This window comes from Miscanthus floridulus, chromosome 6 (genome assembly GCF_019320115.1).
Source record: "Miscanthus floridulus cultivar M001 chromosome 6, ASM1932011v1, whole genome shotgun sequence".
In the NCBI taxonomy this organism is placed as follows: Eukaryota; Viridiplantae; Streptophyta; class Magnoliopsida; order Poales; family Poaceae; genus Miscanthus; species Miscanthus floridulus.
The window spans coordinates 105,552,495-105,624,583 of record NC_089585.1 but is presented as its reverse complement, the minus strand read 5'-3'; the positions used below and the strand labels follow the sequence as shown (position 1 = coordinate 105,624,583).

Here is a 72,089-nt window from a genome sequence, read left to right as displayed (position 1 = left end):
AGGGTAGGTTGATAAGTAGAGTAGCTATTATCCTTGCTTTATTGTATATAGCGTAAATCAGCATTAGGAGTAAGGATAGTTGTTGTTGCTATAATAATGAATGTCATACTTCATACTTGTTATTAATAACAATAGATAACTTAGTACCATGGTCGGTAGCACTAGTGTAGTAGTTAGATAGAGGTACTTTATTTTAAGAGTTCTTGTTGCTGGATTACTAAGTATTGCATCATCATTTCATGCATGTAGATCACGAGCTGGTAGAATTCATACCCACCAACGAACAAGAGTACGACGAAGTCATTAAGGAGTACGAGGAGGAGATCCTCATGTAGGAGAGAGCCCTAGAGCCGTTTGTTGCTGACCTTACTGACCTGTCGTCTGCCCAAGGCAAGCCTCGGTGCATAACCCTTATTTTTATGATCACTGAATATATATATATGACGTGCATTTAAGTTATAGGTATTTTATGGAAACTGTATGCATAAATATATCTACCCAAGAGTCCTACTAGTGTAGGTCGAGTAGATGCTATGCTCAGGATATCGGTAGCGTGAGTAACCTGCCGTTACTCGCAAATAGGTGATAAATATGATCACTCATGGTAAAATGGTGGAAAGGAAAGTGGTGACCAGGTAGAGATATGGTTTGGGTATTGGTGGGTGCAAGGGGTTGTGTCCTGTGGTCAACAGGGCATAGCTCAATTATACTTTTTCCCTGTCTGTGTCAATTAAGGACCGGTCGTTACATAAGGCATCGTGGGCAAGTCACAGATTTATTATCCTGAGCACATACTTGGGTATGGGCGGAGGGAAGACTTGTTGCTCTCTTATCGTGGATCCAGCTCTTTCCAAACTGGCTGATGGGAGGCGGGGATGGTGGAGGTCCTTGCACCGCACTGAGTCCGGGACTCAGGAGTGGGGGCTTGGAGTCCAAGTTTGGACGGGGACCTAGACAGCTAGGACAGGAGGGCGATGGGTTAGTCCTATTTGTGCCTGGGGTACAAACGGGGCGTGTGTTTTCGAGGCACCCAACTGGGCACATTGATTCGTGAATTGCTGGGTGATCCGGTACTGCTTGTTTACTCAAGGTTTATTTACCACTGTTGCAGGTGATGCATGAGAAGTACCCTTGTGTAGAGGATTCTTCTAGTGGGCTCAGACAGATCATCGTTCTTATCGCTAGATGTTTACTTTAAATTATGTTGTTTATCATTCCGTACTCTGACATTTGGTATTGTAAAAATGTACATTTAAGAAACTCTGATGTATAAAATGGACTTGTATTGTAACTCGTTCTCATTATTTGATCCTTAGGAAAAATGTGGATCTTTTGGGTTCTCCCTTGGGGTGTGCCTGACGGATACCGCCCGCTGTAGCTTGCTTTTAGGGTGTTTAGTGTCTAGTGGAAGACAAGCAACTCCAGAAGCATGTTATTTTGGGCGGTTCTACCACAGCTCATTGCGTCACTTCCGCTCTACTGTTGTGTCGTGCGTAGAGCTGAGCCGTGGCGCCTGTCCTGCCGCCTGCACGTGGTTCTGTCCCGCGTCACGACTATTAAATTGACGATGAACCGCATGACTCCTAGCTCTCTCGCTCGCATGTCTGCTCTTATTAGCCTTCATCGCCAGTGTCTCACCTCACTCTACTAGTCTCAGACGGGTCGACGCCCGCCATGCCACTGTCGTGCAGCATCCGCCAAGGCCACGCCCATCGTCGTCATGGTCGCCGCCGCTGTTGCGTCCTGCTGCTCCCACCTCCTACGCGCGCAAGCTCCACGCGCCCGCGTTGGTATGGCTGCTCCATGGCGCTGCCCCTTCCAGGCACCTCCTCCGCCATCGTCCGCGTCAGGCCACACCTCTACTGCCGTTGACGCGCCTCCTCTCGTCAGTCGTCGGTTTTCCTTCCCTCTCTCTCGCGCGAGCGCGCACCTAGGCCCACGTTGCCTCGTAGCACCCTGCCGCCTCCAGTCACGCCTGTTATGCCGTCGCCATCTCCTCACATGCACTCACATGCCACAGTGGCCTCCCCCGACGTCGTTCGCCCGCTCGCCCTACTGTTGTCACTGCCACGGGGCTCTGCCTCCATGGCACTGCCCAACTAGGTGCGCGCTAGGTCCGCCAGTGCCTAGGAGCCTGCACGTCGCTTCCTCGGCCCCTCTCCATTGCCGCAGCACCATTGTCGCCTGCCGTGTCCGCCGACAACCGCCAGCCGCTGTGGCCGGGCCACCGTGGACTACTATGGGCCAGGCTAAGGCCTTGCGTGGGTGTAGTCGGACGCCGCCTTGCCTTGCAGCCGGGCAGCTCACCCTCACCGCCGGTGGATTGCTCCATGCTCTACGTTTGCGGAAGAAAGGGAAGGTAAGAAATGGAAATAGAACCTTTCATTGGGTTCAGATGTGAACCGCTAGACTCAGATGAACAATGTACGTTAGACTGTGGATCAATTTGGTAAAACTATAGGGTTCTTTTTGCATATGTGGCGCACCCCCTCTAGGCCTTGGCTGCATGGGCCGCAGTCGGCCTTGGGCCACTGCCGCGTGCGCGTCGGTGGGCCGCCAGCCTGGCTAGCTGGGCCGCTCTCGCCAGCGCCCGCCTGGGGCTTTGGCCGTGCAAAAAAATATGATTTGATATGATTAATATATCTTAGAAAAATCATATATTTTTTACGGAATTAAATGAAAATAATTTTTATTTGAAAATTATAGATCTCGACGAGATCTACAACTTTCTAGTTTTGAGTTTTTACATTTGAAGTCATTAAGATGCTTAAAAAATTAATGACATATTTAGACTTAAGGGTATTTTCGACTTTTCACACCTGCAGTTTGACGATATTAGAGCCCAAACTGACGGCAGTGGCATGAAGGGCACAAAAAAGTTGAAGCAGTGGCGCTGAAAACCCGCTGAAATTTTCTAGGAGCTCACAGGGCATTGCGATCTTTTTAATGGCACACAAGGAATTCCCCCCTTATATTTTATCCAGGCAAGCCCCCATGCATAACCCCTATTTTACTGCACTTTAAATTATATTTGTGCTTTAAGTTTTAAGGAGTTGAATGAAACCCACTTGCATATATATATATATATATATATATATATATATATATATATTATATATATATATATATATATATATATATATATATATATATATCTTCATCCCATGAGTCTTACTAGTATAACAGGATCGTGTAGATTAGGGTTTAGGGTTTGCTATGCTACAGGACTTTGGTAGAAGTCGAGTGATTACCTGTCCCTAGCGAGATATAGAAAATATATTACTGTATTATCATCTCTTCGAAATATAAATGGTGGAAAGGAAAAATGATGACCGGGCAGCTATATGGTTTGGGTATTGGTGGGTGTAAGAGGTTGTGTCCTGCGGCCACGGGGAATGGCTTGGTTACACTATTTTCTCTGTCTGTGTCGGTTAAGGACCGGCCGCTGCATAAGACTCTAGACAAATCATAGACTTATTATCCCGAGCACATACTTGGGTATGGATGCTTGGAAGATTTGTTGCTCTCTTGTCGTGGGTTCTGGCTCTTTCTGGACCGACTGATTGGAGGCGGGGATAGTGGAGGTCCTTGCACCGCACTAAGTCCGGGACTTAGGAGCGGGGGCTTGGAGTCCAAGTTTGGACGGGGACCTAGACCCCATGAGAAGAGGGTGATGGGTTGGTCCTGTTTGTATCTGGGGTACAAGCGGAGCGTGTGTTTTCAGGGTACCCAGCTGGGGGTATTGATTCGCGAATCGCCGGCGATCCGGTAACTGAAAGATGAAAGATGGGAAAATGGATTCTGATTGCTTACCACCTACTTGAAAGTAGCACATGTGCTTACATAGAATGATAGTTAATGAACTAATGCACTGCTAATAAAAATCGAATATAAGGATACACTTTTAGTAATGCTCCTGCAAATGCAATAAACCCACAAGCTAAATAGTCTTGCATATCCTTGGAGTCTTTTCTTTTCTCCTGTCGGGTAAGTCTTGCTGAGTATAATTGAGTACTCAGGGTTTTATTTTCCCCTATTGCAGGTGACAGGTGGATGTTAGAGCTGACCCTTGTGTGTGGATTCCTCCTAGTGGGCTCAGAGAGGATTTTCTTTACGCTGCAATCATAGTTTTTATTTATAACTCTCAATAAATATTTTTTATAAATGAAAGTTTTGTAATCTATGGTCGTAGTTTATATATCAATACTTCATCATGTCATAAATAGATGTTTAATTCCGCTGTAGCTATGTTCACATGTTTATATCCCGTTGTTCAATTAAATGATTCATAACTCTGATAATATGACACATTTCGCTGTTATAATAATAAATATTTTACTTCGATGTTGTATTAAAAGTGATGTAAGAATTGGTTACTAATGATGTAAGCTTTATTTTTCTCATTTTGTGGTCCTGATGTAAAAATGTGGATTTTTGGGTTCTCTCCTGGGGTGTGCTCGACGGGGCCGTGTAATTTGATGTCCTCCCTTGAGTACTTAGTGTCTAATGAAATATGAGCACTTCTGGGAGGCATTAGATTAAGCGGTTCTGCCACACAGGTTGCTGCTGGCCGCTGCCAGGACGCGCCACCAGTCTCGGGTGCCGACTGGCAGGAACCATCTGTTCCCCGCTTTGCTCTGCGTTGCATGGAAGAAGGGTAAAAACGCATGTTGCAAGCTCACATTTCAAATGTTTCAAATATTTTAGACGTATGTTGCAAACGTTTTATACGGATGTTGCAAAAGTAGATCGGTATGTTGCTTATGTTGTAATGGTTGTACATGTATGTTGCAAGAGTTGTTCCAATGTTTCATTTGTTTTTTCATACGTATGTTGTAAGCGTGTTTATTTGGATGTTTCATATATTTTCACACATATGTTGAAAGTGTTTATCTAGATGTTGCGTACTTTTGCAATGGTTTTAAAGTGTTTTTACAAGTGTTTCATCTGTCTATTTTTGTATGTTGCAAGTGTTGCATCTGAGTTATTCAAAAGTAGATGGGGTATTGCACATGGGATGCGCGTGGAAAGCGAGAGGGGGCACGAGCGGTCCCCGCTCGAGCGACGTTCAGCGGTGCGGCCCCAGCGTGGCCACGCGAGACGCACACAGCGGGGAAGCAACGTCTGGCCAGCACTGGCCCATGCGTGGACGCACAAAAACGGACTACAGCCGTGGGCGTTCGTCCGGACGTTAGCAGTGCCGAAAGACAAAGCCCGTTACAGAGGGCACAGTTTCTTTGTAGGCGTGTTGGATGCGAGAATAAAAGATTGACTAATGAAAGGCTACGTGTGGATGTAGATATTTAGGACGTAGAATCGAATTAAGTTCAATATTAAATCAGTTTTGTTATTGAAATTATTGGTTTGATCTCCCAACCACAGTGGCCCAACGGCCACTTGGGCCTTGACCTCGCGCCCTGATCGGGGGCGCCCAGTCCATCTATGGCTGGCGGGCCCCCGTCACACTGCGCATTAAATAGAGGTGGGGCCGGTGGCTCTCAGCACGAGGTTGGCCTGAGCCGTACGTCCCACCGGAAAACTCTACTCCGATCTAACAGAGGGGCGCAGCCGGTGACGGGAAGCACCACCGTCGCCACGGCACTGCACGACCACGGTCTTCACCCCGGTCTCCACTGCGGTGCCCTTCTTCTCCGACCGCCGCTGCCTAGCGCAGAGCTTTACCTACACCGGCGCCATGGCGATTACTTCCTTCTCTGCCAAGCCCGAAGGTATGAGTCACCTTCTCTGTGTCTCCCTCTGAATCTCTAAGTCACTGATTATCCCAAATACAAGGTAAACACGATCCACTCCTAGATGATCCAATAGCAATAACAGAAATCAGTCATGATTCAAGCCACAGTGTGTTATTTGGATAATTATGTAGAATTGAATTAAGTTCAATATTAAATCAGTTTTGGTATTGAAATCAGTCATGATTCAAACTATGTTATTTGGATAACTATTGAATTGGCTTCAATCGCGCCACCACTGCTATCGCTTCCTCCGGCTCGCCTGAGCATGAGCGCAAACGTCTCCCGCTCATGCCCGCGTATCGCCGGCCGCACGCCCGCACCTACGTCACCCGTCAGCAGTTTCACAGACGCCTTGGGCTAGTGTCTCTTTCTTTTGTGTCTCGTACTAGTGTTTTGTTAGTCCTGATCCCCGTTTTGTATTTCAAATCTCCAATGATCCAATCTATAGTAAAGGCTAACATTAGTAGTCTGGCTCTGTAAATCTGCACTTATTTTGAGCTAGTAATTGGGTGCTTTTGACGCCATGAAAATGACAAGAACATTTGCAAGGTGAACATCGACTTAGAAGTCCTAATGTGGCAAGCCATTATTCTGAAGGGAAGCTGAGCAGCATTCTCGCTTGTCATTGTCGCCAAATTGCATGATGTCAGGGAAAATATTTTGAGGGCATCATGGAAAAAAGAAGCATTCAAATATCTATAATCTCAATCTTAGAATTCAAGGTCCAAACGGGAGGGATTTTTGTTATCTATAATCTGGATTCTAAAATCGCTATTGAGAATCACGATTCCCTGAATCCAGTATAGATTCAAAGAGGACCTACATCTACTCGGTATCCAGATATATGTTCTTTTTTAGCCTCTCATTTCGCATGCTCAGCTCACTCTATCTCATTTGAACTTTTTTACTTTTTTTTTTTGAACTTTCAGCAAACTTTATTGATTCATCAAAATGGATATATCGTTTACAAGCAACTGTAGGATAGATACAGGGGGATCATCTACCCAAATCTGAGAGCTTTTCTCTAGTAAAGCTTGCCTAGCTAACTCATGGGCAACTGAATTACAGCTTCGATTACAATGACTAATTGAAATTGCCACGAACTCCTTCCAGTAGATGGCACATTCATCGTAGATTGCCGCTGCAGCCGCGGCCGAGAAACCTCCATTCTGCATCGTGTTGACTACCTCCATACAATCAGCTTGGAACTCCACTCGAGTACAACCAATTTGTTGCGCCAGGAGGAGTCCATCCCTCAATGCATATGCTTCTGCAGTGGCTGCGTCTATTGTATGTGGTATATAATTATGTGAAGCAGCAATGAATCCACCGGTGGAATCTCTAATAACCGCCCCCGAGCTCGCCGATCCCTTTATGCCATCGTAGGTGGCATCCACGTTAATCATCAGACATCCCTCTGAAGGTTTCTTACGGCCTTGATTGATTACTGCTCCCTTCTTTGATGCAACCGCATAATTCGTTGTAATTGCTGCTATTGACAAGGCTGATCTTGATGGATTTTGGATATCTTCACCATGAGCACGCTGACGTCTTTGCCACCAAATATACCAACAACCGGTCAAGATGAGTTCAGCTCGACCAAGGTTGAGCTCCTTCACCTCACCACCATTTCTGATAATTTCCTGGATAAGAACAGAGCCCGATCTATCAAAGATCATCATCCTCTGAATGTGTTCCTCAATGCCCGGTGAAGCCCAGACTTCCTTCGCACGGATGCAGGTAAATAAAGCGTGCTTAATATCTTCCGCCTCCGTTTGGCACGTAGGGCAATTAACTACATTTGTGATATGCTTGTTTGCCAAAATCACATGACAGGGAATACAGCCATGCAACGCCCGTCAAGCGAAAATTTTCACCTTGCTAGGAATAGATAGTTTCCACAGTTTCCTCCATACTGAATCTGCCCCTGATCCTCCTGCTGATACTGCAAGTGGTCTGGACCCAAATTTCGATGAGCATTGACAGTGATATGCAGATTTGACTGTGAACAATCCATTTCTGTTGAAATGCCACGCAACCAAATCCTCCCTGTTTCTGTAAATCGGGATTTGTAGAATCCTATGCACATCCACTGGCCAAAATAATGATCTCATAAGGGCTCCGTCCCACCTTCCATCAATAGGGCTAATAAGCTCCTCCACCGTAGAGACTAGAATGTTTTCTCTTGGTGTTTAACCTTCAAATTATGACTCCCTGGAATCCAATTATTCCTCCAAATATTTATTTATGTGCCATCACCAACGCGCCAAATATAGCCACGTTTAAAACACTCGAGCCCCGCAAGCACACTTTGTCAAGTGAACGAACTTCCACTCTTCATCTTTGCTTGAAGAAGTTTCCCATCTGGGAAATACTTAGCTCTCAACACCCTTGCACATAAGGAGTATGGATAATACAGCAGTCTCCAAACTTGTTTTGCAAGCATAGCCAGACTGAAACATTGGAAATCTGTGAACCCCATACCACTTCTATCTTTTGGTGTACATAATTTCCACCAGGCTTGCCAATGAATCCTCCTCTTACCATCGTCGTCACCCCACCAAAATTACGATATGAACTCTTTTACTTGCTGTGATGGCACCCGGAGCTTTTATTTAATTCCACTCGGAGCTAGTATAAGGGTCTATTTGAATACTCTCCTCTAAGCTTTAGAGGTTTAAAAACTTTAGAGCACTTTACCTTATTTTTAAAATGTAAAGCTCTAATATCACCCGTTCGAAGACTTCTCTAAAATTTAGAGCTGGCTTTAACGAGAGGCGAGCACCAAAGCTCGGCGCCACAAGGCCACAATCGCGATGCTCCAACGGCAAGGTTTGCAGCTGGGCAGGGTGCGCTCCCTGGCAACCGTCGGGCGAAGCGAGACACGTGCGTACGACGCACGGTACGCAGGAGACCAGGAGTACTCCTAGTACCTGACTTCCGGCTTGCTCGCCGGCCGCCCCCATCATCCCAAGCCGGTATCCCCACCGCCTTCACTTCAACTGCCACCCCTTGTCAGTGTCGTCCCGGCGCCTGTGACGACACTGCCCCCGAGACCCGAGACCCCCACGTTGGCATGCCCGTGCGCCGTGCGCCGTGCGCGGTGCTCTCTACGCTGTTACGCTGTCGGCAACACAGCAACGCAGTTCGCCAGCTCGGCACGACATGGTCGCTGTCGCTGGGCGACTAGGCGCAGGGCGCAGGGTACCGGGCCCTGGCAGCTGAGCAGACATACAGCGTGGCAGGCGGCGATGGGTGCCGGTGTGACACCGTGATGGTACGGTGGCCATCGACGGGCCAGCGGAGACGACGTCCACTGTTCTTGCAACTGCTGGCTGATGGCTTTCCTTGTTCGTGTTCTGCCCGGCGCCGGCGGCGGGATATCGTCTGTCAGCTACTGTAGCACTTATGGCTAATCATGGACTAATTAGTCTTAAAATATTCGTTAGGCGATTTCCAATCAAACTATGCAATTAGTTTTTTTTTGCGATTTCCAATCAAACTATGTAATTAATTTTTTTTCATCTATATTTAATACTCCATGCATGTGCCGCAAGATTTGATGTGATAGTTTGGGGTGAAAATTTTGGAAAGTAAACCAGGCCTTAATCGAAAGACAGAAAATGCGTTCTGCGATTTCGTCGATCACTATAGCTTGCAACTCGAGTACCGCTGTACTAGGTGTGTAAATAATTTGCTTTCAGATGGGTGGCAGGGTGTAGTGTGGCCACGTACTGTCTTTTGATGCAGAAATGTTGTGCTTGCTGATACAGAAAAACAATTAAGAACATAATTGTTCTATGGATGAATCAAACAAATCAACTACTAATTTTTTTCATTTAGTATTACCTACATCAATAATACATAGCAATTACACCTGATTAAGCAATGTAAGTATAGTTCAATTCTAGTGTAAATGAGAAATTAATTCATAGTCCATAAAAAATTAAATTTGCCAAGAAGAAGCAAGATGACAAGGAACAAGCACATAATCAAAGAATCAAAACTACAAATCGAAAAAACCTGAATGACATTTAAAAAAGCAGAACAAGACATGAATTAATACAGGAAAAATAAACTTCAAACAACCTTTACACCTTGCCAATTAGTGAGATCCAAGTAGTTGGACAACTATACAAGAAATGACTAATGATCAAAAAACACAACTAGATCTAAAACTATATGAGGAACAAAACGGATACAAAGAAAAATTTCAAAGAATACCTAAAGGCAGGAAGACAACATTTCAGAACCTGCAAGGCTTCAAACCAAATGTAAAGGATACACTGTGTCAACAAAAAAAGAGAGGATAATTGGGATGATTTAGGAGTGGAGGAGTATCTCAGATTCTGAAAACTCACCGATGACATAGAAAGACCATCAACAACCACCCTCACCCCCGTCTCAGCCTCTACCTGAACATCTCCACAACACAAATAGCAACACAGGAAGAAGAAAAACGACGACAACACCATTGAATTAGAACAATAGCAGCCAGATGTACAACATCTAATCAAAAAACTGAATGAAATACTCACCAATGAAACCAAATCGACGGCGAAAATGACCACGCCTCCGCCTCCGTCCACCTCCGCCTCGACCTACACCTCCACCTCCACATACCAGAAAAACCAAAAAACACAAAAAAAAAAACAAAATTTGATTAATTGAAGCCTAATGGTCACCCAAGTAATCATAAAGAACAAAATAGACGAAAAAAATATAAAACAAAATTCTCAGGCCATTGCAAGAACTAAGAAAATCAAAGAAAATTAACAAAATATAGAAAACCAAATATTTTTATGGAATGAAAAAAACAAAAAACTTTCTGAGGCCATTGGATGAACCAGGATATCAAATAAATAAACAAAATAGAAAAAACAGAAATTTTATATGGATTGCAAATACCAAAAACAATATGAGAACATTGCATGAAACAATCAAAACAAAAAAATATACAAAGTACAAAAAAGCAAAAAAAAATCTATGGAATGCAAAAAACAAAATGATTTGATGGCACTGGATCAAACAAACAAATCAAAGTAAATACAATGCATTAAAACTACGAGACACACATGTGTCTAATAAACATTTCCAATTAGTATTAAATACATCCATAATACCTATCAATTACACCTGACTAAGGACTATAAGTATAGTTGAACTATAGTGTAAATGGAAAAACTAATTCATAGTCTATATAATAATACATAGGTACTGTGCTAGTACTAGTCAGGTAATTGATAGGCAGTTCACGAGCGAAAGAAGCAGCGACCATCCCAATGACCAAAGGGTCTAGTTACCAAACACCACATACCTAGCGCACATGTTCTCATTGAGTAAAATTTTAAAATAAACTGGACACCGTATAGGACATCACGATGGGGGCAAAATCAGATCGGACAGACCAGAATTTATGTGATGAATGTAAACAAGTTACTCAGGTAAAGGATAGCTTTTATGTTTTGGTTATCAACACGAGTAATTTTGGGCAACATGATGTTTAAAAGCCATACATGGATGGAGTTTAAATGACAATCATACACGGATATGATTGAGCAATCCATATGAGCTTATATTTAGAACAAATTTTGAACCTTCCATACCTTGTACTTCAGAACTAAGAGAATAGTTGTTAGTTGGAGGTTGGAGTCCACCGAGTAGCTGCCACTTAAGCAGGAGTAGGTTGTTAGGCTTATATGGATTAAACACCGCTAGTTTATAGATTAGGACACCTAGATAAATTAGAGTAGCTCTCAAGCATACGACTTAGAGCAGACCCTGACATAGAAACATGGTGCAGAGGTTCTTGTAGTTGTATGATAGTACTGTGCAGGTGTTCATGAAGACGAACACGTCATAGATAAGGAAAGGCGATGTCAGATATATGGGTTTAGGGTATTTCACCACCCATGTATCCGATCCACACCAGCAGTACTTTTCAGCGAACGAACATTATTTTTTTCTCACAATAAATCAACATAAGCATCAACAGCAGCTAAATTTTAGCGAAACGAACAAGGCCGACAAGGACCTTCCCGTTACTACAACGCTAGCAAAGGTCGACTTCTTAGTTTGTTGAGACTTGGCCAGCCTCACGAGAATATTGGGCCTGTTCGCTTGAACTTATCAGCTAGAATCTACAATATTTTTTTCTCACAACAAATAAGCTTCAACCGACTTTAATACCGACCGAACAGGCCTGGTTTACCATGAGACCTAGCAGTTTCATTTAATATCGCATTACGCAGCCAGGCGTTTGTTAGTGTCCTCGATCAGAAGATGTGATAAGGGCATCCATGGTTTGCATTTGGTTTGGGGACATTGAATCTAGGATGAGTTCCGAGAAGTGGACTCCAACTGCTAGTCTAAGGTGGTGTTTCTTCTCCTAAACTTTAGGCCCTGTTCGGCTTACCCCATATTCGGTTTGTTCGATTTCTTTTTTCTGTCGAAACAGTATTTTCCTTTCACAACAATCCAGCCGGAACAGTGTTTTTCAGCCAGTTTCAGCCAAGTTTCAGACCTGAAACTTGGCTGAAACTGGCTGAAAACACTGTTCCGGTGAATTGTTGTGAGAGGAAAACACTGTTCCCACAGAAAAAAGAAGGCGAACAAGCCGAGCATGGGGTAAGCCGAACGGGGCCATTGAGCTCCACCCAGTGGCGGATGCACGATGCGGGATAAGGGCGGGGGGGGGGGGGGGGGGGGCTAAAACAATGGAGATGTTGATTTGCATGAAGATTTAATGGTGAAATCAAGCTTTTGCTACAGTGATTAGTATTGAAATCAGGCCATTAGGGGGGGCTGGAGCCCCCCCCCCCCCCCCCCCCCCCCCCCCCCCGGATCCGCCCCTGGCTCCACCAGTGCCTCCCCTGCTACCGTGTTGGTGTAGGTCAACCTCGAACTCGCCGATGCCCCTCGCCCATGCCACTTGTAGCCTGCATCAGGTATGGAGAGGAGATGAGGCAAGCTGAGATATACAAGGAGTGGGGAGACAAAGTACATGAGGGCATGACGAGCTCGACGTGTGTTAAGGCATCGAGGCTAAGGAGGACAACGTGTGAGCCGAGGAAGGAGGAATACGAAATGGAGATTAACACCGTAGAGGTGGGACAAGCTCATCCCTAGATTTTGAAGAGAAGGATATGCCCCGTGTTTATGAGAAATGCCTCCCAGGAGGATGATCTGTCCTTACAATCCCTAAACCAAATAACAATACAAATGGGATCATCCCTGTCCGATCTCACTTTATCCCCAAAATAAGCGTTATATAGACTCGGTTGTATGACCGTCAACAGAGATAAACCCAACATAGGTGCGTTGTACTTGTCGCGCACAGTGCTCCTCGGCTCCTCCTAAAAGTGTTGTTGCTCTCCGCTAAAAGCATGAAACAAAACAGTCTGCAACGAGCTAAGTAGTGTGCTACGATTTTAAACGGCTCTAGCTCTTCGCTACGGTATGCCAAAATAGGTGAAGCCAAAAATAGCTCCTAGTTCATTTTTGTCATCTAGAGAGGATAGAAATAGAACGGCTTCTTCACTCAGCGCACACGGAGGAGCCAGGAGCCACCCGAAAGCCTAGTACAACATAATGGTAGTACGGCCACAAGAGTCCAATCGATACAGAGCGTGCTCGTTCAAGGCAAAAAGGCAGCACACGGCCACGCACGCAGGGCATAACAGGGAACCAGTCGTCGTAAGCACCCCTCTTCCCGGAGCTCTGCTCGCCGAGCTAGTACGCGCCGACGACGACGGGGTGTCACCGTCGTCGCTGCCTCGGCAGGCGCCGATGCCGACCCCGAAGCCCCGCCGGACGCTCCGGTCGTCCAGGCACAGCCCGGAGTTGCCGCTCAGGTCGAGGTTCCCGCCGAGCCGGCGCAGGAACGCGCCGTCGAACGGCACGGCCCCGCCGAGCGCGTTGTTGCTCAGGTTCAGGTGGTAAATCCTGCCCAACCGGCTGAGCGCCGCGGGGATCGGCCCCGTCAGGTTATTGTCCTGCAGCGAAAGCGTCGTCAGGCTCGCCAACTGGCCGAACGCCTCCGGTATCGGGCCCGAGTAGCCGGAGCCGGCCAGCCGGAGTTCTTGCAGGCGGACGAGGCTGCCGAGCTCGGAAGGCAGCGGGACGCCGATTGGGTTGTTGTCCATGATCAGGTACTGCAGGTTTCGCAGCGCGGAGATGCCTGGAGGGAAATGGCCAGTCAGGCGATTGTTGCTGAGCGCCAAGAAGGTGAGCGAGGTCAGGTTGGCGACGGTGTCCGGGATGCCGCCGGTGAGGTTGTTGGAGCTGAGGTCGAGCTTCTGCAGCTGCCGCAGCTCGCCGATCCGGCTCGGGATGGCGCCAGACAGCGAGTTGTAGCTCAGGTCCAAACCGACCAAGCTCTTGAGCTGGCCAATCTGGGTCGGCACCGGCCCGGAGAGCGAGTTGTAGCTGAGGTCGAGGCGCACCAGCGAGGTGAGGTCCCCGATGCCCAGCGGGATCTCGCCGCGGACCAGGCCGTTCTGGGAGATGGTGAGCACCTGGAGGGTCCGGAGGCTGGCCAGCGCCGGCGGCATCGTGCCGGACAGCGCCGGGTTCGCCCTGATGCTAAGCTGCTGCAGGCCGGAGGCCGCCGAGAGGTTGGCGGGCGCCGGCAGCGTGAGCGTCGTGGCGGCGGCCGGGTTGGTGAAGCAGTCGACGAAGAAGAGGGACTGGAGGTGTGGCAGGGAGAACACCTCGGGAGGGAAGGACGCCATGTCCTTGCACGTCGGGTTGGGCTCCACGCCGAAGTCCAGCCGCGTGACGTGCATGCGCTCCGCCGCGGCGGCGCTCGCGTCGGCGGCCGGCTTGCACTCGAGCCCCGGCCACGGCGCGCCGCAGGGGTCGGGGCTCTCGACGCGCCAGTCCCGGTCGGAGGACACGGCCTCCATGACACGGAACAGCGTCTCCCTCTCTGCTGGATCCATTGCCGCCGCCGCTGCCGCTGCGTCGGCGGCCACGGGGAGCAGGGACAGTAGCAGGGCAATGAACGCTGGCACCATGGTGTTCGCGCTCGATCGCGCGTGCGGCTCTGGGGTCTGGGCCTTTGAGGACTGGGGAGTCTCGCCAGGAAGCCTTGCACTTGTACAGCAATAAAACAGGGGGCTCGTGACTCGCGTGAACGACTCGATTGACGCGACGACGACAGAGAAAGCGCGCGATGTAGTACAAGCAGAACAGGGGCACAGGGTCCCGTCCAGGCAAGGGCTCGCGTTGCGTTCGGGTCGCCCTCGCCGGTAATTCCACGAACGGAGGTCGGGGGTCCGCATGAGGCAGGCAATATCAGGCCATCTTGCCAATTGATAACTTGCCTCCGCTCTGGCTCTGTATGACTGTATGCAGTGCTAGTAGGGGCCATTCAAAAGAAACCGCACGCTAGTACAATGTAACGAGGCTGCTAGTGTAAAGTTTGACTGGTCAGGCACTCAGGCGCTATCTACGTTCCTGACATGAGTTATCTGCTAGGACCTGCTCCAACACTGTCACTGACATCGCTGGATGGGTTAATCACCCTGTTCCTTTCGCACGGTTGCCCCGTTGCAAAAGAGGGGGCCCGTTGCCTGAGCTCCATAATTTCACAACCCAAGTGTGTAACCTGCAATGCCTGCATTGCAGCATGTCACCTCTGCAACATGTCAATCACAACTTTGGAAAGAGGTTATTTCCATTGGGGTAAACGAAAGATTCTGGCTCAGTATCCCCTTCCTCCGTCCAAAATGAATATAATTCTAGTTCTATGCAAGTTAAACCATTTTAAATTTAATTTATATAAAATCAAAATATTACTAATATTTATTATTGAAACGCGGAACGTCCTTTCATCTGGACGGACCCTGTACCGCTTGCTCTGCTCGTGGGACGGACCCGTCCTCACCCACGCCGCCCATCCTCGCGCCCCAGCCACCCGCCCACGCCTTGCTCCTGGACTCGCGCCTCCCGTCGCGGCTACGCTCCATTCGCCTGCCCTTGCCCCTGCCGAGATCCGTGCTGCCGCCGAGCTCGACACTGGCGACCTCCGCGCCACTCTGCGACTTCGAGCTCCGCGCCGGTGTCCAACTCCGCATCGACGAGCCTCCGTTCGTTCAAGCAGCAATCACAATAATATGCTTCAAGTGTTTCAGATGTTTCAGAGGTATGTTGCAAGTGTTGTATATTCATGTTGTAAAAATAGATCGGGATGTCAAACATGTTGTAATGGCTATATACGTATGTTTCAAATGTATGTTCCAAATGTTTCATCTGTTATAGACGAATGTTGCAAGTGTTTTGTCTGGATGTTGCAAAAGTAGATCTGGATGTTGCATATACATGTATGTTGCAAGCATATGTTTCAAGTGTTTTTAGGTGTTTTATATGTATATTTGCAAGTGTTTCATTTGGATGTTGCATATGTTTTGTAATGGTTTCCAAATATTTTTAGGCGTTTTTACAGGTGTTTCAGACGCTTGTTATAAGTGTTTCATTTATCATGTTTTTGTATGTTGCAACTGTTACATCTGGATGCTTTAAAAGTAGACTATGTGTTGTACATGGAATATGCGTGGGAAGCGGCCAATAGCATGGGTGGCGTTCGGGGCGGTGCAGGCCCACTGTTGGTGCATTCCCTCACGAGCCTGACACTAAGCGCTCGTTCGCTTCCTATACGAGCAGCATCCAGACGCTAGCGCTCAAATCGACCATCGGGTGCTAGCAAGTCCGTATTTATTAATACCAAAAATTCATTAGATTCATCACGGAGGCACTATCTATGGGCTCGATAGGCCTATTTCCCTTTCGTTTACCAGCAGTTATAAAACATCGCTGCAGGAAGCAGTCTACATAGCGTTAACCGAATATCAGAATTCATTAACAGATAGCTGAATAGAGTAGACTATCATACAAACAACCACCATTTCTCCTAAGGTTTTGTTTGAATATAATCAGATTCGCATAAATTCACATATGTTAGAGTTGATTGGACTTTGAACTAAATTCCATAGCAACCAACACACGTGAATTGGGGTGAATTTATCGGCATCCCAACAGAACTCGTCAATTTCCTCGCTGGTACCGAGAAGAACCACTTGGAACACACCTCCATGGGCAAAACAAATACTGTACACGACTACACGTAGAGCAAAGGGCAAGAGAAATCCGAACACCGATGAAAAAGACTCTCCAAATGGATGGCACACGACATGGGACCAGTGAGCAGTCAGGATTCAGGTGGGAACAGATGCCGGCACGCGGCTCGGAGTCTCACGCCGCGGCAGTGGCACGACGCGCACCCGAACGGCGGCACGAGCCATGTGCCCATGGTAATAATCGACGAATCATGCAACTCCTCAAAGACCCCAATTCCCAAATTCCCAAGTTCCCAATCCCAACCAAGGTGTGGCCGGTGGCCTGTGGGTCGGGACTACACATCCCAGCCGATGTGACAAAAGCTGTCTGACTGAGGCATTGGTGGTACCGAAGGCAATGGTGTTGGGTGCAGCAGCCAGCAAGTAGCAGACTGAGATGACCGATCAACACTGGATTCTCTACAAAAGCAAGCACCATGTGATGCTTGGCAGAACGATGGAGAGGTGCCTGCAACCGCGTCACCTCGCGACGCACCATGTCCCATCAAATGTCTTCAAATAAAGGGGGAAGACTGTTAGGAGATTGTAGCGTTAGAGTACTACAGTAAACACAGCTTACCGGACAAGCACCAGCTGGTACAGGGCCAGCTTGGTTCTTTGCTCAGCTTTGTCGTCTCGCCATGTCTGCAAATAAAGGAAGGAAGCACTGTTTACTGTTAGGAAATTGTAGCGCTACAGTATCACAGTACACACGGTTAGATCGACCTCTGATTCTAACCGGACTCAATGGCCTGGTTGGCTCTTTGATTCGCGTTCTAATTAGGGACGTCTAGTTTACTGTAGCTGGAGGGTCCCTATCATATTATGTTAAAAAAAGAAGTGAGGATTGGTGGCTCTTATCACGAAGCTGACATGAGCTGAGCTTCTCATCAACATCTAAACTCTAATTCGATCTAGAGGGCGTGTAGTCAGTGACGGGAAGCCACCAGCCACGCCGCCTCCGGACTCCACTGCCTTCACCGCCGGTCGCCACCGCGCATCACCGACGCTGTCTTCATCGCCCGTCGCTGCCCTAGCGCAGACATCGACTCCATAGCGGACGCTAGCGGATCTTCCACCACTGTGGTACCAGGTTTGACACGTCCATCTACTACCTCTTCCTTTCTCTCGTTCTACCTGCTCTAGTAGATGTTCTAGGTTTCGTGATACTATTTAACAGAAAGTAGCCCCTCGGATCTAACTCCTAGTTCGATCAAGTTTCTAACAATGGTATCAGAGCCATCGTTTTCTAGGGTTTTAGATCTAGAACGGGTAAACCGATTAGAAAAGAAAAAAGACGGTTAGATCCAGTGCGGCTCTAACAAGAACAGAGGGTTCGGATGAACCCTAACCCTAATTGGGTGAAAGAAAGAAGAAGGAGGCCGGTTTCACGTTTAAATCGAACCCTAAAACCCGCAATCAATTCAGAAAAAAAGAACAACAGTGAAACCCTAACCCTAACCCTAACCCTAATCCCCAAATCGGATGAAATCCGAGAAGAAAATCCAAAAGCAGATGAAGGAAAGGATAAGGGGAAGAAGGGGAGGGGAAGGCCTACCTCGCCGCTGCGCTGCACTGCTGTCACGCCGGGGCACGGGGAAAAGAAGGCCGAGCTGGGGGCGTTGCTCGCCGGGCTCCGGCCAAAGAGGCGCCGTAGCCAGGCCGCTTGACAGCGGCGCGCTCACCCGTTGGGGAGCGCGCATGCCGGCGAGGGGGCCGGCGACGGCACCATGGCTGCCCGCTCCACCGTCGTCGCTCTCAGTTGCTCGCTCGGTGCTGATGTGCTGAGGAGAGAAGAGAGAGCGGCGAAGAGAGAGAGAGAGAGAGAGAGCAAAGTGTCGAATGAGCTAGGGTTTTCGGGCCGACCGGCTGCGGCGGCGTTTTCATTCGCGCGATATCGCCGCTCGGCCGTCGGATCGGCGCAGACGGCTCAGATCGAGCGGGCCAGCGATGCAGCCCAGGCGAGCGCACGCGGCCAAGTGACTTTGCCGCCCCAGGCCTAGGTTGCGACCTGGGTGCGGCCGGGCGTCGCGCAAGGGAGGCAGGCCGGGCCGAATTCCCGGCTGGGCTGAATGAATAGTAATGAAATTGAATGAGTTTTTGTTTTTTTCTTTTTCCGGTAAATGTTTATTTCCTGGAAAATAGATAAATGGCTTAAAAATAGAAAAAGAGAATTTTCCTATGGGAAAATTCACAAAATTGAGATTATTTTTTCGTTGCGTATTTAAAGATGTAATTTTCATTATTAAATTCGAACCAATGGGAGAATTTAATTTTAAAAATGGATATGTTTTAATTGATTATAGTATTGTTATTATTCTGACTAACGTTGATTAATGACAATATTATGATAAGTTCTTTGTCATACATTAATTCTATTTCTGCCCAACGGTGATGTAGATTTAATGTATGAACAATTGTATGTTTTAATTTTGACCAACGTTGAAATCAAGGCATACAATTGTTGTCATTATTTATGTTCTCACACTATATGAATTGTGTTTTTAGGCGGATACAACTTGATGGATTGTATCAAAGAGATCCCCACTCTCAAAGGTGATAACTACACAGAGTGGAAGAAAAAGATAGACCTGGCTTTCATCTTGGTTGAGGTGGACTGGGTAGTCACCACACCGTGTCCCACAGAGCCTGTGGCACCGGTGAGGGAGACAAACGAGTCTGATGCCGCTTGGACAACAAAAGAAAGGGATTTTGCATCCCAAAGAATGTTTTATGACCTTAATCATAGGAAGTGGGTCACTACCAACAAGAAATGTTTGGCTGTGATAAAGAACACGATTGAGCATGCAATTGTAGACTCAATTCCAGAGTATGACACCGTCACTGAGTACCTTGAAAGAATAAAGAGTCAGTTTACTAGCTCTTCAAAGACATATGCTACCCAGCTGATAAAGCAGCTGGTGACAGAGAGATACTCAAGTAATGGTGGCATAAGAGAGCACATACTAAGGATGAGCAATTTGGCATCCAAGCTAAAATCAATGGATCTGGCTCTCAAGGAAGAGTTTCTTATCCATCTGATTTTTGCTTCCTTGCCAAAAGAGTTTGACATTTTTATTGTAAACTACAAGATACAGCCCGAGAAGTGGGATATAGAGAGGCTCATGGCTATGTGTGTGCAAAAGGAGAGAATGAAAGCTGCCAATGGTGGCTCTATCAATTATTTGAAAGACAATAAGAAAAATAATACTAATGCTAACTTCTCCTCAAAGTCAAAGGGAAAGAGTCCCATGCTGCATCAGCCTCAGCAGAACAAGTTCATAATAGAGAAAGACCAATGTCTCTATTGTAAGAAGACGGGCATTATAAGAAAGATTGTTCCGATTACTTAAAAATGATCATGACAAAGAAAGGTAAGAACATTATTACGCTCATAAATGAATCCCTGTATGTACAGTATTCAAAATCTACTTGGTGGATTGACTCAGGTGCAACTATTCATGTTGCTAATTCTTTATAGAGATTCCATTCGACGAGGACTACGCAAAGAAGCGAAAGACACATTAAAGTTGCAAATGGAGTCTGAGCAGAAGTTGAAGCTGTTGGCGATCTTTCTCTAGAGCTTGCTGATGGTTTCAAACTTATACTTAGAGATATTCTTTATGTTCCCTCGTTACAGATGAACTTGATTAGTGTTTTATGTTTGGACAATGATGGATATGATTGCCATTTTAGAAATGGTAAATGTAAGATAACATTTAATAATGTATGTGTTGGTCTTGCTATCTTACAAAATAAGCTTTATTTGTTATCACTACGTGATGATGTGAATATTGTATGCGATGATGGAAACGTTGCATGCGACAATATGAATGTATCCTCGTCTACGGATGTAAACAGAAAATGAAAGAGAGCTCATGATGCGTTATCAAAATTATGGCACTATCGTTAGGCCATATTTCGAGGGGGAGAATAGAAAGACTAGTTAAGAATGATATTCTTCCTCTATTAGAGCTCTCAGATTTAGAGCAATACAGAGATTGCATTAAAGAAAAAGTATATAAAGAAAATTAAGAAAGATGCCAAACAAAGCGCAGGAATTCTACAGATTATTCACACAAAAGGTTTTCGTTTCTACTGTCCAGATAGATATACAAAGTTTATAAAAACAAGACACGCTGTCTTCCTAGAGGATGAAATGATGAGGGGGAGCATGGTAGCTCGAGAAATTGACCTTAAAGAGAAGCGGGTGTATACGCCCACTCCGATGATTCATGAGCTATTTTTCTCACTACCTGCTGTTGCTGCACCGACAGTATAAGATACTGTGGTGCCAACACCTATTGTTATTCCGCCTGTGGCAACAATGAAAGATGATGAGGAACCTGTTCTTCAGGATCTCATAGAACCAATTGCCACACATGAGGGGGAGCAACAATAGCCTCAAACAGAAGATGTGCCAAATATGGAGGCCCCTAGAAGGTCTCAAAGAGTTAGAAAATCAGCTATTCTTGCTGATTATGAAGTGTACAACACTGAGAAATTTTAAATGGAGGATGATTCCACCTCATTTGAAGAAGCCATGAGAATTGACCATTCATCAAAGTAGCTTGAGGCCATGGAAGATGAAATGAAATCTATAAATGCCAATAAAGTTTGGAATTTAGAGATAATTCCTAAATGAGCCAAAACAGTAGGCTGTAAATGGGTCTACAAAACAAAGCTTGACTCTCTAAGGGAATATAGAGAGATATAAAGCATGACTTATAGCAAAAAGGCTTTATGCAAAGAGAAAGGATTGATTACAATGAGACCTTTTCTTCAGTCTCATGTAAGGATTTCTTCAGAATCATAATGGCATTAGTGGCACATTTTGATTTAGAATTACATCAGATGGATATAAAGACGACATTTCTTAACGGGGACTTAGAGGAAAGTGTTTACATGGCACAACCAAAAGAGTTTGTCATGGAAGGAAAAGAACAAATAGGATGCCGCCTAAAGAAATCCATTTATGGATTAAAACAAGCTTTAAGACAGTGGTACTTGAAGTTTGATCAGATAATAAGGAATTTTGAGTTTAAAGAGAATGTAGAGGATAATTATGTCTATACAAAGTTTAAGAATGGGAAGTTTATCTTCCTTGTCTTGTATGTGGATGATATCTTACTTGCTAGTAGTGATGTCAATCTACTACTGGAGACAAAGAAATTTTTGTCCTCAAAATTTGATATGAAAGATCTTGGTGAAGCTTCGTTTGTTCTAAGGATCGAGATTCACCGAGATAGAAGTAAAGGGGTATTAGGACTGTCACAAAAGGCATACGTAGAAAAGATCTTAAAGAAATTCAGTATGCACAAATGTAGTCCCTCACCTGCTCCTATAGTCAAGGGCGACAGATATAGGGATTTTCAATGCCCCAGAAACCAATATGAGATCGATCAAATGAATGTGGTTCCATATGCTTCAGCTGTCGGAAGCTTGCAATATGCTCAAGTATGCACGCGCCCTGACTTGGCATTTGTTACCGGGTTACTTGATAGATTCATGAGCAATCCTGAAACAGAACATTAGAAATTAGTAAAGAAAGTCTTGCGTTATTTGCAAGGAATGAAAGGCCTCATGATGACGTATAGAAGATCTGATTCACTCCATATAGTGGGATTCAGATTCTGATTATGCGGGAGATGATAGAAAATCCACGTCTGGATATATATTCACTCTCGCAGGATGAGCTATTTCATAGAAAATCTCAAAGCAAACCGTCACTACATCGTCCACAATGTATGCCGAGTTTATAGCGTGTTATGAGGCAACGGGGCAGGTGAACTGGCTAAAGAAGTTCATACCCGGTTTGAAGGTGGTTGACGACATCTATAGACCACTTAAGTAATACTGCGATAATAATTCAACAGTACAGTATGCTTACAACAATAAGTCAAGTGGTGCTGCCAAATACATTGACATAAAGTATTATGTTATAAAAGATAAAGTCCGGGATCAAGTCATAAGTCTTGAGCATATAAGTACAGTAAAGATACTAGCGGATCCGCTTACAAAAGACTTACCACCCAACATGTTCAGAGAATATATAGCCGACATGGGTTTAAGGGAAAGCCTATAATTCTTGGATAAAAGAAGGCCCAAAGATAAGTATCTATTTCAGAACAGAGTAGTGTGTTGTAGCTGTTAAATCTATCGACAATGGACCGTGACGATGAGACATGCTCTATGTGCTAATCTGTAATGGAATGAACAAAAGTAAATGATATGAAAGTGAAAGATGAAAAGAGATAAATGGAGAGATTGTTAGATTGATCTCTAATCCTAACTGGACCCAACGGCCCAGTTGGGTCTTTGATTCGCGCCCTGATCGGGGACGTCCAGCCCATCATGGCTGGAGGCCCCCTGTCACACTGCGCTATAAAAAGAGATGGGAGCTGGCGGCTCTTATCACGAGGTTGACCTAAGCCGAGCTCCCCACCGACATCTAAACTCTAATCTGATCTAGAGGGCGCGCAGCCAGTGACGAAAAACCACCAGCCACGCCGCCTTCGGACTCCACTGCTTTCACCGCCGATCGCCACCGCGCATCACCGACGCCGTCTTCACCGTCCGTCGCTGCCCTAGCGCAGACATCGACTCCATGACGGATGCTAGCGGATCTTCCACCACTGCGGTGTCAGGTTTAACACGTCCACCTACTACCTCTCCCTTTCTCTCGTTCTACCTGCTCTAGTAGACGTTCTAGGTTTTGTGATACTATTCAACAGAAAATAACCCCTCAGATCTAACCCCTAGTTCGATCCAGTTTCTAACACTCAGCTTACCGGACAAGCTCCAGCTGGTACAGGACCAGCTTGGTTCTTTGCTCAGCTCTGTGTCGCCTCGCCGAGTCATGATACAGTACAGAGCGGGAAGCACCCACTGGCGAGTGGCAACCTGGCGTTGCTAAACGCAAGTGAGCCGAATTGGGTCTCATTCGGGCTGGTAATGCAAAGCTACCAAGCATGTCCTGCTCCTGCAGGCCCTCAACAAAGGATCTCAAAAAGGTTGTTTAGATTAAGCCCAGAAGCCTCTCTGAGAGCTCTATCAAACAGATCCTAATTAACAACTGCCTTAAACACTAAGTTAACAGCACAATTAGAAAACTCCTCAATGTACATGAAGGAAAGACAGTTTTGCATTTTCACAGTAGACAAGACCGGAACCTAGAGAAAGTTAGGACGGCCCAAATGTGAACCTATGATTACATTTCAGATGGGCAAAATATAGCAGCTACTACAAGAATAAAATTCTGAGTAGTGGAGGCAGAGCTAAGTCAAAAGGAGAAATTAAGATCTCCAATTCACGAGCAGCTGCTGCGTTAGAAGAGCCAATATGGCACCAATGGAGATATTCAGTACATTGACAATATCGTTATTCAGCTGCATAGAACAATATTCACCATTAGTTTCAAGAGGGGAAAAAAATCCATGAAGTATACAAGCCTAAGCGTGGTACTGGTACACTAAGAAAAAGAAACAGTGAGGCTCAATATAAATGGTCTTCCTGCAACAAAATAAATTCATCCAAAAGAAAACCTCAAGTGATGTCACGGATTCAAGTTGATCATTGTGACCTAAGCTTCCAGGTAGCCGCCAAGAGAGACCAAAAACAATATTGACAAATTCCAATGCACTAATGTATATATGATGCATCCTATAATTAGTTTACATGCCTAAAAACAGCCGTCATGTGTGGTAGCAGCTAATTTATTCTCTAACTCTCAATAAGATGCAGGCATGCACCGATGTCACTAAACATACCAAAGCTATATAAATACTTAGCAAATAAAACGATATAATGTCCTTTGCATTATGCCAATATCAATATTGGGTTTATACCAAAATGATCTGGTTATATACTTGGTTGCATTAAGCCACATGCTGAGAATGTCCCTCAGCTCTTTATGCTGAAATTGATCTAGGAGGTCATGAAGTAAATAAGATGGTTGTCCATAGGGTAGCGGATGTATTTATGGAACGAACACACAAATGATGGCCCTATTAATACACCACTGGTGCTCCAACAATACTTCATGTAAGCCAATTTGGTGATGCAAAGTTACACACAACATGACAGTTAGCAGTTAGCACCCAAAAAAAAACATGCCAAGTGAAGAAATGGATTAACTGGGAAAAGTTCAAACAAGCTTTGTAGATGAAGCATCAGAAATTAGTCAGGTAAAAGTGCAAACTCACCCATTCAAAACCTTCCTTGTCTTGTAAAGTCGCCCCAATATAGCTCTCAACATAATTCGCAATCCAACATAATTCGCAATCTGAGAGGCAAGAACGCATACCGCAACTTGTGATACATCCACCTGCAGCATAACACAGGATTCTTTCCTCAGTAATCATGTACTCCCTCCTTTCTTCTTGGTGTATTAGGAATTGAAAACGTCAATCTTCGCAAAATTCCGACAACAATTAGTCAAATTATATGCATGTCTACTATTTACAAAACTTACACCAAGAGATACATTTTTCAGGGATCTTGAATACAAAATCGATTTTGTGGCATTGATGATTTTTTGTAAGATAAACTAATGGTCAAATATACTACTCAAGAATTTTTCAAATCCTAATGTGCCCTACAAAAAGAGGAGGGACAACCAATTTTACAGCAGTGTAAGAAGTATAAAATTCACAGTCACTGTAGCTTCCATATAGAAATTGCAATTTCTAGATTGACTATCATACTATAGAAACACTGGTATACTAAAGACAAGATCGAGGACGCGTCTGAATGTCTGATGGTGCTGAATTTCAAACAAAAAATATGTACCTGCCCAAGAACATAACCAACACCTGCAAGAAACACAGCAGCTAGAATTCCAGAAATAGTACCCTCAATACTGATTGCACCTTCTGTACCTCTAGGAACAATCTTTAATGTTGTCACCAGGTAACTATTCTACAGAAGAACCAAGATTTGAGCATTCAGTATTGAGAACCTATTATAACTCCATATTGACTTGCATTCTACAAAAGAATGGAAGTCTACATGATGAAATCTTATGAAGGCTGCATAATGATGTGTTACGAAAACTAAACTTACGTTGTTCTTCCAAAAGCCTTCCCTATTTCACTTGAAACTGTATCACTTAGTTTAGTACAGAAACTAGCAACAAAGCCCAGTCTCCAGAGCTCAGAGGACGCTGTACCACCAGCATGATATATTGATAGTAGGGCACAAACACAACCGGCAGCGCTAGAACCAATAACATTTCCAGGTCCTCTTCTTCCTCCTCTTTTCTCTGCTACTCCCAGAGCTTCCTTCTGTCTTATCCTCAACTTAGTAACCGCTGTGCCCTGCATATCAAATGCTAAATAAACAACTTGGCTGATAGCCTAAAAGGATTAAAATGATAGATAACACATCAGAAAAGGAAAATTAGCTGGCTTTGTCGGCTACAGCAAGCAACCAAAATAATGAAATATGCTAGTATGGTGTGAAAAAAATCATAGACTGCACAGATGATCAAAAGAATAAAATGCATGAACAGGCCTCAAACTTGTCCGATAGTGTCACCGAAGTCCCTAAACTATTAAAATGTAGATCCGCCCTGAACGGCTAAACTTTTTAAATCTGTCGTTCAAAGGACCAAACCTCCCTAGTTGAAATGTACCTGCCTGTATTGGCATGCTGGCAGTGCACAAACGTGCAAGATTCCTCTCTCTGTTCCTGTTCCCAATGCTGCTGACAATGTTGGAGCGTGCCGACAAATCAGAAAGGGGGGGGGGGGGGGGGGGGGGGGGGGGGAGGGGATCAGGCCAATCACTAATCAACATGCGCATAATTATTGTTTCCATATGTAAAAAGGAGCCACATATCATGGGTGTTATATTTTGAAGAAAGTAGAATCGCATAATAGGACAGCAATAGAATAGACAGCCTATATATAGATAGAGTTGACACGTTATAATTAAGTGTACTGGTGCAAGCGCTTAAAGTCCACAGCAATAAAGTTTCATAATGCGTACCCAGTGCAGAGAGCTCCCGCTCTGTGCGGGGTCTAGGGAAGGGTGTAAGTGGCAAGCCTTACCCTCGCCTGTGCAATGTGAGGAGACCGCGACTCGAACCCGGGACCTTCCGGTCACAGGCGGTAAGACTCTACAACTTAAAGTCCACAGCAATAAAGTTTCATAATGCAATCAGCATATAAGAAATATAGCAGTGTTGCAAAAAAAAAACACTCAACTGAAGCCAAAACAACTGGGAAAATAAATGAATGGGCAGAGCAGTGTGCTTTGGACTTGAAAGTTCATGTAGCAAGTATCATGCATATGTGGTATGTGCGCTGTGGGAATGCAGGTATAGGCGTGCATGCAGCCATGCACAAGAGTTTGATCCTTCGGAAATTACTCCAAGGGCCGGGGGGGTGGGTACAGCCGGTGGCGGAGCCAGGATATCGCGACAGGGTATTCCATGTAAAAAAATTACAATGCAAATATACAAGTGCTAGCTTTCTCCCACAATGCAAATATGCTAGTGCTAGCACCTTCTTCATCTACTCTTACATTATAATTTACAAACACAAAATGTAAAAAACAAAACAAAAGATCATTTCTATAATTTCGTCACAATACTAAACAAAGTAGCATAGTAGCATGTCCAAATAAATTTGCTTAAAGTAGCATAGTAGCATGTCCACAATGCAAATATGTATATTTGTTTTTCTCATCAAAATCTTGGGTATTCCATGGCATACAGGGGAATACCCCTGGCGCCACCCATGGGTACAGCCCATGATGGCGCCAATGAGCAGCATGTGGCTCATGCTGATCAGGTGGGTCTCTGGGATGTTGAGGTGTGGAAGCTGAAACTAGCGCCCCCAAGTCACCAAGGGTGGTACGAGCAGCCTGGGCATAGAAGTTGCCCCATGGCCCCAGCTGATTCAGCACACAGAGGGAGGGAGGGAGAGATAGATAGAGAGGGTCAAAGGTGGAGGGTGGTGTTGTGTACAACAAGGCTGAAGGATTGTTGCGCAGTGAGATGAGATGTATCAGAGCCATTGCACAGTGGAAGGCACACGGAGCACAGTATGTAGTACCAGGTCGAAGGATTGTTGCGCACACAAGTGGTTTCAACTCTCAAGGAGGTATTGTTGATGGCAGCCATAGAAGCCACAAGGAGCTCAGTTAAACCCCAATTCGCCATCCAACTTATTCTCGATTAAGCTCCATCTTCAAATCTTCTCCAAAACTTAGGTGTACGTTCCACGCCACCCCACCGGTGAGACTTGCTTGCCGGACATGTCCAACCTCCCCGTCGCATGGGAAACAATAAAATGGTTGCCCTGGCCAATGATTCAGCAGCAGTCCATGGCTTGAGGGCAAGCAAGATGAAACAAAGGTAGGGCAGAGGAAGGTTGGGTTATGGGCTGATGAGAAGATACATAGGACGAGTTACCCATAGATCTGACAGGCTGGAGGAGGAAGAGAAGCATGGCCACATGTCAGTGTCACCTTGATGCCACATCAGTTGATACATTTGGATAAAGGAGATTTGGACACTGAGCGTTTTAAGAGTTGGCCTAGATGACACCGCGTGACAAGTTCAAGGACCACCGATGCACTTTAACTAATTATCAAATTATAATGAGGTTGCTAAGTATGAGCAATCAAGAGCAAATACATCCATATCCAAACAAAACTTGTTCAATTCAACCCAGAAAACCAAGAGGAAAAGCCTCCACTCCTCTGGCCTCTAATTGGGCACATCACAACTATATTATGTCATTAGCATTGCAAATAGTACAATAGAACTATATTTTTTTAAGCAAACTGTACACACAGATTTCAGTACGCCCTCGTAGCTAGGTTCAATCTAGCACTTACAAACTACAAACATGAACAGGACCCATCTGCGACAACTAATAAGCTGCTGTAGAATGACAGTAACATCGACCTCACTAGTCCATACCGGGTAATGAGAACCGATCGGATCGACTCACCACAACGAAATAGGCGACAACGAGGAGGAAACCCGGGGCCCCGAACGCGCGCCACGTCAGGGTGCCCAGGAGATAGGCGGCGGCGAAGCCGGAGGCGGAGAGGCCCGAGAGGAGCACCGGCGATCCGGCGACAAAGACGGCGTGGTTGCTGGCTGCGGCGGACCGCGACGTCGGCGGCGACGTCAAGAAGGCGTCGGCGAGCGCGTCCCAAATGCCCGCCACGGCCCCCGCAGCAACGTCCGGGAGCGCGCGAGGCGGGGACGGGGGGCGGTGGCGCGGAACCCTAGGCCCTCGACGGAACAGAGGGAGGGTTCTGGGCGCGGGGAGGTAGGAGAGGATACGAGGCGACGAGGAGAGGGGGGCGTGGAGCGGGAGTGGAAGTGGAAGTGAGCACGCCATTGGAGACTAGAGAAGGGTGATGAACTGTCAACTGATGCTTGTGGAGTCTGAACTCGGGAAGCAGACAAGTAGGGGGCTCTCCCCCCTTTCGTTTTTTTAAGCCCCGAGAACCCTTCCCTTTTCGCCCCGTGAGCCCATTGCGATGCAAGCCCATCTTTGGTAGCCCGATTTAGCCCATGACTCCATGAGAACGCACGCGTTAAGCCACCCCTTAACCCTACCGCTGTGCCCGGAACACAGCCGCCGCCCGCCGCCTCCAACCAGCAAGGCAGCAACCATGGGGGATTTGTTGCTTCTTGCCGCCTCCAGCACAGCCGCGAACCGCCGCCGGCTCCTCGTCTCTCCTCCCAGTCTTCGGGCGTGCCTTGGTTCATTAGTCCATTTCCTTGTAGCCCCGAATCTACGTGTTTTTTGTTTTTTCTGCTGCCAAGTGATGCTGGGAATATTGCGCAAGGGCTTTGAGCAATTCGTGGCTTTTGTTTGCCTGATGCGATGAGATCACAACAGATGTACTATCCCTTCTGATGGCAGCAGTTTTCGGCTCTGGATCTGCATCCTTTTGCACTCTCTCTCTCTCTCTCTCTCTCTCTCTCTCCAGAAAGAGAGGAAACTTCATTTGTTTTGTGGGTTTGTGAGGTGTTGTGCAAGAAAGCATTTATTCACAACCCTTTTCATTGCCAAGTGATGCTGGGATTATTGCGCAAGGGCTATGAGCAGTTCATGGGCACTTAGTGGCCCAATCCGCGGTGATATGAATACATGACATCCCTTCTGATGGCAATTTAGTTATGATTAAGAAATCAACTACTCCTAGGTACATAGCCGCTGTTCTAAGTACGCTTTGCCTGTTGGCTGTTGCTTGATTTTATGCTAGATAACATTAGCAGCTTCACAAATGAGCTTTTGCAATTTTGTTTTAAAATGTTATTCTCATGTCAGTAACATTCAAGCATAATGCCAAACACTCTTAAGTATTCACAGCTTGTTCAGATAAGCAGATGGCGCCGGTAGCGTTTGGGAGGCGGGCTGAATCCAAGAAGCTCATGAAGCTTTGGACTATTCTTTTTCTAGCAGTCTATGTTTCTCGAGAAATTCATGAACTTCTGGACACAATCTGGATAACATAGTTAACATTCTTTTACAGGAGTTAGTATTGTACAGATAGTTAACATTCGTTTGGCAATGTTCGGTGATCTAACATGGAACACACCATCGCAACTGCTCTTTCTTGTTTTCTTCCCGTGGTAGAGGGTGCTAGAGTGACATCGCAGTAGCCCTTCCTTAAACCTTCTATGCAGAGTGTTCTTCTTTACACCAATAGCATTAGCTGGAGATCGTACCTATGCAAGGGGACAAGGATATCTGATAGGTCTATTTGTATCTTTTTGCGGCCACAATTTTTTCTCCTTGATCTGGTCTTCCTTGTGCACGACACTGCTTCACTCTCCGCCAAACATTTCGTACTTGATATTTACTGACCTGAAACATTTGAGCTACTATATTCGTGGCATTCCTTTTTAATCTCGAGGCTTTTATCTATGTGCCATTAAAAAAGTTTGAAATTGCGCATGAGTTTTAATTTTTTTTCTCTCCAAGCCATTTCATCCGTTTTTTTTATTTAACGGTGTCAAACAGACAGGTGTTTGTCAGCTACCCAAACTTTCTCTTTCTCTCTCTTTGTCTTGCGTCTCCATTCCGCGCTCCCCGTGCTCCTGCTCGTCGCGGCGCAGGCGGGGGCCGACGACCTCGCGAGCGACGCGCGGGCGCTCCTGGCGTTCCATGACGTCGTGGGGCAGCGTCTGGCATGGAACGCCTCGGACGCCGTGGGCGCGTGCTCGTGGACGGGGTCTCTTTCGAGAACGTGACGCTAGGGAACTTACGGCGCTCCACACGCTCAGACTCCGCCTCAACGGGCTCTCCGGCGCGCTCTCGGCCGACCTAGCCTCCGCCGCCGCGCTTCGGAACGTCTTCCTCAACGGGAATAGGCTGTCGGACGGGTTCCCACAGGCGATTCTTGCGCTCCCGGGGCTCATCAGGCTCTCGCTTCGCGGGAATGACCTATCGAGACCCATCCCGGTGGAGCTCGGCAACCTCACGCGCCTCAAGGTCCCGTTCCTTGAGAATAATCGCTTTTTCGGCGAGATTTCGGATGTGAAGCTACTGTCGCTGCAGCAGTTCAATTTTTCATTCAACCAGCTGAACGGATCCATCCTGGTCTCACTTTGGTCGCAGCCGCGCTCTGCGTTTTTGGGGATGGGCTTGTGCGGCGGGCCCTTGGGGCCTTGCCCTGGCGAGGTTTCCCCTTCCCCTGCTCCAGCGGGGTAGACGCCATCGCCGACGCCTGTTCCCAGTGGTGGTGGCAGTAGCGGCGGCACCAACGGTGGAAGTGGGGGAGAAAGTGGCCATAAGAGCAAGAAGCTCTCCGGTGGCGCCATTGCCGGAATTGTTGTAGGCTCCGCCTTGGGCGCCGCACTTCTCTTCCTCCTCGTCTGCCTCTTTCGCAGGTCGTGGGGCACTAGGACGCGGTTTCTGGAGATGCCGCTGCCTGCTCCAGTGCCTGCTGCTGCTGCTGGCGGCAGGAAAGCTCCTGAGATGACCAGCGGCGCTGCTATAGCGCCGTTGACCACAATAGGCCACCCCAACGCGCCTATCGGCCTGTCGACGTCCGGAAAGAAGCTGGTCTTCTTTGGGTCAGCGGCCGCTGTGGCACCTTTCTGAGATTGGTGAGCTTTAGCACGAGTTCATTGTGCCACTCCATGCTTACAACTACAACAAAGATGAAAAGCTACTTGTTTACGACTTCATGCCCATGGGGAGCCTCTTCGCAGTCCTGCACGCTGAGATCTAACTCCCAGTCCCCCAAGTTTCTGTTGCATATCTGCTTATGATTCTAGCATCACCATTTTGTTGTACGTGTGCTTGTGAGTACTATGGGCATTGTATGTTCTTGGAGCACTCCCGCGTGTGGCCGGACTTCGACAAGCGCAGTGTCCGGTTCATGACGTGGCTGCTAGAGCGGTTCGGGCTCAGGGAGGAGACGTGCCTGCCATACTGAAATGTCCTAATGGCTAGAGGAGGATGAATAGCCTAATAAAAATTTCTACAACAACACTTAACAAAATGGTTAGACAATTATAAGGCGAAGCAAGTGTTGCGCTAGCCTACTCAAAATGTAAGCCACCTACCATAATTCTAGTTAGATAGTATCTATCCACACAATAGCTATGACACTACCTTATGTTAGTGTGCTCTCGTATGCTAACTAAAGAGCGACACCAACCAAACAAATAAGCTCTCACGACCAGCTACACTAAAGAGCTTGACAACTAGTTTGCGGTAAATGTAAAGAGAGTGATCAAGAGAGTTATACCACCTTGTCGAGGAAGGAACTAATCAATCAAAAGGATGAATAACAATGAAGACCAATCATCCCGGAATCAATTGATGAACACAATGATTTTTTACTAAGGTTCACTTGCTTACCGGCAAGCTAGTCCTTGTTGTGGCGATTCACTCACTTGGAGATTTATGCGCTAATTGGCTTCACATGCCAAACCCTCAATCGGGTGCCGCACAACTAACATAAGATGAGGATCACACAAGCCATGAGCAATCCACTAGAGTACCTTTTGACTCTCCGTCGGAGAAAGGTCAAGAACCCCTCACAATCACCATGATCGGAGCCGGAGACAATCACCACCCCCCGCTCAACGATCCTCGCTGCTCCAAGCCATCTAGGTGGCGGCAACCACCAAGAGTAACAAGCAAAATCCGTTGCGAAACACGAACACCAAGTGCCTCTAGATGCAATTACTCAAGCAATACACTTAGATTCACTCCCAATCTCACAAAGATAATGAATCAATGATGGAAATGAGTGGGAGGGCTTTGACTAAGCTCATAAGGTTGCTATGTCAATAAAAATGGCCAAAGGTATGAGCTTCAACCGGCCATGAGGCTTAAATAGAAGCCCCCACAAAATAGAGCCGTTGTACCCTTTCACTGGGCACGACGCGGGGTGATCGGACGCTCCGGTCAGATTGACCGGACGCTGGCCCTCAGCGTCTGGTCACGTGATTCATGCCACGTGTCCCTTGCTTCAAATAATGTTCGTCAGATTTCAACGGTCATCTGCTGACCGGACGTTGCGCACAAACTGACCGGACACTGAGCCTCTAGCGTTCGGTCGTTTCAAGTAAGGTTCCAGAAACGATATTTCACGACCAGACGTGTCCGGTCATGCTCGACCGGACATAGCCAGCGTCCGGTCACTCATCGACTTCATTCTACGTTGTCTATCAACATGGCCGGACGCTGGACCTCAGCGTCCGATCAGTCTAAGACCCAGCGTCCGGTCGATGACCGACGCTGGCGTCTATGCTGCCACACTTGACCGGACGCGCCGGTCCCTCTGAGACCAGCGTCCGGTCACTCAGTGACCAACAAGACTAACTCCTTTTCACCTCTAACTTTTTCACCCTTGCTCAAATGTGCCAACCACCAAGTGTATCACCTTGTGCACATGTGTTAGCATATTTTCATAAACATTTTCAAGGGTGTTAGCACTCTACTAGATCCTAAATACATATGCAATGAATTAGAGCATCTAGTGGCACTTTGATAACCGCATCTCGATACGAGTTTTACCCCTCTTAATAGTACAGCTATCAAACCTAAATGTGATCACACTCTCTAAGTGTCTTGATCACCAAAACAAAATAGCTCCGATAAATTATACCTTTGCCTTGAGCTTTTTATTTTTCTCTTTCTTTTTTCTAAGTCCAAGCACTTGATCATCACCATGGTATCACCATCATCATGTCATGATCTTCATTTGCTTCACCACTTAGAATGTGCTACCTATCTCATGATCACTTGATAAACTAGGTTAGCACTTAGGGTTTCATCAATTCACCAAAACCAAACTAGAGCTTTCAATCTCCCCCTTTTTGGTAATTAATAACAACCCATTCACAAAGATATGAATTAAAATTCAATTGAATCCATGTTGCTTGCCCAAGCATTTTTACCATTTGTAAAAGGATATGGACAAGTTTTATGAACCCCATATGATAGCAATTACTCCCCCTACATATGTGCTAAGAGTTTAGATTGTAGCTTGCACATATGCTTAGATAGAAAATATAGGAGACAATGTCTACCAAATAATGCTAAGGTATAAAAGATGGACCTTTGAAGCGTGATACCAATCAGAGTGCACCATTATACCATCCTTAGCACCATAATTAGCTTGATACCACTTGAAAATACTTGGAAATGAAATCATTAGATATCATATGCATGCTAGTTTTTCATTTTATCCTTCAAACCTACAACTAGCATACACCACACAAGCATGGATATTGAAATTTAAAACTTGTGCCATGCAAGCAAATATATGAAATGCACATTTAAATGCACCATACAAGTTCATGAGCTTGCTCCCCCTACTTGTGTGCTCAACATTTTAATTGATCCATTTCCTTTGTCATATTTCTCCCCTTACATCAAGTTTTCCCTCTTTGTTGTCTTTTCACCATCTTAGTACACTAATATATCTTTTGTCTTTCTCCCCATGTACTAATATCTTTGTTATTTCTCCCCCTATCACTTAAATCTTTGTTTCTCTCCCCCATTGTCATCAATGACCACAAAGACTTAAATTATAGATAGGTTAGGATTATCAATGTCAATCAGTGGGGTGAGGATCATTTTCCCAAATTTGATTCAAACTAGAATATTTGCCAAAGATATTTAACTTGGTTCGATCCAAGGACAAGCTTTTTCACACCTCCAAATAAGGGTTATCTTGTACCATGTTGAGCTAAACACTTAGAGCTCATTTTCTAGATTAAACACTAGGTTTACAAGCCCACAAACATATCATATGCTACCACTAGATCAAAATAAGCATAGAAGTAATAGTGGTACCATACAATTAACAAATTCATTTGATTTTCATGAATGAGCTTATTAAATGTGAAAGATGTCTAGATGCACTAAACATGTCCTTAGTAAGGATGTATGTCATGCCAATCAACTTTTACCTTGGATTGCTCGAAGGAGAGGCATATCATATGAGTGGGGGTGCATCAACACATATTTAAGAAATCCAATATGTTCAACTCATTCCTTAGCTTGCAAAACCTTTTCTCATCCAATGGCTTGGTGAATATATCGGTAAGTTGATCTTTGGTGTCTACACTCTCAATGTAAATGTTCCCTTTTTGTTGGTGATCTCTTATGAAAGGGTGATAGACATCAATGTGCTTTGTTCTTGTATATTGAACCGGATTGTTGGTCAACTTGATTGTACTCTCATTATCACATAGCAAAGGCACTTTCTTGAACTTGATTCCAAAATCACTCAAAGTGGCCTTCATCCAAAGAACTTGTGCACAACAACTATCGGTGGATATGTATTCAGCTTCAGTGGTTGATAATGCAACACTATTTTGCTTCTTTGATGACCATGAAACAAGTGATCTTTCTAACAATTGACATGTGCCTGAGGTGCTCTTCCTTTCAACCTTGCATCCCGCATAATCTGAGTTGGAGTAACCAACTAGCTCAAACTTTGCTCTTTTGGGATACCACAAACTAACATTTTGTGTATGCTTCAAGTACCTCAATATTATCTTAGTAGCCTTCAAATGACTTTCTCTTAGTGAGGCTTGAAATCTTGCACACATACATATACTAAACATGACATCCAGTCTTGATGCGGTCACATAGAGTAGGCTTCTAATCATAGACCGATACAATTTTTGATCCACCATATTACCACTTGCATCACTATCCAAGTTGCCATTTGTTCCCATTGGTGTGCTAATGGCTTTACTATTACTCATGCCAAACTTCTTGATCATGTCCTTGATATACTTGTCTTGACTCACAAATATACCATTCTTCAATTGCTTGATTTGAAGACCAAGAAAGTAACTCAACTCTCCAATCATGGACATCTCAAACTCATTAGCCATTATCTTTCCAAACTCATCATAAAAGTCTTGATTAGTTGATCCAAATATGATGTCATCAACATAGATTTGCAACATAAATAAATCTTTTCCAATCTTCTTGATGGAAAGAGTGGTGTCAACCTTGCCCATCATGAACCCTTTAGAGAGTAGGAAGTCCCTTAATCTCTCATACCATGCTCTAGGTGCTTGCTTCAAGTCATATAATGCTTTCTTCAACTTGTACACATGGTCAGGCTTCTTATCATCTTCAAAACTGGGAGGTTGCTCAACATATACTTCTTCATTGATGTAACCATTTCATCCATTTGATAGAGCTTGATGTTATGGGCACAAGTATAGGCTAGTAAGATTCTAATTGCTTTCAATCTAGCAACTGGGGCATATGTTTCTCCAAAGTCAAGATCTTCAACTTGTGTATAGCCTTGTGCTACCAATCTTGCTTTGTTCCTTACTACTATCCCATCTTGATCTTGCTTGTTTCTAAAGACCTATTTGGTTCCAATCACATTGTGTCCCTTTGGTCTTTCTACCAATTCTCATACTTGATTTCTTATGAAATTATTCAATTCTTCATGCATAGCATTTACCCAATCAACATCCTTCAATGCTTTATCTATCTTCTTTGTTTCAATGGATGACACAAATAAGAAATGCTCACAAAATAAAGCCAATCTTGATCTAGTTTGCACACCTCTTGAAATATCACCAATGATAGTGTCCAATGGATGATTTCTTGCAACATTGGTTGGTTGAAGGATTAGAACTTGATTGCTTGCACTTGCTTGATCATTGGGTTGAGATGATATACTAGCCACTTGATCTTGTTCATTGTCGTGAGAGCCACTTGTACTAGCTTAATTTGTATCATCTTGCATATTTGAGTTAGTGAGCACTTGCACTTGATCATCTTCATCATCATTCACTTGCCTAGGCCTCAATTCACCAACATCCATGTTCTTCATGGTATTTGAAAGTTAAATGCCTCTAACATCTTCGAAGTTCTCATTCTTTACTTATGAACCCTTGGTTTCATCAAATTCAACACCATGAACTTCCTCAAGAGTACCACTATCCAAATTCCAAACTTTATATGCTTTGCTTGTAGTGGAATAACCAAGTAGGAATCCTTCATTACATTTCTTATCAAACTTGTCCAATCTAATGCCTTTCTTTAAGATGTAACATTTGCAACCAAAGACCCGAAAATATACAATGTTGGGCTTTCTACCATTCAAGAGCTCATATGGTGTCTTCTCTTTCAATGGGTGACAATAAAGGCGGTTGCTACAATAGCAAGCTGTGTTGATAGCTTCAGCCCAAAAGGATTGACTCACATTGTACTCACTAAGTATAGACCTTGCCATATCAATAAGTGTTCTATTCTTCCTCTCAATAAGGCTATTTGATTGTGGAGTATACTTGGCTGAGAATTGATGTTTAATTCCAAATTCATCACACAACTCATCAATTCTAGTGTTCTTGAACTCACTACCATTGTCACTTCTCACTCTCTCGATGGTTGTTTTAAACTCATTGTGAATGCCCTTGACAAATGATTTGAATGTTGCAAATACATCACTTTTGTCCCCTAGAAAAATTACCCATGTGTATCTAGTATAGTCATCCACTATCACAAAGCCATATTTGTTACCACCAATGCTAGTGTATTGTGTTGGCCTAAATAAATCCATGTACAATAACTCAAATGCTTTATTAGTGCTCATCATGCTTTTCTTGGGATGGGGGTTTCCAACTTGTTTTCTGGCTTGACAAGAGCTACAAAGTTTATCCTTTTCAAACACAATATCTTTTAAGCCTCTAACCAAGTCATGCTTAACCAATCTATTCAATTGTTTCATTCCAACATGACCAAGCCTTCTATGCCATAACCAACCCATGCCAGACTTAGTGAACAAGCATGTAGATAATCTAGCTTCACTAGCATTGAAATCAACCAAGTATAGATTCTCATATATAAAGCCTTTGAAGATCAAATTAGAGCCATCTACACTTATGATCTCTACATTATCTTCTCCAAATATGCATTTGAATCCAAGATCACACAATTAAGTCACGGATAGCAAATTAAAGTTCAAGCTCTCTACTAGCAACACATTGGATATGCTCATGTCATTAGATATTACAATCTTACCAAGTCCTTTGACCTTGCCTTTGCCATTATCACCAAATGTAATACTATCATAACCATCATTGTCATTGGTGTTGATTGAGTTGAACATTCTTGCATCATCGGTCATGTGTTAAGTGCACCCACTATCAAGAACCCAATGCCTTCCTCCAGCTTTATAATTAACCTACAAAAGAAGATCAATTCCTTTTAGGTACCCAAACTTGCTTGGGTCCTTGAAGGTTAATCACTAAGCTCTTTGGTGCCCAAATGACTTTCTTCTTTGAGCCTATCCATGGTTTACCAGTGAACTTAGTCTTCATACCATTTATACCCTTAGTAAGCATATAGCATGAATTAAGCTTTATGAAAGATACATTAGCATTTTTGCTCTTGTTGTTGCATTTTTGCTCTACATGACCCGCTTGCTTGCAACTAGTGTAAAACCTACCATTGTTCTTCACAAAATTAGTCTTGTGAGGAGTAAAGGCTGTCTTGCCTTTCTTGGGGGTATAGCCCAATCCCTCTTTGTAGAGAAAAGCTCTTTGGCTACCCAAGCACATAAGCAAGCGGTCCTCACCACCATAAGCTTTAGCTAAGGTGTGAGTGAGCTTGTTGACCTCCTTCTTGAGGTTCTCATTCTCAACCACTAGTGAGGTATCACACGTGAGACCATCACTACTAGATGAGGTGGAAGTGAAAGTACTACAAGAAGGGTTAGTAGAAGCAACAATGATAGGTATAGATAGTGATGGATTAATTAAATCACAAGTTAAACCTACATTGCAAGTTTCAACATGCTTCCTTTTATTTTGCTCATCAAGCAAAGAGGAATGAGCCTTTTCAAGCTTTTTGTGAGCCTTGCCAAGCTTCTCATGGGCTTCCTCTTGTCTCTCATAAGATGCATTAAGCTCACAAAGGCTTGCTTAAGGGCTATTAGTTCCTTACGTAAGCTTTTGCATTCCCTTCTCTTGATGTCAAAGTATTCTTTAGCATCTTCTAGCATGTCAAATAGTTCATCCTTAGTAGGTTCATCATCTTTACTATCACTATCATGATTATTTTTATTTTCTTTTTCATCATCATGTTCTTCATCGCTTTCATCATCACTAGTTTATACCTTAGTGGTCTTCGCCATGAAGCATGATGAAGATTCAAAGAGAGAAGGCTTCTCATTGATAGCAATGCTTGCAAGAACCTTCTTCTTGGTGGTCTTGTTGTCATCACTATCATCATCATCATCACTTGAGGAAGCATCACTATCACAAGTGACCACATATGAACCACCCTTCTTCTTGAAGGCCATCTTGTCCTTCTTCTCTTTCTTTTCCTTCTTGTCCTTCTTCTTGTTCTTCTTGTTATCATCATCATTGTCGCTATTGTATGGACATTGAGCAACAAGATGATCTTTGCTTCCACACTTGAAGCACCTTCTTAACTCTTCTTTGTTCTTGGATGAAGACTTCTTCCTTCTAGCGTGGTAGCCCTTCTTCACCATGAACTTGCCAAATCTCTTGACAAAGAGAGCCATCTTCTTCTCATCATCATCATCATCCCTTGAATCATCATCTTCACTTGATGTTTCTTTCTTAGCTTTGCCCTTGGATGATGTGGCCTTGAATGCCATGCTCTTCTTCTTGTCATCCTTCTTCTCATCTTTCTTCTCCTTCTTTTCTTCCTTCTCATCTTCATCTCTATAAGCATCATTGATCATAATATCTCCCAAGATTTGGTTTGGTGTCATTGTGTTCAAACTGGTCCTTACTAGCAAGGTGACCAACATGCCAAATCTTGTGGGTAAACATCTCAATAACTTATTTGAGAAGTCCTTGTCTTCTATCTTCTCACCAAGTGCTTTGAGATCATTGATAATCACTTCTATCTGATGGAACATGTCCGGCACACTCTCATCTTCCTTCATCTTGAAGCTTGCAAACTTTTCTTTGAGGATATATGCCTTTGCACCCTTCATGGCTTGAGTGCCCTCAAATGACTCTTCCAACTTCTTCCATGCCTCATGAGCTCTCTCAATATTCTTGATTTGCTCAAATGTTCTCTCATCCAAAGCATCATGGATGGCACTAAGAGCAATGTCATTGTTTTGGAGAAGTATTTCTTCGGTGGCGGTGGGAGCCTCTTTATCTTCTATCTCAATCTTTGTTTCTACCACTTTCTAAATCTTCCTATTGATTGACTTGATATATGTTGTCATCTTAGCTTTCCAATAAGGATAATTTGAGCCATCAAATTGGGATGGATTCTTTGTGTTGTTGATTTGAGCCATTTTTACACCGAAGGTTATTAAGCCTCAAATCACGGTGACCTCGGCTCTGATACCACTTGAAAGGTCCTAATGGCTAGAGGGGGGTGAATAGCCTAATAAAAATTTCTACAACAACACTTAACAAAATGGTTAGACAATTATGAGGCGAAGCAAGTGTTGCGCTAGCCTACTCAAAATGCAAGCCACCTACCACAATTCTAGTTAGATAGTATCTATCCACACAATAGCTATGACACTACCTTATGTTAGTATGCTCTCAAATGCTAACTAAAGAGCCACACCAACCAAGCAAACAAACTCTCATGACTAGCTACACTAAAGAGTTTGACAACTAGTTTGCGGTAAATGTAAAGAGAGTGATCAAGAGGGTTATACCGCTTTGTCGAGAAAGGAACCAATCAATCACAAGGATAAATAACAATGAAGACCAATCATGTCGGAATCAAATGATAAACACAATGATTTTTTATCGAGGTTCACTTGCTTGCCGGTAAGCTAGTCCTCATTGTGGTGATTCACTCACTTAGAGGTTCATGCGCTAATTGGCTTCACACGCCAAACCCTCAATAGGGTGCCGCACAACCAATACAAGATAAGGATCACACAAGCCACGAGCAATCCACTAGAGTACCTTTTGACTCTTTGCAAGGGAAAGGTTAAGAACCCCTCACAATCACCACGATCGAAGCCGAAGACAATCAGCACCCTCCGCTCAATGATCCTCGCTGCTCCAAGCCGTCTAGGTGGCGGCAACCACCAAGAGTAACAAGGGAAATCCATAGTGAAACACGAACACCAAGTGCCTCTTGATGCAATCACTCAAGCAATGCACTTGGATTCACTCCCAATCTCACAAAGATGATAAATCAATGATGGAGATGAGTGGGAGGGCTTTGGCTAAGCTCACAAGGTTGTTATGTCAATGAAAATAGCCAAAGGTATGAGCTTCAACCAGCCATAGGGCTTCAATAGAAGCTCCCATGAAATAGAGCCGTTGTATCCCTTCACTAGGCATGACATGGGGTGACCGGACGCTCCGGTCAAATTGATTGAATGCTGGCCCTCAGCGTCCAGTCACGTGATTCACGCCACGTGTCCCCTGCTTCAAATACTGTTCGTCAGATTTCAACAGTCATCTACTGACCGGACGCTGCGCACAAACTGACCGGACACTGAGCTTCTAGTGTCCGATCGTTTCCAGTAAGGTTCCAGCAATGATATTTCACGACCGGACGTGTCCAGTCATGCTCAACCAAACACAGCCAGCGTCCGGTCACTCGTTGACTTCATTCTACGCTATCCGTCAACATGACCGGATGCTGGACCTCAGCGTCCAGTTAGTCCAAGACCCAGCGTCCGGTCGATGACTGGCGCTGGCGTCTATGCTACCACACTTGACCGGATGCACCGGTCCCTCTGAGACTATCGTCCGATCACTCAGTGACTAGCAAGACTAACTAATTTTCACCTCTAACTTCTTCACCCTTGCTCAAATATGCCAACCACCAAGTGTATCACCTTATGCACATGTGTTAGCATATTTTCACAAATATTTTCAAGGGTGTTAGCACTCCACTAGATCCTAAATGCATATGCAATGAGTTAGAGCATCTAGTGGTACTTTGATAATTGCATCTCGATATGAGTTTCACTCCTCTTAATAGTACGGCTATCAAACCTAAATGTGATCACACTCTCTAAGTGTCTTGATCACAAAAACAAAATAGCTCCTACAAATTATACCTTTGCCTTGAGCTTTTTGTTTTTCTCTTTCTTCTTTCTAAGTCCAAGCACTTGATTATCACCATGGCATCACCATCATCATGTCATGATCTTCATTTGCTTCACCACTTGAAATGTGCTACCTATCTCATGATCACTTGATAAACTAGGTTAGCACTTAGGGTTTCATCAATTCACCAAAACCAAACTAGAGCTTTCACATACGTGTAGCACTACATCTAGCCATCGTGTGACCTCGAGTCCTCCCGCACTGAGGCCGAGCTCGTCATCTTCTCCACCATCGATGACTTGCTCGCTAAGACCGGCCACCGCGAGCGTGCTCTAGGGGGAGCTCCTCCCTAATTGCCACAGGTGCACGTGGCGGGCAGCTCTACCCCAGCTGCCCACAGGCACGGGCGTAGGCGAGCTCTGCCCGACCACCATGGGCACACGTATGGAGGAGCTCCATCTAGCCATTGCAAGCGCGAACATGGGTGAGCGAGCTCCGCCCCGGTGCGGGCGTGGACGTGGGCGAGCGAGCTCCAACCCGGCATCGGCACGGTGCGAGGCTGGCGTGCGGCGAGGAGGAAGGTGGAGCCAGGTCGCTGACAGTTTGGCCCCACTAGAGAGAGAAGCAAGAGGATAGGACAAGAGAAGGGTATTTTGGACGTTTACACTAACTGGACCCATATGTAAGGGCTACAAAATGGTAAAAAACAAATAGAACACAGACGAAATGGCTTAGAGAGTAAAGAAGTTCAGAATGATGGCACTCGTGGAAGCTCAACTTTTTTAATGGCTTATGCATAATTGCAAACTTTTTTAATGGCACATAGATAAAAGCCTCTTTAATCGTCCACGATTACTTCTCTCAAGCAATGCTGCATATATTTCTTGCCTTTCAACTTCTATCAAATTTCTAGACTGATGTGCAGTTTTTTCATTTGCATGTTCATCTTGTTCAACATCGGAGTCCTCCAACTCCTCTTCATCAAAGGTTATGTCCACAACATTAGTGTACACACCATAGTCATGCATATCCTCGATCGTGTCTACAAAAAAAACCAGGTAAGGCAGCAATGCAAAGATGTTGTTAAGACTCTTGGCAAAGAAAAAAAATCCATGCTTACTGGATATGCAGCTATGGATGATAGGTTTCACTAAAAATTAATCTGGTTTGCAAAACATTGTGTGAAGTATTTGATAGCTATGTTTCGGAAGGAGCGTAGAAATAAGCTAAACACAACAATTCAAGTCATTTAGGAAAACTCTCTTAACCTAGTTTAGTCAATGTACTCATTGAAAAAATAAGTAAAAAGGGTTGCTGATTTGAGGCTTACTGATCATTTGTTGCATCTCTTGTTGGTGATCTGAGGCTTCTAGTTTGAGGTCAAATACACTATAATCATGTGGACCATCAAAGTTGATATCTTCATCTTGTTGGTGATCTGAAGCCTCTAAGTTGAGTTCAAATACACCATAGTCATGTGGACCATCAAAGTTTATATCTCCATCTTGTTGGTGATTTGAAGCTTCTAAGTTGAGGTCTAATACATCATGTTCATGTGGACCATCAAAGTTGATATCTCCATGTTGATGGCCTTCCTCAACAACAAGGACTGCAATAAGGTGGGACAAGGATAGGTAATTGAATGTTCAAACTTGTGTTTTCAAGTCATTTACTTGTTGTAACAATGTAATTAAGAGAAACATCACCTGCATCAGGTTCTTGTTGTTGCCCCTCACAAGCAGCAACATTGAGATCTATGCCATGCACAACTCTGTGTTCCCCTTCATCGAGATAGTGGGCTTGACCTTCTTGGAGTCGATGGACTTCAATTTCTTTGAGATGAACCTGATCTTTCTGAAGATGATGGATTTCATTTTCATCTCCCTGCTCATCAAGAGGTTCTTCATTTAGGTCAAGTTAAGAGCTGTCCACTTGCTTCATCTGCTACTTTGTTTATATCTATGGCCATGGTTGAAGAGGGAATGGATTGTAGGCTGAGGAAGATGGAGTGGATTGCATGTTAGTTTGGAGCAAGTGGATGCCTCACGAGCCTGTTCGCTTGTTGGTTTCAGCCATAACTTATCAGTCATGATACAATATTTTTGTCTCACAATAAACCAGCATCAGCCGGGCTTATCAGCTCAAAACCAACCAGCGAAAGTATTTTTAGTGGGGGCAATGGCATGGAGTTAGGATTTGAATCTCCTGGCGCAACTGGCGTCGAGATGTCCTGGAAGTCTTTGATGACCCTTTGTTTATTAGCTTATGTTTATTCTTGGCCACACATTTATTGTGTGCAACTGTGCTGTGCTGCCACGTGCTCCTCTGATTTGAAGTTTCTGGCCAGACTTGTGCTGGTTTATTTTATTACCGTAAACCATTTACTACGTGAACGAAAGTGATGGCATTCACAAGAAAAAAAGAAGTGATGGCATGCCCTCAAACAGGGGTATTATGGTAATTTCGCAGCTATACTAAATGTGCTCCCTTAAACCTACACGTGCGCTTAGGGTCTATTTGATGCATTAGGCCTGTCTAGATCTAGGCTAACATAGGGAGAGAGAATAGAAGACAGAGGTGACTTTTTTTGAAACGTTATCTGGGTTTGAAGGGCTAGTGAACTAATAACTAGTTGAGGACTTTAGCTAAACTTTAACCCACCCATTAGACCTTCTGTTTGATTCTCAAGAGCTAAACTTTAGCAACTACTTCGTATGTCCCTTTTTATCTGTTACTATAAAATACGTATTAGAAAAAAAAAAACTTCGACTAAGTTTATAAAAATATTAACAATATTTATATTTTCAAATTAATTTATTAAATAAATATATTCAATGATCTATCTAACCTAATGATACTAATTATGTACCATAAATGTTAATATTATAACAAAGGACGAAGAGAGTTGAGCCTTACTTTCTAAGGCTATGGAATAAGTACATGTGGTATGTCTGGGGTCTTTGCAATGTGTTCGAGTTTAGACGAGGACGTGTTTATTTCTTATCGAAATCAGATAATTGAAAAAATCCCGCCAAATGTTTAATATGAATGTTTTTTTACCGCACCGGGCATAGACATAGTAAGAATAAACTACCGCTTGCGTTTTCGTGTCGCGGTTTGTAGGCTACGGTCAGCCAGTCACAGAACCGCACCGTGTGTGTAGCACTGGGGTTCCAAATAAGCCCCGAATGAAACAAGTGGGTAAGTTTTTTAGTTACAGCAGACATATGCGTCGCATGCGCACTGGGGTTCCAAATAAGCCCGAGTAAAACAAGTAAGTTTGTTTTAGTTATAACTGACACATACAAGTCAGTGCACACAACATTGGGGTTCTAAATAAGCCCCAAGTGAAACAAGTGCGTAAGTTTATTTTAGTTACATCGGACACATACGGTTACAATGGACATATGTGTAAACTCCTTACGTCATATAATATTTGATGTTTTAGATTTGAACATGAGAATATTTGAAGTTTAAGATTTAGACATAGAAATTTATGAAAAGTGAAAAGATATTGTGCATAGAGAACAAGGAGATAGAAGGAAATAGAGATATAGGTGTCTTAAGAAAAGAGAAAGGTGTATTAGAAAAAAAAGTATATTAGTAAGTGAGAATGATAACTATTTTAGGTCATCTCTTAAAGAGTAGAGATAGAGTATTAAAAAATCTATTAGGAACTGAGAAAATTAAGTATGTTAAGATAAAATTTTAAAATTACCTATTTTGAAATAGAGAGAGCAGTTCACATGGAGGGAGCAATCAAATGGCAGTACAAACCTACAAATTTTTGTACGCCGAGTCAATGATGTGACTACCCTGTTTGGATTCATTTGCTACGATAAAAGTTTAGCTGTTGCTAAACTTTAGTCTAGTAGGGGTGTTTAGATCCATAGCAAAAATTTAGTCCTCTATCCTATAATGATAGATTTGTCCTCATTTAATTAAGCCATGGGAGAGAGAGGGCGTAAGTGGGTGAGTGGGGGCTATCTTGTGTCCAATGCGCCCCAAAACGTTTTCACCTAGTTTTACCCTCTTGAGTAATAAATGGGCAAAACTTTAGTCCACCCTATTTACTCACTTTTAGCTTATATATTTGGATCCCTATATAAAAAAAATAGATTAAAAAAAGTGTAGGTCTAAAGTTTTACCTAGAATGCATATGGCTGCCTCCACCGATGCGTACTTTTCGCGTCGTCTCTTGTGAGCTGTGGGCTGGTGGCAAACTTGCAATCAACCAAAAAGCTCTGCTTGGCCATCTGATCATCTGGAAGGATTCGTTGCATGCGAGATGCCACGTCCTTCATCTTCGCGGCACGTGTCGGACGGCTGGCTCATGAGCCGCGAGCCCGACATGATAAAAACCACTCTCCTTCACTCAGGCCCCGTCACGCACCACGCAGTGTCTCGTGCGATCTGGAGTTAGTTGGGGACGAAGCAAAAATGTCCTGTAGTGATCAAAATCCAGCCGCCACACCCGCGTCGGCCGGCCCCGCCGAACCGGCTCCGCCGGGCAGGCCAACAACGGTGTCCTCGCAGGTCCTCGACGTGGGCGCGCAGCTCGGGCGTGTTTAGATGCAGCCCTGAGTCAGTTTTGCTCCAAAAATCTATAGCCTGTAGTCTGTCTGGAAGCTATTTGGTTAGAACCTTGGACAACAGCATGGACCAGGCATATGCTTCTTCCCCAGGCGACCAAAATCGACTGTCTGGCTGTTGTATGCTGTTGCCTAGGCATTAATTAACGTGAGAACTTTCTAGGGGCTCACAGCCCTCTTTTCCCGGGCAATAAACTTCAATCAAACAGTCACCTTTGTGGTTGCCTGGTCAGACAAAATGTGCAGGCAGCATCTTTCTCCATGCAAATGATTCAGAGTTGCAACCAAAGATGCCCCTGGTGCAGGTGCTGAAGCCGGTGCGGCAGATGAAGCAGCACGCGTGCAGCTTCGCGCTGTACGCCTACGACTTGCACCGCCAGATGGTGGTCCACCACTTCGTCTCCCGGCTCAACCAGGACGTCCTCCAGTGCGCCGTCTACGACTCCGACAAGCCCTCGGCCCGCCTCATCGGTACGCGCCGACGCCGTCTCTTCTCCGCTGCGCCTGCACGCCGCGCCGTTACAAAGATTACAGTTGTGATGATGGCAGGCGTGGAGTACATCGTCTCGGACACCATCTTCGAGGGCCTGCCACCCGACGAGCAGAGGCTGTGGCACTCGCACGCGTACGAGGTGAAGGCCGGGCTGTGGACCGACGTCGGCGTGCCGGAGTCCCTGCAGAGCTCGGAGATGGCGAGCCTCGCGAAGACGTACGGGAAGTTCGGGTCACTACCGGAAACTGTATCTTCACCATCTTCGTCCAGTGTTTTTACGTTCGTTCGTTGAGTGTATTCTCTTGACACTCGGCAACCAATTTCTTTATTGAGTGCTATGAAAAAAACACTTAAAAAAATAATTACACTCAATAAAAAAACTGTTTGCTAAATGCTGAAAAAAAACACTCAATAAAGAAGTAAGTTTTCGAACGCTCTCAATCTAACACTCAACAAACAATGTTTTGTCGAGTGCCAGATCTATCACTGTTTTGCCAAAGTGCCAGATTCATGACACTCGGCAAAAGTCCGGTACTATAACTCACACACCGCGAAAGTCTCCGCTGTTACGTCTCTGCTGCCCGCCTCTCCCCTCCACCCTCCTCTAGCCCATTCCAAGTCCCCCACCGTTCCTCCTCGATTCCGCGCACCGCGTCGCCGGCGGGAGGAGAGGAGGCGGGTCAGGGCGACGCCGATGCATCCAAAGCTGTAGCAGATAGCCCAAAGCTCTTAAGTTTTTTTTCCCTCCCCTTAGGTTTTTCTCCTCCGGTTTTCCACCGGGATTCCTAAATCGAAGCTGTGATTTTCGTTCACTGTGTTTCCATTTTTTCTCCTTTTTCGTTCTTGAGTTCGATCTCAATTTCCCGGAGTTTGGGTCAATCCCATGCAATGACTTTTGGGGAATAGGTTCGTGCTAGGTTGAATTGCATCTGTGCAAAATTTGGGAGCGTTTCATGGAGTTTTCGTTTGGTTTTCGTCAGATTTTTTGTCGCTCCTTTTTTTCTGTTCGTTCTTGCTTCTTCTCTGTTAGTGTGTTCGTGACTATATCGAGCAGGAGCAGCTGTCCAGCAGCACTACCAGCGCTAAGTGCTCAGGCACCAAGCGAGCTCACTTGAGCGGTTCTTGGTGTGGGTGCTCGTGGCTAGCAGCTAGCCTCTCTCCCTCCTGTTCTGCCCTGTGCTTGACATCGTGGTGCACCAGGTCTTGATTCAGGCCACCGAAATTGTCTCCAGTCACCACCAGCAAACAGGGAGCACTCACCAGTGGCCGAGCGTTTAGCAGCAGGCCTCAGGCGTCGAGCATCTCGTCCATCCCGCTCATTCAAGCGGTGTTCGCCCCTGTCCGGAGCCACTCGCCTGCTATCACTCGATTTGCCTCTGCTCGTTTCACCTGTGATTTTGGATTGGGAATGGAGGTCCGAATTGTCCAGTTGTCCTTCGGGATTGCTAAATCGAAGCTATGAAATTCGTTCACTGTGTTTCCAATTTTTTCCCTTTTTTCATTCTTGAGTTTGATCTCAATTTCCTAGAGTTTGTGTCAATCCCAAGCAATGATTTTTGGGAATAGGTTCGTGCTAGGTTGAATTGCATCTGTGTAAAATTTGGGAGCGTTTTATAGAGTTTTAGCTTGGTTTTTATCAGATTTTTGGTCGCTCCTTTTTCTTCTGTTCGTTCTTGCTTCTTCTCTGTTAGTGTGTTTGTGACTGTATCGAGCAGGAGCGGCGGCGTGATGGTGGCGTGGTGTGCTAGGAAAAAAATACTTTTTTCTTCTTTGGAAAATAAGTTTGCTGGGTGTAATTTCAAAAATACTTGGCAAATAATAATCTTTTGCCGAGTGTATTTTGGAAAAATACTCGGCAAACCACTTTTTTTTGTCGAATGTTAAATTTGACATTTGGCAAACCATTTGCCGAGTGCACGATAAAAAACACTCGGCAAATAGCTATTTGTCAACACTGTAGATGCCGTGTGCTATTTGCCGAGTGTTTTTTAATCTTTGCCGACTGTCTATGGCACACGGCAAAGTTACTGTTTCCGGTAGTGGGTGCACATGGCAGGTGGACCGCGGCGACGTGCTGCCCCTCGGCGCGTCGGCGCTCATGGTGTCGCCGCATGCCGTCGAGCCCGGCCGCGCGCGCGGCGAGCTGGTGCGCGGCCGTGACGAGAGGTACAGGATCAACAGCTTGGCGGGGGGGGGGGGGGGGGGGGGGGGGGGGGGGGGGGGCTCAAGGCGGCCAGGGTGGACATGGACGAGCCAGAGTGGATCAACCCAAATGCCGACTATTGGCGGTTGCACCACAAGGGGTTCGCGGTAGACGTCGTCCTGGACGAGATCAAGCGCCACACGCCCTTCCCATGAGCTGAGCTGCCGGGTTTCGTTGTGACACATTCGTGAGGAGTAAAAGATCGATGTTGTAGCCTGGGGCATATTCTGAAAAAAGATCAGAAACTGGTTGTTTCTAGCCTGCCCAACAACCGGTTGTTGGGAAGCACCTTTTGGATACATCAAACAACCGTATTTCTGAATCTTAGATCAAAATCTGATGGTCCAAATAAAGTAACACAAATATTGTTGTTGTTTCGAGTTGTTACCGACAAGTAAATTTCTAATATTGCGCGTCTGGCCTGGATGGTGTGCTAAGAGGATACAAGGTTTATACTGATTCAGCCAGAATATCCCTACGTCCAGTTCGTTGCTGCTGCTTGTGTTACTAGCACTGAAAGTTCGTAGTAGGGGTTACAAACGGGTGAGAGAGGGACATGTCCCAAGTCTCTGATGGAAAGGGTGAACGGGTGCCGAGAGCTCGGTCGCTGCTCGGTTGTATGTTCGGGGCTTGATGGGTTGATCGAATTCGAGTTTCCTGTGGTGTGTTGTGATGAGTTCTCATCGATGCTATGTGTTGCGATCGTTGGTCCGATGCCTTGCGATCCCCTAATGGGACGTTATGCTTTTCTTTTTATAGGCCAAGGGAAAGCAGGGGTTATAGCAGGGAAAAAGAGGATAATGAGAAGAAGCCGGAGTCCCTCGGATCGTCGGGTCCTTCCTTTCCTTCACGTGGGTCCCGCTGACCCTGTAGACATCAACAGGGACAGCTCCACGTCGCGGTCCTATTCGTCACTGGTGCCATGCGCAGGCGTCGTCTCCCGGTCATGATGCTCCACTCCGTCCTGGCAAACATCATGGTAAACTGATGCGCCTATCAATGTTCGTACGTGGGTTCGGTAGAACAGCACCGGTACGTCCGACGCTATTCCTGATGTGAGAATCCATGGCCCGTCATGACCACGGGTTATATCGAGGCATGCCAGTCACCTCCCTCATGTCAGAGCTTTGACCTAGGACCATTCGTCTGGACCTAGAGTGGTTGACGACGGTATGGGTCTTCATCGGGCGAGACGGGTCCCCGACCTTAGGGTCGGGTGAGGCAGAGTTCCTCCCTAGAGGTCAGGCGAGGCAAAATGCAAGCCCAAGGCTCGAGCGAGGCAGAGCCTGCCCTAGAGGTCAAGCAAGGTGGAGCCCAGGTCCTTGGTGTCGGATGAGACGGAGCCTGCGCCCAGAGGTCAGCCGAGGCGGGGTCTGCCCTCAAGGGTCGGACGAGGCGGAGCCCATGGCCTCGGTGTTGGGTGAGGCGAAGCCTGCCCCTAGAGGTCGGGCGAGGCAGAGTTCGTCCTCAGGGGTCGGGCGAGGAGTCCCCGATAGTAGCTCTCGAGCCTACGGAGGAGTATTATACTCCTCCGGAGGTTTTTCTGAATGGCAGGATTTTAAAGGCCTTGGCATTCTTTTGTCACCTAAAGTGTGACCTAGGGACGTTGATTCCCTATTTTTGAGCCCCCTCCCTAGCAGGGGCCTGGTCGAGGATCGCTTCATCTTTGCGATTGTCTTCCCTCAAGTGTTTTTTCCGAAAAAAACGGAGGGGCCAAGCCGTGCCATGATTTTCCTCTAAGGACGAATCATGGCATCCGATGAGCTATTTAATGGGTTAGTCTGAGTGGGGTCCCATGCATCCCGTTTGCAGGGATCTGGCTTGGGTTAGCTTGGGCACTGACCCTAGATTCTCAGCGGTCAATCCATATAGCTCTCGGGTTCATTCGTCCGGTCCCTAGGGCTAAGTACCTTTCTTTGAAGAAAAACCATGGATCGTAACCGACCGAGACTCGATCGTGGGCTGGGATGCCCACGGTGGTCGTGCGCCCAGGTACTGGCCGCTAGCGGGGCCCATCCCTTTCCACCTCCCACCCTAAAGGTGCTTGGAGCAGTTGTCGAGCCCGTCAATGGGCCGACCTATGAACTTCTGGGCCCAGGCGGGCCATAGAGACGCTTTTAGATTCGTATTCTTCTTACTCATGGTGAGTCGTGGTCTGTCCAGAGAGGCAAAACATCCAGTGAGTTTTTCGAGGGAATGGATAGAGATTGTGGGCGCACGTCCCGTGGCGAGACGTTGTGGTAGATCATGGGAGGCATGGAGATCTAGGCGGGCAATTGGTTTCCTCGCATCTGTCGCCCCTATAAAACCAAAGGGTCCGCCCCCTAGTTCCATACCTTGCATCTTTGCCTCCGCCGCCACGACCATTGCCACCAGTCGGCTAGGGTTCTTCGTCTCCACATCCCTACCGCCGTCGAGCCTACATCCAGTCATCTCCACCTCCAATGGATCCGTGGTTCCATTCTAACATCACCTTCCAGTGCATGGAGGGCCTCATCCATCGTGGTCTTCTCCACGCATGGACCTCAATCGAGGAGTGGCTCCTGCCTAGCAAGGAGGATATGTCATTGTCGCCTGATGTCTATGTGGTGTCATTCGCCCACTTCCATGAGCGTGGGTTCATGACCCCCGCCCACAAAATTCTTTGGGGGGTGCTGCATTATTACAAGATCGAGCTATAGCATCTGAACCCCAATGAGATCTAGCACATGGCGGTGTTCGTTGGCCTGTGCGAGGGGTTCCTATAGATCAGCCCCCACTTTGATCCATGGAGGTACTTCTTCATTGTCACCCTCTAGAAGAAGAGGGAGAAAAGCGACAGCCAGGAGCTGCATATGCCGATAGGGTGCACTGGCATCTAGCTCCGGAACAATCGGGTCGATGAGTACCCGCCCATGCGGCTCTTGAGGTCCAACAAGAGGTGACACTCACATTGGTTCTACCTCAAGAACGACACTGCCGCCCCTCTGCATGAGTTCGCCGGGCGCCTGATTGAAGAAGCTCCGGAGTCATGGAGGAAGTGGGGTGTCCTAGAGAAGGATAAGAAGATGATCTGGGACCAGATCGCCACCATCCACATCCTAAAGGAGAGTGGCTTAAAGGGGTTGGGCATTATCGGGGCCTACCACGCAAGGAGGGTGGCGCCGTTGATGATGCGCGCGCTCCCGCTGTACGCGACGACGCCCGAGGCGTCATTCGATGGAACAACGCTTGCCGAGGGAGTGCTCCCTCACTCTAAGGTTGTGCAACATAGTACGGAGATGATGGAGCCTTCGCAGGACGACATGGACACCCCCTTGATTTCATGTACCTAGTGTCGGGACATCCTCTAATGCAGTCGAAACCAGGCCATGTCGTCTTCGTAAGTTTCCCCTCCTCATACCTCCTCTTCAATTGATTTCCCAACCTTTTGATACTAACCTTGAGAGGGATGAGACCAGCCGAGGGACCTCATCTTCATGGATCACCCGGCTCCGTTGCCGAGGGATTCATCCGTGAGGGCGGCAAACTACGCCGAGGGCGAGCGATTGAGGAAGGCGAAGGAGGACAAGAAGGGGAAGAGGCAGCGGAAGCTATAGGCACGGGAATGGGGGAGGACACCAATAGCAACGATGGTGATGATGGTGGCGATGATGATGAGGTAGTCGACGATGTTGAGTGGGACATCCTGGAAAATGAGGATGAGCTGACAGGTATCGGTTTGGCCTTGCAGGAGTCAGGACCCTTCTTATTCCATGGAGGAAGGGCACGTCTGGGGAAACAACGAAGACAGGCCGTACCGTCGGCCTACCCTAGGAGCCAACAGGGGTAGGTTGCTCTATCGCCACACCCGAGGTGCCGGCGGAGGTGGGTGGCTCCGCCGTCGCGCCCCAAGATCCAAGGGGAGTGAGCCCCTCTGCCCAGGAGTAGGGGGCAGGCTCAAAATGGCCTTGCCCCGATGAGGTGGAGCAGAGGTCGGGGGGTTCACCCCCCCAAACATATGAAAGCTCTACTTTAGTTTTGGTGAATTGATGAAACCCTAAGTGCTAACCTAGTTTCTCAAGTGATTATGAGATAGGTAGCACACTCCAAGTTGTGAAGCAAACAAAGATCATAGCATGATGAAGATGATGCCATGGTGATGATCAAGTGCTTGGACTTGGAAAGAAGAAAGAGAAAAACAAAAAGCTCAAGGCAAAGGTATTAACCATAGGAGCTATTTTGTTTTGGTGATCAAGACACTTAGAGAGTGTGATCACATTTAGGATTGATAGCCATACTATTAAGAGGGGTGAAACTCGTATTGGAATAAGGTTATCAAAGTGCCACTAGATGCTCTAACTCATTGCATATGCATTTAGGATCTAGTGGAGTGCTAACACCCTTGAAAATGTTTATGAAAATATGCTAACACATGTGCATAAGGTGATACACTTGGTGGTTGGCACATTTGAGCAAGGGTGAAGAAGATAGAGTTGAAAAGGAGTTAGTCGCGCTGGTTACAGAGTGACCGGATGTGTTCGGTATGGTGACCGGACATGTCCAGTTTTTGGAGACGAACTCAGCGACCGGACGCGTTCGGTCACCACACCAAACACATCCGGTGTGAATCAGCAAACACAGTGTTCGGTAGGACAATCGATCAGACGTTGGCAGCATCCGATCCTATATGACCGGACGCGTCTGGTCAAGCATAGATGCTTACTGTACTCAACCAGACGCAGCGGCTCAGCGTCCGGTCATTTATGTTTGTGGGTCCAGTATGAGCGTTCGGTCGTCGGCAAAATGGGCAGCAATGGCTATGTTGGTTTGAACTGGACACATGACAGTCTGGGAGCTACCGAACATGTCCGGTAGGCCGACCGGACGTGTCTGGTATTTACGATCGGAGCGTCCAGTGCTATGTCCGGTGCATTCTGACCAGAGCGTCCGGTCGATGCGTAGTCAGCCAAATAATTAAGCCAACGGCTCTATTTCGTGGGGGCTTCTATTTAAGCCCCATGGCCGGCTCAACCTCACTCTCTTGCACATTTTCATTGACATAGCAACCTTGTGAGCATAGCCAAAGCCCTCCCACTCATCTCCATCATTGATTCATCATCTTTGTGAGATTGGGAGAGAATCCAAGTGCATTGGTTGAGTGTTTACATCTAGAGACACTTGGTGTTCATGTTTCACTGTGGATTTTGCTTGTTACTCTTGGTGGTTGCTGTCACCTAGATGGCTTGGAGCAGCGAGGATCATTGAGCAGAGGGTGGTGATTGTCTTCGGCTCCGATCGTGGTGATTATGAGGGGTTCTTGACCTTTCCCCAACGGAGAGGCAAAAAGTACTCTAGTGGATTGCTTGTGGCTTGTGTGATCCTCATCTTGTGTTGGTTGTGCGGCACCCTATTGAGGGTTTGGCATGTGAAGCCAATTAGCGCGTGAACCTCCAAGTGAGTGAATCGCCACAACGAGGAGTAGCTTGTCGGCAAGCAAGTGAACCTTGGTAAAAAATCATTGTGTTCATCATTGATTCCGAGGTGATTGGTCTTCATTGTTATTCATCCTTATGATTGATTGGTTTCTTCATCTACATGGCGGTATAACCTTCTTGATCACTCTCTTTACTTTACCGCAAACTAGTTGACAAGCTCTTTAGTGTAGCTAGTTGTGAGAGCTTGCTTGCTTGGTTGGTGTGGCTCTTTAGTTAGCCTTTGAGAGCACACTAATATAGGGTAGTGTCATAGCTTTTGTGTGAATAGACACTATCTAAACTAGAATTGTGGTAGGTGGCTTGCATTTTGAGTAGGCTAGCGCAACACTTGCTTCGCCTCACAATTATCTAACCATTCGGATTTCATCATGACTTATGCTTTTCATCTATTGCAGCGTCGGGAGGCAGCATAATCCTTCGGTGCTGGCGCCAAAGAGGAGCGTCACCCTTCAAGCAAGGCAGCAGCCGTCAGCTGGCATCATTCCCATTTTGGGCGGGGGCGGTGCTAGTGTGACTATGTCGTCGGCCAGTCAGGTGGCACCCATGGTGGCGCCTATGCCCTCAGCGGGATGGGTGAACGCGGGGGCTCAAGGGACTCCTTCGGAGGTCATGGAATAGCCAGCAATGGCGGTGATATAGCTGCTTATGACGGGGTGGATGGGACTACCGACCACGCTTGCGGCGCCGACCGTGGTGGGTGTGACACAGCTGGTTAGGACCCCACTGACATAGGTGGAGGTGGCATCGGCTATGACGGTCAGGTCATAGCCGGGTGCTATCGTGGTGATGCCTGAGGAACCGGCACGACCTGAGCCATCGGAGGCCCAGGTGACGACGTCTAGCGTGGGCTGAATAGAGGGGGAAAAGGCTGAGGGTCCCCAAAGGTCATGGTGCTAGGAGAGGAGTCAGCGTCCATACCGCTGACCCCTTCCATCACCGGAGGGAGTGTCCCGATGGGGACATCACGACGAGGAGGGTCAACGGCGATCGGAGCTAGCCGGGGGCCTTCCCTGGCCCTGACATTGGTGGGCAGTGACTCACCTGCACGGGGTGAGCCCTTGCTCTGGTGGGCGAGTCTAGAGGATTTGACGTTGATGCTCTTCACTCTCGATGACGCCATAGAGAGCATGGAGCAGGAGAGCCTCGACGTGGGGATTGCGTCCATGCTCGAAGCCCTAGACCATGCCTAAGGTGCCTTGCGCGAAGTTGTTGTTCCCTCCAGCCGGGTATTTGCTTGACCCTGCTTCTCGCTCTTTTCTTTCTCTATATATTTTTTGTATTCTAACCATCGTCTCCTTTCAATCCCTTATCGCTCGCAGCCGAGGGAAGTCTTGGTTCCTTCGTGAGCAGAAGGAAACCTAGGTCCACCTCGTCGAGGAGGCACATCTGTGTGGGGAGGTGACCCCTCAGCTTGTTGCCGCTCAGTAGAGGGTGGCCGAGCTGACTCCACTTGCTGAGGAGGTAGACAGTCTTTGATCGTGGGTGGTCGAGGCCCGTCAACATGCTAACAAGGCCGAGAGGGTGTTCAAGGCCCTATCGGCAAGATCACGGAGGAATGACGAGGAGGCCACCAAGGTGAGGAATGAGCGAGACGAGCTACTCCAGGAGGATGCCGAGACCCGCCAGTGGATCCTCGACCTTCTGGACGAGGTTGAGAAGGAAATGGAACTGAAGCTAGGGGTCGAGGAGAAGCTCACGGCCCTAGAGAAGAGGGTGATTCTAGATGCCATGGCGGTCGCTTGGCTGTGCAAGGAGTGGGATGAGCTGCTCCAAACCACGAAAAGGCTCCACTCGAAGCATGGCGCGAGTCACGAGGAGTGCGACCAGGCCCTCTAAGAGCATGACCACACTTGCTAAGAGCACGACGATGCTCAGCAGATGGTCGGCTCCCTCTAGGCCAAGCTCAGAAATGTGATGGCCTAGAAGCTGGAGGCCAACAACATTTCTATCGGGCTAGCCATGGACCTTGCCGAGGCAAGGAGGAATCTTTCAGCGGAGAGCGATGATCTTGGTATCCTAAGCATTGCCCTTGGAGTGGTCTACGATGACCTTGAGGTGGTGTGGTTGGAGGGGACCAGCTCGCTCGAGGCCCATGCCGTCGAGATCATGGTTTGGGTGCGCCAGCTCGAGAGGAATGCCCTTCGCACCGGGGTTAATCAATCCTTCGCGATTGCTCGTTCTCATTATGGGGATAACATCGACCTAGAGACAATGAGCCATGGTTTTGCGCCTAGCTATGAAGCCCACGAGCTAGAGGAGATGGAGACGGTGGTGGCTCCCCTTTCGCAGGACCTAGCGGACAAAATAGCGAGCATAGTTCTCCTCTAGAGGGGTTATTTAGCCAGATAGATCGGACAGTTATTCATGTAACAAGCGGACAAGCTCTGACCCCTATGTACTATCTGAAAAAACTTATCATTTTGTTTTGTTTGATTGAATTTGTTTTTCCTCCCTTTTTATGTGTGAAAAGGGGTTCATGTGTTCCAACCCTTCCGTTTGTTAAGCCCATAGGGACTGAGGTGTAGGAGGGAAACTCTGATCACGTTGGTAAGCAAGAGTGCCGTAGCCACTGGGGTGTAGGTTTCTCATAGTCCGACCAGCCATGCCCAGTCATTTATTTCTATAGACCTTGCCACTAAGTTTAAAGTGAGGGAGAGGTTGGGCGAGGTGACTATTTTAGAAAGGGTGTATTTATACCCTTATCAGCCCCCGAGTGAGATCTGACCCCTTGCCACCATTGTTGGGGTCAGGTGTCACTAAAGATCGAGGAGAGGATAAAGAAATTAGTAGGAGAAAACATATCTTGTTTTCACACATAATGTCGACGAAATATGGTCGGTAGTCTACCTTAGGGTATGCCCAAGGTAGTAGATTGTCAGCAGACAGATGCGCAAGCCACAAACAAGATGGTGACACAAGACAGACACGAGGTTTTATCCCGGTTCGGCCGCCAAGAAGGCGTAATACCTACGTCCTGTGTCTGATTTGTATTGCTGTATATCAATGAGAGATGTTTTTTAGAGGGTCCCCTGCCCACCTTATATAGTCCGGGGGGCAAGGTTACAGATCTGGAAACTAATCCTAGCCAGTTACAATTGCCATACGTGGCCGGATAAGGATTCCTATTCTAACTGACTAGGATCTTGCCTGATCGCCAAATTTGCCTTGACTCCTTACGTGGGACTCCAAATAGGTTAGCCAGGCCACGCATCGTCTTTTGGTGGACTGGACCCACCGATTCAGGCTGGCCCAAGCTTAGCCATAGGGGTATAGGGGTTAATACCCCCACAGCTAGTCCCCGAGCACCATGTATTATGCTGCGACACGCCATTTTAACCTTCTCCGACATGTAAGGCTTGAGTCCTTGACATCTCTGACCACCATTGTCGCTAGAGAAGTAGGTTGTCCGAAGAATGTATGGTGCTCTTAAGAAAAAAGAAAAAGATTTCCGTCCTAGGAAGTGTGCCCACTTGTATTTCTGAAAAGAAATGTAAGTGCGTCTTGAAGCGTAGCGTCCTTGATCATCAGAGGCATAGGGGTCGAAAAACAAACACATTCACCGCAAGGTGAAGTGTGCCCACTTAGTCCCCGAGCCTGGTAGTAGGTGACGTAGGCACATGGTCCCAGGGTCTAAAAAAGAATTCCCAGTTAAGTTGAGAACCCAATTGTCGTATAAGCAATACAAGATGCACCGGCAGGTGCATCGTACTAATGTAGTCCCTGAGCTTGCTGGAAGGTGAAGTATGAGCCTTGTAGCAAGGTCTAAATAAATGTCTTTGAACTGGATGTGAGTACAAATCACATGTAGCCAAGGAGAACGATCTCCGAGTAGTGGTCGGAATAGTCCCCAAGCACGATAGTAATCCTTACAATCAGTCAAGGCGTAGGGGTCGATTAAATAAACACATTCACCACAAGGTGAAGTGTGCCCACTTAGTCCCTGAGCTTGCTAGAAGGTGAAATATGAGCCTTGTAGCAAGGTCTAAATAAATGTTGCTCAACTGTATGTGAGTACAAATCACATGTATCCAAGAAGAATGATATTCGAGTAGTGATTGGGACAATCCCCGAGCACATTAGTAGTCGTATTAGTCCCCGAGCACGGCAGTGGTCGGAGCAGTCCCCGAGCATGGCAGTGGTCTGGGCAGTCCTCGATCATGGTAGTGGTCTGGGCAGTCCTCGATCACGGCAGTGGTCTGGGCAGTCCTCGATCACGACAGTGGTCTGGTCCTTCCTTGAACACAAAACATGCAGCGAAAAAACGAACGCCGCTTGTATTATTATTTGGTGTATTTATTTATCTCTTTACTCTGTCAAGTCCAATCTAACACGTCTGATCAAAAAAGCAGACTGGTATAGCATGTCACTCTGTCTTCTTGCTCTTTCTGACAAATAGTCACTTGGCACCTGTATGGAGGTGCGTCAGTGTGGGCCCTCTCACACTATCAACAAAGAGGCACATACACTGGTAACGAAGGGGCGCGTTTATTGGTGTAGATCTCGAGGTTGTGAAAACAACCGTTTGTGGCGCATGCGCATGTCTCCCAAGAATCTCGGGCAGACAAAATGACGGAGCTCTTGGTTATTTATAATATAGAACTGGTAAGTTACTTTTTACCGATCCCCATTGTCATTCATCGCCGCAACCTTCTTCTTCCTCTTGCCAAACCCTATTCCTCCGAAAATCATCACCAATCCCCCCTCCACCGCATCCACCCCTTTAGCAAGGGTAGATTAATGGTGAAGGGAGACGCCCAGAAAAAAGGCAGAGTCATGGTGAAGGAGTGGTGGAAGTCAAGGAGCAATGAGCAGACCATTGAAGACCTCGTCACTATGGGAGTGCTCCACAACAAGGCCCTCGTGGGATGGCGTGCACCAGAAGGAGAAAGCTTCCTCGATCCACAACCAGGTGAGATTGTGGTTTTCAAGGATTCCTTCAAGCAGGGTTTTGGGGTTCCAGTGCACCCTTTCCTTCAGGGGCTCTGCTTGTATTACGAGATTGGGATTTGCAATCTGCATCCCAACTCGATTCTTCTTGTCTCCACCTTCATCCATCTTTGCGAAGCTTATGGTGGCTTCTAACCCCATTTTGACCTCTTTCGCCATCTGTTCTGTCTACGGAAGAAAGGGAGTGGGGGCTCAAAGATAGCCGGAGGCATATACCTCAATCTGCATGACGGTATGAAGGCCTAGTACTTGCACTGCCCTTAGAACACCTCACTAGACAAATGGTACAAGAAGTGGTTCTACATCCGTGAAGAGCCAAACATGATCACCCTATGCAACATGGGGTTGATTCTAGAGAAGAAGAACAGCTGGTCGGAGAAGCCCAAGCACTTAGAGCAGATCACAGAACTGCTCGGGATGATCTCGTGGGGAAAGCTGGATGGCCCAAGCGTGGTCGGGAACTTCATCAGCCAAAGGATCCAGCCCTGCCAGAAGAGGGTATATCCTGGCTTCGAGTACCAGGGGAGCATAGATCCAATGAGGACCAGAAAAGAGGCACTCAATAAGATAGAAGTCAAGGCCAGAATTGGGGAGCTATTCAACCTAGCCGATCCCAATTATGTCAGGTTAAACGACATCGAGCACGCCTTCAAGCTGGCCCGACCTCCCCCAAAGGTAAATGATGCTTCCTTGTACCTATAGAATTATGTTGTCTCCTTTATGTTTCCCAGAGTAATGGTCGTGACCGGGCAGCAGTGTTCGTGTCTCTACCCCCTGGTGTGGATTGGCCGCAAATTGCCGGCCCAACTGTCTAGACCAGTGCCAGGACCGAAGACGTCGACTGGGCGGTACTTGGGGTTGGGGAGGATGCAACGGCCAGGGCTGCTGGCAAGCGGTCGGTGGCCAACAAATGTCGCTAGACCATCTTCCCCCTTTTAGACGATGAAACAGAGGATGCGGACATCTTCGTACTCGTCCCTTGAAAGAGGAGGAGACAAATGGAGTCGATAGAACAGGGTGGCTCCTCTGTGCCAGCAGTGATCGCATCACCGACCACTGCAACATAGAGGACAAGCGGGGAAGTGTCAAGCACCAAACCCTGGGGCCAGTACCGGTCATGGAAAAAGACCCGGTGGAACCCGCCGAGCACGTGGAGCAGGCACGGTCGAAGAGACGCTCCTTTGCCACATCATTCCATGCTTCCAAGTTGTAAGTATCTGTAACTGTGATGTAAGCTTATAATTTGTATTGAATACTATTATCTTCTAAACTTTTCTCTGGTATATTAGGTCGGCGTCCACCAAAAATCCCAACCAGCTAGTTGGGTGTGGCACGACTTCGCCAGTACTGGCGGAAAGAACTGCTCAGCAGCCAGCTGTGGAGGAACCTATAGAAGAAATTCCACCGGAACCTCAGCAGACGAGCAGCCAGACGACAGTCCTCGAGCAGCTGGTTGAGAAGAGAGCCGAGCCAAGTACAAGTGCTCCGAGCACTAACCCTGCTGAGGTGGATACCTTGATGCCAAGGGAACCATACCAAGCCGAGGAGCAGCAATCGGAGTTGGCATAGAGCACGCTTACCGACGCTATGGCTCATGGGAAAGCCATAGTGGTCACAGAGACTGCAGACTCTAGACCAGCGCCGCCCCATGAACAAGAGGCCGAAGAGGATGAAGTAGAAGAGATCCTGGGCTATTCCCAAGACAAACGACAACATGTATATGTGTCACGCTGGCGGAATGACGAGTGGGTTATGCATGAAGAAATCCTAGAGGTCGAAGAGACCCTAAAAGTTGAACGAGCGGCAAAGCGTCTAGTGACAGAAGTCCAGGTATGTTTGGCTTGACCACTTGACCCTGTTATGTAGTCGAACTGTCTAACTTAGCTTGTTTATATGCAGGACTTGATGAAGACCGCAAAGTATCGAAAGAAGTGCTTCGACCAGATTGAGGGAATCACGGCGAACAATAGAGAATTGGCGGCCAAGGTGGAACGCTTGCGCTGCCAACTTGAAGCCACCGACTAGGAGAGGATAGAGCGAGAGGCACAGAACCAGAACCTGGTCGGCCAGCTTAATATCAAAGAGCGGGAAAAAAGAAGTAAGTTGTCATTTTATCACAGCAAGTGTATGACACGTGTTGTTGCATTGTTGGTAGTGACAGCTGTAATGCAGGCTTAGAAGCTGAAGTAACCCGCCTCCAAGAGGAGAATAGCCACGTGACCGTAGAGTGTGGTCGCCTGAAGGAGGACAACGAGAAACTGGTGCGCAACCAGTCTCAACTCCAGGACCACACCACCAAAATGGAGGAACTAAAAAGTAAGTATTCCAAACCACCTTTCTCATTCTATTGCCCGTCTTATCTTGTCATGCCGTTACATTTGATGTCTTGTACAGTGTGCAGTTTTAAAAGTCAATGCTAAGAGGAATTTAGAAGCCATGATGAAAGAGCGTGATGGCTGGAAAGCACAATGCCTTGAGGCCACTGAGGATCGGCACACATGGAAGAACCGGTGCTAGGAAGTGGCAACTGGCATTTTGCCCGTCCTCGACCTTATCGACCCGATGCTCATAGAGGAAGAGCCAAGGACGCCCCAGCTTGGACTGGTCAAGAGATGCAGACAAGCATGGGGATGGTTCCAAGAGTTCGTGAAGGAGGCGGGTGAGTACACGGATGCCCATGTGCTAAGCATGGTGCGTGCCCACTACCCCCTGATCGATCTCAAGCGCCTAGAGGCTAGATACCCGAAGGAGGTAGACCTAGACAAGGCGGAGGAGCTTCGGATGACCCAGCTGGACCTGTTGTCAAAGATAATTGGTGACATTAACCTGTGTGGAGGTGGGACAAGACCTGTACAGGGTATGCCATCAACAAGTCAGCTGGAAATGCCATCAGTTGCAAGCCAACCGATGAAGCCTGCGGTCTCGACTAGCCAGGCATCGGCGGGGCCATCCCCTTCAGCTCGACTAGCACAAGAGTCCCCGAGACTTGAGTAGGATATCAGAAGCAGCGAGCAATAGGTGCCGCGTGCCCCGACCAGCCAATGTAATATGCTTAGAGCTGTAGAAGGAGGACATAGTTGTGTTATTGTAAACTTGGGCCTCTTCAGGCAAGCTTGTAATAACGTAACTGTATATCATTATAAGCTTGTTTGCTTTGTATAAAATGTATTTAAGCTTGAAACTTATGTTGGTGTAACTAAGTGAGAACATGTTAATGTTCTGTTTAGTTGTACCATTTTGCTCGACACATCATCCTGAAAAGTTTGTGTGACCCTAGTTTGCCATGTGGTCGGAGTGTGAGGTGCGTGACCTATGCACACGTAGACATGGACAAGTCAAACCAAGGGGGACCTGCCGATCACCCGTAACGTAGAGAGCAGAACCCATGCACGTGTTGGGAGGAATTGGAGATAGGTCCTGCTCCGAAAACCGTAGAAGGAATGGTGGTTGGCTTTTACTGGCTAAGTTGGAATAACCATAAAATTCGAAGTGAAACATTAGAGTGGTCAGATAAATCATAATAGCTTTATTGAAGTAAATCAAAAGTACAAGAGGGGTACATATCTCAGTAGTTAAGCATAGAAACATCTAAGCTTACCGATGTGCCACGAGTTTGGTACGTCCATACCGTCCAGGTGAGCTAACCTGTAAGACATTGGTCATGTGACTTCCTTGATCATGAAGGGCCCCTCCCATGGGGTTGCGAGTTTATGGACACTAGCCTAGTTCGTCTTCCACTTCAGGACTAGGTCCCCGACCACAAAGAACCGCTCTTTAACGTTCTTGTTGTAGTACGTGCGCAAAATAGCAAGGTATTTGACCGTACGTACACAAGAATCGAGCCGCTTCTCTTTTGCGCTATTCACTTCTAGCTCCCATACTTTATTAGCCTTGCCTTCGTCGAAGTTCTCTACCCATGCTGATCTGAAAGCTATATCTATAGGGAGGACTGCCTCAGCGCCATAAACCATAAAGTATGGCGAGACGTCGGTGTTACGACTGGACTGAGTTCTAAGGCCCCAGACCATGGCTGATAACTCTTTGAGCCATCTTTCGGGAGCTTTGTCATTTTCTCTATACATCCTCTTCTTCAACATGTCCAAGATCATGCCATTTGCCCGCTCGACTTGTCCATTAGCTCTAGGGTGCGCCACCGAGACGTATTTTACTACTATGCTCCTTTCATCACAGAAGTCCCAAAAAGCGTTCCCGGTGAACTGAGTACCCAGATCAGTGATGATGCTGTTGGGTATGCCAAAATGATGGATGACCTGGTCAAGGAACATGACAGCCTTTTCTGAGGATGCCTGTATCAAAGGCATGTATTCTATCCACTTAGAAAATTTGTCGATCAGCACAAAGACGCATGTAAATTTCCCTAGAGCCGGTTTGAAGGGCCCAATCATATCCAGTCCCCAGCATGCGAAAGGCTAGGAAGCTGGTATTGTCTAGATCTCATGTGCTGGTACGTGGATTCGCTTGGCAAAGAACTGACAACCCTCACAGTGGCGGACTAGCTTCTCGACATCGGCTACTACTGACGGCCAATAGAACCCTACTCGGAAAGCCTTACCGACCAGTGTTCTTGAGGCCGCGTGGTTGCCATAGGAGCCAAAGTGGATTTGGTCCAGGAGATGTTTGCCATCCTCCTGGGTTATACACTTCATCAAGATTTCCTCTTTTGCGTTCTTGCGCCATAGCTTGCCATCGACGAGCAGGTACTACTTACTGCGACGCATCAGGTGCTCATTTTCTATCCGATCAGTGTAACCACTGCCATCTGTTAGGTACTTGATGAAAGGTATTCTCCAGTCGGGCTCATGAGTGGTCGGAGGTGACTCGGCGGTGCTCGACGCCAGAACCGTAGCCACCAATTGCTGGTCTAGAGGCTTGTCTGCCGTGGAATCTTCCTCTTCGATGGAAGGCATGAGCAGGTCTTGGACAAATACGCCATGTGGGATTTTTGCTCGAGATGATCCTAACTTTGACAGTGCATCCGCTGCTTGATTCTTGTCCCGGACCATGTGTATGTACTCGATGCCATAGAACCTGCCTTCTAGCTTTCTGATCGATTTGCAGTATGCATCCATCTTTTCACTAGTTGTGTCCCAATCCTTGTTGAGTTGGTTGATGACCAGAGTAGAGTCTCTGTAGACGTAGAGACGCTTAACGCCAAGCTCAACCGCAATGCGCAAACCATGTAGGCATGCTTCGTACTCAGCGGCATTATTAGATGCTGGGAAATAAATCCTGAGAACGTACCGGAGCTGCTCCTTGGATGGTGACATGAAAAGGACTCCTGCTCCCACACCGTCGATGTTGAGAGAGCCATCAAAGTACATCATCCAATACTCATCTGATCCAGGAGAGACAGGCATGCTTAAGTCTGTCCACTCGACGATGAAATCGACTAGTGCCTGAGACTTGATTGTAGTGCGGCTTGCAAACTCCAAGGAAAAGGGGCATAGCTCCATTGCCCATTTGATGATGCACCCGTTCACATCCTTGTTGCTAATGATGTCTCGCAGAGGGTACTCAGTCATGACCACCACACGATATCCGTCGAAGTAGTGTTTCAACTTTTAGGATGTTATTAGTATGGCGTAGATCAACTTCTGAATCTATGGGTACCTGGTCTTAGACTCATTGAGTACCTCACTAGTGAAATAGATTGGTCGCTGTACCTTGTAGATGTGGCCGGGCTCATCTCGCTCGACCACCATGGCCATGGAGACCACTCGATTAGTAGTCACAATGTAAAGCAGGAGAGTTTCGTTTTCTCTTGGAGCAGTGAGGACCGGAGGTGACGTAAGGTATTGTTTTAGCTGTGTGAAGGCAGCGTCTGCTTCCTCCGACCACTCAAACTTTTCGGATGCTTTGAGTAGTTTAAAGAACGGTAATCCTTTTTCACCTAATCTTGATATGAAATGGCTGAGGACGGCCATGCATCCGATAAGCTTTTGAACATCCTTCACCGTTTTGGGTGGCTTCATGTCCAAGACGGCTTTGACTTTCTCTGGGTTAGGGCGTATGCCGTCGTGACTGATGATGTTGCCGAGTAATATGCTAGAAGGAACACCAAAGATGCACTTCTTTGGGTTTAACTTCCACTAGAATGTGTTAAGGGCTGCAAAGGTGCGTTCCAGGTTGTCAACAAGGGTATGTGCTTCCTTGGTTTTGACAACTATATCATCAACATAAGCCTCGACAAGGTCATCTTTTATCTCGTCTTTGAGGCAAGCTTGTATAGCACGTTGGTAGGTAGCCTCGGCGTTCTTGAGCCCGAACGACATGGTCGTGTAGCAGTAGGCGCCAAAGGGCATGATAAAAGATGTCTTGATCTGGTCGTCCTTTTTAAGAGCGATCTGGTGATAACCAGAGTAGCAATCGAGAAAGGAGAGTAGCTCGCAACCGGCGGTTGAATCTACGACCTTGTCTATGCGAGGTAAGCCGAAGGGGTCCTTAGGGCAGTGTTTGTTGAGATCAGTGTAATCAACGCACATTCTCCATTCATTATTCTTTTTGCATACAAGAACCGGGTTGGCTAACCACTTCGGATGATACACTTCTTTGATAAATCCGGCTGCCAAAAGCCGTGTAACTTCTACCCTAATCGCCTCCTTTTTGTCGTGAGCGAACTATCATAGCTTCTGCTTGATAGGTTTGGCCTTGCCATTGACATTCAAGGAGTACTCGATCAAGCTCCGAGGTACACCGAGCATGTCAGCAGGTTTCCATGCGAACACATCCACGTTGCTCCTTAAGAACCTGACGAGCGCGTCTTCCTATTTGGGATCCAGGTTGGCCCCAATAAGGGCCGTTTTGCTGGGATCACCGTCGACCAGCTGGATCACCTTGTGCTCCTTGGACTTGATGTTCTTGCATGGAGCCTCGAGCTCTGGGATCTCTAGGTGGTCGGTCGAGGTCTTCTTGGCGTTGAGCATGGTCTTAGCCATGCGAATAGAGAGGTTGTAAGCCTCTGGTATTTTGAAACTGTCGTCTTCGCAGGTATAGGCTGCGTACACGTTGCCTTAGAGGGTTAGAACTCCTTTCTCGGTAGGCATCTTGAGCACCAGATACCTGTAATGAGGTATGGCCATGAACTTGGTGAGCGACGGTCGACCAAGAATAGCATGGTAGGTGCCTTCGAAGTCAGCGACCACGAAGTTGACGTAGTCGGTGCGGAAGTGGTCCGAGGTCCCAAATTGCATAGGTAGCGTGATCTGTCCGAGAGGTGTAGAGCTCTGTCTGGGGAGAACACCCCAAAATTGTGCCTCGCACGGCTTGAGGTCTGCCTGAGCTATCTTCAGGGCAGGTAGACTGTTCTTGAATAGTATATCGATGGAGCTGCCGCCATCGATCAGTACTCTGTCGAACTGAACCTTGTTGATACAAGGATCGAGGACTAGGGGAAAATGCCCTGGCTCAGGTATTGCGGCCTATTGGTCCTTTCTACTGAAGGAGATTTCACGGTGAGACCACGGAGGGAGCCGCGGATCGGTGAGGAGGTTGTCGGTGTTGGCCACGTTCAAGCACGCGCGAGCGAGCAGCTTGCATTCTCGTTTGGTCTCGATGGACACTTTGCCTCCGATGATGGTGTGTACGCAATTAGTTGGCTTGACATACTTGTGACAAGGGTCCGCATCATCGTCGTCATTATCCTCGTTGCGCTGTTCCCCTGTGTCGTTAGGCTTGTCGAACGTATCCGGAGCCTGTTGACGCGTGTAGATAGACTTGAGAACGCGACAATTCTCCATGGTATGGTTTGACTTAGGATGGAGCTGGCAGGGCCCTTTCAATGCTTTGGCATAGTCATCTTCATAGTTATGACGCCGCCACCCTTTTTAACGGTGTAGACCTCACCGTCGTCTTCCCGAGCATGCTTGCTCCTGTAATCGTCACGGCGGTTACGTCGCTGATTATGTTGGTCGCGGTGGTCGTGGGAGTTGTTGTGTTGGTTGTGGCGGTCAAAATTGTCGTTTCGACCACGGTTGGTGCGGTAGTCGTCGCGGTGTGGGGGGTGGTCAGAGCGTGGAACCCTTGCGGCTTCTTCAATAATTATCTTTTTAGCGTCGTCGGTGTCTGCATATTTCTTAGCGGTGGCCAGGAGCGCTGTAACCGATTTAGGTATCTTGCGGAGGAGCTGGTCCCTTAGGGCGTCGTGGAAGCGGAGGCCAGCGATGAAAGCCTCGATTGCCTCATTGTCGGAGATTGATGGGACCTTGATGCGCATCTCCGAGAAACGCCGGACATACTCGCGTAGTGGCTCGTCTTTCTGATCTCAAATCCGTTGCAGATCATATTTGTTTCCCGGTTGCTCGCAAGTTGCAATGAAGTTGTCAATGAAGGCTTGCTTGAGCTCCTGCCAGGAGTCAAAGTAGTTCACCGGCAAGCTGACTAGCCATTGGTGACCTGCATGGCCAACAGTGACTGGGAAATAGTTAGACATGACGTGCTCGTCAGCCATGGCTGATCTGCACGCAGTCTCATAGAGCATGACCCATAATTCGGGGTTTTCCTTGCTGTCGTACTTCTAAAGTTTCTCGAGCTTGAAATTCTTAGGCCATATGACTTGGTGAAGGTGTGGAGTAAACTGCTTGAAACCTGGCGGGCCATGGGTAGTGTCATATTCCATACAGCGATAACTTTCATGGGATGCTCGATCGTCGGCTCTCTGGTTGATGCGAGCGCGCAGATCACATCCACCGAGGTAATGGCGGAGATCGTTATTACCATCGTGGTGATCTCGATTGCCATCTGGATTAGCCCTGTGACCGTGGTTATCGTGGCGATTGTCGTGGTTGTCCTGGCGGTTATCATCCTGGACATCGCGGCGGTTGTCGTCCCGACGGTGGTTGTCATCCTGGCCACCATCATGGCCACCGTTTTCACCTTGACGGTTGTCTGATGGGTTGTTGTTGCGCGAGCCACGTTGGTTGAGTGGCTGTGAGCGACTTGGGTGCTGGCGGCTATGGCTTGACTCGACTAAGACGGATGGAACCCGAGCTTGATTTACAATCTCCATGGTCTAGGCCATAGCAGCCATTAGATAGGCTTGTATTTCATCGCGAACTGCTTGGGTTTCTGGGGTGTTGGGTAGCCATTGCATTGTCGCCATGGCGACGGCTACGTTGGCACTTGGAGTCTTGAAGACCTATTTGTCCCCCACCCTGTCGAAAGCATCATTGAGGTCACGTGGCTGGACCCTTATGCGTCGTGCCTCCTGGTCTGCTTCGGCTTCAATTTGTCGGCGATTAAACCAGTCAATATTGCGTGCTTCGTGTGCAGTCCTTTCTTGTTCTATTTCACCAATTACTGGCAGTTCATCATTGCTGACAACATGGATCAAATCCCCTCATCTTGGCGGGGAAGATGGGAATTGTGAGAACCCCAGGGCATGGTCTGGGATATCTAGATCGTACTTGACGCCTTCATCTTTGTGATGCTGAAGCTTGGTGTGGACAGATGCATTAGATGCGATGCCAGACGAGGAGCTAGAGTCGCCCTCTTGGACTATGTGGACGGATCCTTCTTGATAATCTTCAATCTAGATCATGTTGACGAAGTTGCGTGGCTTCGGCTAAGGTCGGTGCATAAAACACAGATTCAAGCGACGTCGTAGGTTGTACACATAGTTGGAGGTAGCGTTTTGTAGGCCGTAGGGCTAGACCTAGTGGTTCTCCGTTGAGGCTTTGTACTTGGAGAGCCGGAGACCCATCGTGAAGGCTGGCCGGCGATGAGTAGAGCGCCCTTCAGGAGTAGATGTGACCACAAGATCTGTACCAAGTCGTGTAGGAAGACTGGTCTGAGCTAGTCGGGTAGATCTGTTGTGGGGAGCAGTTACCTACTCATTAGGTTGACTTTGAATCATACTTACCAGAGCTAGGGTTTTAGCGAGTTTGGTGTCGACCCGATCGATGGAGTCGAGCAGGTCGGTGTTGTCGATCTGCTTCCCTTTGTAGCGGGGAAGCGGATGACGAGTTGTCGGCATGGCTGAAGGTGATGCAGGCATGGTTGGAGCCAGATGTACCGTGGTTGGAGCTAGATCCATCGTGGTCGGAGCCATATCCGTCATGGTTGGAGCCATATCCGTCGTGGTCGGAGCTATATCCACCGTGGTCGGAGCCGTAGCCGATGCAGGTGAAGCAGTGGTCGGCGCAGACTGAATCCACACCTCCTCTGGGGTCATGGCGATGAAGTCATTGGAGCCGATGGTCTAGGTGATCTGGCCAATGGTGAGTGTGAGGCCATTCGGCGTAGCCATGGAGCCGGAGATGATGACCATCTTGTTTGCTTGGAGAGCAGTACGCACACCCCGTACCTAGCGCGCCACTGTCGATGAAATATGGTCGGCAGTCTACCTAAGGCTATGCCCAAGGTAGTAGATTGTCGGCAGACAGATGTGCAAGCCACAAACAAGACGGTGACACAAGACAAACACGAGGTTTTATCCAGGTTCGGCCGCTAAGAAGGCGTAATACCAACGTCCTTCGTCTGATTTGTATTGCTGTATGTCAATGAGAGATGTTTTTTAGAGGGGTCCCCTGCCCGCCATATATAGTCCGGGGGGCAAGGTTATAGATCTGGAAACTAATCCTAGCCAGTTACAATTGCCATACGTGGCCGGATAAGGATTCCTATTCTAACCGACCAGGATCTTGCCTGATCGCTAAATCTGCCTTGACTCCTTGCGCGGGACTCCAAATAGGTTAGCTGGGCCACATGTCGTCTTTTGGTGGACCGGACCCACCGATCCAGGTCGGCCCAAGCTTAGCCATAGGGGTATAGGGGTTAATACCCCCACACATACCCCCTCCCTAGGTTCTGAGCCATCGTTCTATGACCGCGTGTTCAGTCTCCTTACGAGTTCAACTTTCCTCGAGCCCCCATGCATAGCAGGGGTCCGATCAAGGGTTGGCTCATCTTTGTGATTGTCACCCCGTCCGTGGTTTCCACAACCAAAGGGGTTGAGCTAATGTCACTTGCCTCTATGGCTCAAGTGACGTGCTCAGTGACCTCGCTAATGGGCATGTTTGAGTGGAATCTAGGTCCGTCATTTGTGATGGGGTCGACAAAGCCCTCATGTGGCATTCCACTGCTCCTTAACCTGCCTCTCAGCAGATGCCTGAGCCATTCTAGAGGGCGACTTAGGTGGCCCGATGGCCTCCCCTCAATGGGGATTCTATGGGTTCGGCTCAAGGTTAGGATCGAATGAGAAGGATAAGATGACCTTGTTGGCTTCTAATCGGGTCAGGCGAAGGCCACTGGGGCTCATCTGCATTTTCTCCCTTAGCTCTGTTCGACATGAGGTGGCCTTGGGCCCTTTGTGGGCTTGCCTACGAACCCTGACCAGTTAGATTCCTGATTTTGGGTCGGGTGGCTTGAGCCCCCGAGCCCCATGGGGCTCGGTAGGGGTTAGCCGTGTTTCATGCATCACCCCATCCTTGGTTTCCACAAATGGAGGGGCTGAGCTAACGACACTTGCCTCAATGGCTTGAGTGTTGCACTTGGTGAGCTCGCTAATGGGCATGTTCGAGTGAAATCTAGGTCCATCATCCACTGACGGGGTTGGCATAGCCCTCATGTGATATTCCACTGCTCCTTAACCCACCTCTTGGTAGATGCCCATGTCACTCCAGAGAGTGACTCTGGTGGCCCGCTGGCCTCCCCTCGATGGGGATTCTATGGGCTTGGCTCAAGGTTAGGATCGAATGAGAAAGGTCGAGATGTCCCTATCCACTTCTGAGCAGGGTCGGGCAAGGCCACTAGGGCTTATCTCGGTTTTTCTCCCCTGGCTCTGTTTGATACGAGTCGACCTCGAGCCCTTCATGGGCCGACCTTCGAACCTCGGTCGGTCGTCGCTCATATCGAAGAGACTCCTACCGCTTCATGATGCGACGCGAAGTGTTGTGATGCAGCAATTGCATATGCAATGCTTGGATGTATGGGATGAATGTATGGATGAATGAATGTATGAATGCATGCATGAGAATGGATGAATTAATGATCATGTAATGGAAAAGAAAAGTGGGGGTCAATA

General features: G+C 46.9%; 2 protein-coding genes and 2 pseudogenes across 2 annotated transcripts; 2 read left to right on the top strand and 2 right to left on the bottom strand.

The window, feature by feature from the left end:
• Nucleotides 1–13,162: 13,162 nt before the first annotated feature.
• On the bottom strand, nt 13,163–14,822 carry LOC136458919 (receptor like protein 29-like). Its single transcript, XM_066458826.1, has one exon. It carries the CDS (start codon nt 14,768–14,770, stop codon nt 13,331–13,333), a length of 1,440 nt encoding a protein of 479 aa, XP_066314923.1. The 5' UTR covers nt 14,771–14,822; the 3' UTR covers nt 13,163–13,330.
• Nucleotides 14,823–23,851: 9,029 nt separating this feature from the next.
• Nucleotides 23,852–30,451, bottom strand: LOC136458920 (protein VTE6, chloroplastic-like; annotated as a pseudogene).
• Nucleotides 29,509–32,079, top strand: LOC136460969 (probable inactive receptor kinase RLK902; annotated as a pseudogene).
• A 14,719-nt stretch (nt 32,080–46,798) lies between these two features.
• Nucleotides 46,799–50,019, top strand: LOC136458917 (oil body-associated protein 2B-like). Its single transcript, XM_066458825.1, has 5 exons — nt 46,799–46,924; nt 47,256–47,421; nt 47,500–47,674; nt 49,484–49,625; nt 49,661–50,019. Exons 1-5 carry the CDS (start codon nt 46,799–46,801, stop codon nt 49,799–49,801), a joined length of 750 nt encoding a protein of 249 aa, XP_066314922.1. The 3' UTR covers nt 49,802–50,019.
• Nucleotides 50,020–72,089: the final 22,070 nt, after the last annotated feature.

What these genes read in the sequence shown, in the direction of transcription:
- LOC136458917 (XM_066458825.1), top strand. Translation starts at nt 46,799, where the DNA reads ATGTCCTGTAGTGATCAAAATCCAGCCGCCACACCCGCGTCGGCCGGC. An exon ending in TGGGCGCGCAGCTCGGGCGT is followed by an intron (nt 46,925 to 47,255) that starts GTTTAGATGCAG and finishes CCCCTGGTGCAG; the next exon opens with GTGCTGAAGCCGGTGCGGCA. An exon ending in GCCCTCGGCCCGCCTCATCG is followed by an intron (nt 47,422 to 47,499) that starts GTACGCGCCGAC and finishes TGATGATGGCAG; the next exon opens with GCGTGGAGTACATCGTCTCG.
- LOC136458919 (XM_066458826.1), bottom strand. Translation starts at nt 14,770, where the DNA reads ATGGTGCCAGCGTTCATTGCCCTGCTACTGTCCCTGCTCCCCGTGGCC.